Source organism: Saccostrea cucullata, unplaced genomic scaffold (genome assembly GCF_032062105.1).
Source record: "Saccostrea cucullata isolate Sc308-1 unplaced genomic scaffold, CSIRO_AGI_Scuc_v1 ctg1852, whole genome shotgun sequence".
Lineage (NCBI taxonomy): Eukaryota > Metazoa > Mollusca > Bivalvia > Ostreida > Ostreidae > Saccostrea > Saccostrea cuccullata.
This window is the reverse complement of record NW_026920307.1, coordinates 16,169-88,257: the sequence shown is the minus strand read 5'-3', so window position 1 is coordinate 88,257 and position 72,089 is coordinate 16,169. Positions and strand designations below refer to the sequence as shown.

The window sequence follows — 72,089 nt, the reverse complement described above, 5'->3', positions numbered from 1 at the left end:
TATAACGCGATTTTTTATACATGAGAGAATCATAAATCTCCTTTATTTTTTTTTTATTAAAAAGTATCAATATTTTTTAAAAATTAAATTGCCAAGCTCTTTTGAAAATTTCAAGTTTGTGATGATGGATTGTTTGGGGATGGCTGTAGCCTAGTTTGTGGACATTGCAAACAATTGACTGAATGTCACCCAGTAGATGGAACGTGTTTGAATGGATGTTCCCTGGGATATCAAGGACCATACTGCAATAAAAGTAACTATAAATGAAAATGCATAATCGATATTTAAAAATTAAATGTACCCATGTATTAAAATGTTAATTGTTATTTCACAAAATTCTAGTAAACATTTGAAAACCTTTTATTCAACTCTATTAAGCCTGTTTAGATGGTTACTACGGGGAAAATTGCAAAAATGCATGCAATACAACATGCAAAGGATGTAACAGAACAAATGGTATTTGTGAAAATGGGTGCCGTACTGGATGGACCGGAGATTTCTGTCATGAAGGTGACTGCCTCTTTGCTCTGTTTTTAATGCTTTATTGTTATATTTTTTTCTCTGATATCCCATGTTTCCAATTTATACCTAAAAGCTATAAGATATGCTATTTATTCCAAATTTATCACTATACGATTTAATATATTCACTTGATGTAAAATTTGACACATGTAGCCATCATTCTAAAAAAGAAAAAAGAAAACTTTGTTTGAGATGGAAAACAATTTAAAAAAAAAACAAACGAAATCCACAATAATATAAATGTAAAATCTACTTTATTTCTCAGAATGTGACGGAGGATTTTATGGGGATAATTGCAGCATGCCTTGTGGACATTGCATTAGTGTACAACAATGCGACCCAATGAACGGGACATGTTTAAATGGTTGCGCTGAAGGTTATATTGGGATTTATTGCAATAACTGTAAGCAAAGTGTATTTTAACTGTTGAAAAATCACTGATTCTTTTATTTCTTTATTATTTTTTCGATTGATTTTTCGTTGATTTCGAGGTAGTGATAGAACCATGAACTCATGTCAACTATGACATACGATGTTTCACAATCATCAATTTCTAAGCACCTGCAAACGACTTAATCAAATCCTCATGAACCAAAATATTTTTCTTCAATCCTGTAAAATTCCATCAAAAGAAAGTGTTTGATTTAACGTATTTAACTTCTATAGTGTTTTATTATTATTATTATCATTGTTATTTTTTATTCTTGTTCCCATATAAAAAGATTTATGCATTAAAAAAAAAAATCTTCTTACAGCCTGCCTGAAAGGATCCTTTGGAAAAAATTGTTCTGAGACGTGTAGCAGTGCATGTTATGACTCTACGTGCAACAGAACAAATGGTAGATGTGACAATGGATGTTATCCGGGTTGGAAGGGAGATTATTGCAACGAAGGTAAAAAAAAATGTATATAAGAATGCAGATATGTATAACAATTACTACTTATTCCTGTACAGTAGAGTGTCTCTTTTCTTTGTCTTTATATTTCTAATTTTTTGTTTGTAATAAATCTTTGCATTTTATGTTACCGGTAGTTGATTTCTTGATTACATGTACCCCATCTGAATGTTACTTTGCCAAGAAAAATTATCAGGACCTTTTTATGTATGTCTCATGCGGCTGTCTTTGTATCTGAAGTCAAGGGGCTGGAATGTTTGAAAATTATATGGGAGGTCTCGTTCATCTAAATAAATTAGACTACACTTCTATATTTACAGTAATATTTAATTTGACATATTTAAGTAAATATAATTAAGGACAGATGATACAAACAAACCTTTGTCGAAAAAATTGACAATAACAACTTGGGTCATGTTTAAATGAATAAAATGAATAACTTTCGTTGCGTAGTTTTTGAATTTTTATTCAAAATTTTACAAAAATGGAATTTGAAGTGAAAAAATATTTGTATAGGTTAATAAAGATGGGTTTAGAAGGGCAGACTTTTGAACATCACAGAAGGTTAACAATTTCTTTATATTCTAGAAAATTATTATTTGCATCATTTGCAACAAAATAAGGCCAAAAATATATACCAATCCAGGCATCCATTTTTCGTTCGTATCATCTGTCCTTAAGGGAATTAATATTTGCAGAGTGCAATGAGGGGTTTTTCGGCGAGAATTGCAGTCATACTTGTGGTCATTGCAAATCATTAGAAGAGTGTCATCCAATGAATGGGACGTGTTTGAATGGATGTTCTGAGGGATATAAGGGGGAGTTCTGCAACAAAGGTATATCAAATATCCATAAATGCTAAATTTGCGTTCCAAATACTTTTTAAAAAGCATGTGAGAATGTTGTTTGAAATAATGATCTTGATATTTAAGCCTGCAGTGAAGGATATTTTGGAGAAAAATGTGTCCACAAGTGTAACGATACATGTAAAGGATGTAACAATGTTAATGGCGTCTGTGAGCATGGATGTCATACTGGATGGAAAGGAGACTTTTGTGATGAAGGTAATACATAAACTATTTATGGCAAATCCATTGTTTTCTGTGCCTTCCCCCTTATCTTATTTGTACCATTTGAAAATGTCCAAAAAAGGCACTTTTTGATAATGGATAATGAAATACTTTGAAGAAAACGAACTATGATCGATCCAAGAAAACAAGCAAATAATATTAATCGGTATACAGAGTATAAAACACGGATCCCTGGTTCCTCTATAGGGAGGGTCAGGTTTATAGGAGGATAAAGCATCTCCCCTAACAAAAAAAAAACTATAGTTAACTATAGTTTACTATAGTTAACTATAGTAAATCAAAGTGTCAAAGTTTTTGCTGAAAGTTTTTCAAAGTGTCAAAGTTTTCGCGAAAGTTTTTCAAAGTGTCAAAGTTTTCGCGAATGTTTTTCAAAGTGTCAAAGTTTTCGCCAAAGTTTTTCATAGTATCAAAGTTTTCGCCAAAGTTTATCAAAGTGTCAAAGTTTTCGATAAAGTTTTTCAAAGTGTCAAAGTTATCACGATAGTAAATCAAAGTTTTCAAAGTGTCAGTTATAACTATAATTAACTATAGTAGAAGGGATCTCAGTGAAGATATGTTGTTTATTGGTGGCATTTCTATTTAAATAATATATTTTTATTTCATAGAGTGCGATTACAATCAATATGGAACAGCCTGCAATAAGACATGTGGTAATTGTATCAATAGCGAGACATGTCATCACATCAATGGTTTTTGCGTCAATGGTTGTGACTCTGGATATCAGGGAAATAAATGTGATCAAGGTACATGTAACTCTGACCAGCCTAGAAATATATTTGATAGATGCATTCTCTTCTTTATGATAACTTTAATTCCACCTTTTGTTAATTGTTACAAAAAAAAAAAAAAAAAAAAATCAAAGTAAAGGAAAAATAAAATGATCACAAATATATGATTTTTTTGCAAAAATTGAATATCAAAATAATTGTAATTTTTAGTTTGTGAGTTTGGATTTTACGGGATAAATTGCAGAGATGTCTGCAGTACGTTTTGTAAAGTATCACGTGACTGTCATCACGTAACTGGTGTCTGTAAATTTGGCTGTAAAGCTGGAATGACTGGGCTTGATTGTCTACGAGGTTTGTCGTGTATATCAGGAATTGCCGTACATAATCTAAATCTAAGTATCATATATGCCCTTTTCCCCATTATCATTATTTTTTTCAGTTGAAGACAACGACATGTACCAAGCTAGATTTTATGGTATTTTGGTACCATTTTGTGTAACAATCGTTTTCATTGGGCTGTTCCTATCTTACAAAATCAGGAACTGGTAAGAAAGTATATAAAAAGATACTGCTTTTAAAATCTAGTTATATAATCTGAAATGCTTTTTTTCTATTATTTTTTTTTTTGAAGGATTAAAAAATCGCAAGAAAGAAATAACAAAACTTATCATCATCAGAAAGATGACGTGACCCTTCATAAAATAGACGATTTTGCAGTTGAAAATATTTACGACAATCAACAACTTTAAGATCTGGATTCAACTTTCAACTGTGTTACTAATATTTTGTTAATAGAAAAGATCTTCCTGGAACTTTTTTTTTTGAAATTAACATTTTGTTTTACCTTTTAAGCGGTCATTTATAATTTGCAATAAGATTTTTTTTTACTTGTCTTATTTACATGTATCTTTTTTCAAATTAATGTTCCTTTATATACTGTTTGATTATGTTACCTCTTCAAAACGCTGTTTTATGATTCCACAGCATTATAAAATGTTATTAATTATGACAGTTTGTTATGAATGTCCATTAATGTTATATTAGTTTCTATGTAATACTTATTTTCATAAGTTGCACTAAAATGCTGTTGTTTTGGATCAAGAAGAATTTTCTCTGTTTGTTTCATTGAAATTGTTTCATTACTGATGTCTCTCACTAATGTTATTTGAAAAAAAAAAATATTTGAAAGAAAGTTATTTGAAAGAAATACTCTTTACATTGAAATTGTAAAACAACAACTCACCCTGGCCCTAACGCCTTTTTCGAATAGCAAATAAAAGTCTTCTATGGCTCATGAAATGTTTTAAATGAAATACGTGAAATATATGAAAATGAAAAAGAGTATTTAAAACCAACAATCCATAAAAAAAAAAATCAAAGAATGAGCGGGATGAGGTGTCGTGGAGGAGTGAGCATCCCCTGCTGATCCGTCACACCCGCCGTGTGCTCCTTGTCTTGATCGGGAATTAACAAAAAAATTCGTCGTGAATTAGTAATGTACAAATAATGGGGAAAAAGGTATTAAAAATGTCAGTCAGCATTTGGCTCAATGAAAATTTGCATTTGATGACAAGGTCATTGTATCGACCATAAAACTAACGAAATGATGACATTGAACCTGACTGTAGATATTCCTGCTTCATCAATTCGTTTGTCACCAATTTACTTCATTAAAGAAACTGAACATATTTAGAGCATGCTCTTTGGTATCGATATAGCTAAGATATATAAATTCCGTATACAGGTGTTGAATGTTTGAAACATACGGGGATGACGAACATTATTCAAGCTCATTGCTGCTTAAATAAGGGAAGTTCACGATGAAAAAATTGAAGTTATTACGTTTATCAAAGAGCGTGGTCGTTAGTTTACAATAAACTTTGTATTTCAGGAAAAATATCAAAATGTGAATCAGATGTGTCAGACTCTGTTGCAATTTTTATGTCAAGCTAACCAAGATATATCGTATCGACATAAGAATGGAAATTAACATTGTTTATTGACAATACATCTTCAATATAAATAAATGTCGAGTTGAAGGCTACATTAAGTGTTTTCTTCTTTTCCCGCATAAGATTTTGGACAATCTCTGCTTCATATTCATACAAACATAGATCTGCTGATAACGGAGTGTATTTGGTACCCATGGTTATTTCAATAGATTGTAAGAAGACCTGTCTCCAGAAACCAAGTATATATTTGCAATGAGAAATCAAGCATCTTTTGATGTCAATTTTAGAGTACTTCCATAAGTGAATGAGAGACTGAATTATTGAAGAAATGACGAAATACCTACCAGTTCACATTATTTGTTGTGTGCATATATTTCCATTTCCAATTGTTTCCTCTATAATAAACACTACAAAAGTGAATCTCGCTAATTTCATGGTAATATCTGTGATATGTGTATTTCTAAAACTACTGAAAGGTCAAACGTCAACCTGCATGTATATCACTGGCGTATAAATACATTAAAGAAAAAAAAAATAGATGTCTTGTTTATTACTTTACTAAGTAGTTAGATATGATATATCTTTTAAGAAACAAAATAAATAATCAATTATCTTCGGATCAAAAGCAAGTCACCAGTGCAAGGCTGTCCACTATCACCGAGGCCTCACAAGACCGAGAACTCCACTTCCATAGACATGGTAAACAGCCCATCTGAACCACGTGGAGAAATCGGTATTGCCAAATAGATCTGCACTCTATCATCTGACACAGACATCGTCCCTCAGTCATTTCCATCCGACTTCTTAAGCAACTCAACTTCCTCTGCTATTTTAACATCCACATAAATCTGTTTTCTGACCATGCTGACCAACTCCCGTTTCATCAACTGCAACATTGCATTCAATTTGGCGGCAGAGAAGTGACATAGGGCCTATACACGTGTTCGTGCTTCCGACAACTTAAGTCTAGGTCACATATATAATTAAAGTTAACAAGATTGCTTTGATCGTAAATTGAAATTCTCTTGTTGTTTATTTTGTAAATTTGATATTTTACTACAGAAACTAAATAATCAATAAATGATTTTGTGTTTTTATGAGATTATTTTCTTTATAGTAAAATTTGACGTCATGAGGCCTCGTGCATTTCGAATATACTAAATTTAACTAGACAGTGATTCCTTAAATGAAGACAATTCACTTGCATATGCATGTAACCTCTGTGGTCTATCATTATAGTATATATGACATATTGTCCTTGTACAGGACAAGTTATGTTGCCGATAGCTGGTATTGCAGCATGTGTACACATTGTGTCGTTAAAACATAAATTACCGTCGTGTTTGTTTATTGTATTCGATACGTAGACATAGAATCCCGAAAAATCTTGCAGTGTAACAATTTGAAGGTCCTTATAACACGAGGCAATAGTGAAATTAATTACTTTAGCAGGTAAAATCCCATCATCAGTAATGGATTCCACTACATATCAGTTCTTTAAAAAATAAAAAAAAAAACAGACAAATTGTTAGAAGATCATAAATCAAGCTAAAACTTATCGTAGATGATATACAAATCTGACAAAAAAAAAACAATATTACGTAATAGCTAAAATAGACATATGTTTTAACCAAAGGTATACTTATTTAAATTTGTGCTGATCCCTTTTTTCTGGACAAATTGCATATTGAATAGAACTGACCGTTTTGATTTATAATGTCAATCCTGAAAAGTCATAAAAAAGATCAGTATACTTGAATATATGTAGGTATTGAGATTAAATAATATACATGCATTGATTCCTCGCCCACTTTAAACTGTAAAACACAGATAAAAGCCAAATACAATGATCACTCTTGTCTTGAACTTTAAGAGTATAAAGAAATCCCAGACAAATAAGTTAATGCCAAGATAGCATGCACAGTCCGATCAAAATTATCTAACATTGACTGTTTTATAATCGTCCTGGGCACCTATTTTTGTCCGATATTCTCTTCTTGGATGAAGAAACAAATCCATGGCACCAACAAACAATAAAAATATACCGAATTTTGCTTTCATTTTATAACAAGGAAAATTTATTCCCTAATCTGTCTCCTAGTTAACTTATTATTTTTTGGTTCTTGGTTAAGAGTCCTAAAAGTAACTCTAAATGTCTACCCCAGCTTTATAAAACAGGACTGTAAATAATAAGATTACATGGATAAAAATAATTCGAGGGGTTTGTCCCAGTTTTTAAAATTTCTAGCAAGATTTTTTCACTCATATGGAGACGCCACCAGTTGCTGGTGGAGAGCTACAAAATCTGTCCTATACTCGACACTTAGGGCCATTGAGCAGTGAGGGATCTTTTTCGTGCCAGCACCTGTTGTCAGAAGAGACCCCGGTATATAAGGTCCCATCCCTAGGACCAGTCTTCACGTCCCACAGTGGGATTTGAATGAACGACTCCTTACTTTATGACTCTAGAGCAGACGCTCTAACCACTGCGCCATATGGGCGACTTTTTAACTTTTTAATGTCAAACATAATTAAAATGAACACATATCATATTTCAGTGTATAACTTATGTTAATAACGTTTTATAGATATACAAACAATAAAAGGACACAAAATAATTTGTGTTTATCATAGCTTATCAGATCCAGTATTATTTGTTAAAATTGTAGACAAGACCTATGGTAGACATTTTATTATTGAGCCAAACAGAACCTTATATCTTATCGCGTTAGGTCCTAGCTGTAGATCTTTAGCTCTCTGCTTAAGAAAATTCGGACAGATAAAGCAGAGATCTACAGATCCATGCATTGTAAAAACTTTGGATTTACGTACCCGTCTATTTTTGTCGCTTATCTTGTTTTTTTTTCTTCTTTTAATTAAAATTTAAAGTTTTTTTACGCTCTTAGAATGGTATCCGATAATTAATCAAATATTTTACTCCAATTATTGATATTTTATTTACAATTCAACGGTCCAAAACAGTCCTCTAAGAATTCAGAATGTCAGTATAAAATATTCATATGGTGGCATACTTTTACCATCCACATATTTTTTGTCAACATAAAATATCGCGTCAAGTCAAGATAACTATCTCGTCAAGTCATGATAATTTCTAGTGAATTCATGATTTTATACATTGTAATTTAGCATTAGAAAAAAAATGTAAAATGTTAATAAAAAAATTTTTCTTAAAATATTTAATTTTGCATCAAAACAAAAATGAAATATTTGAGGAGTATAATATTTAATTTCACACGATGATATAAGCTCGAATTTTTAGTGATAAAAATCAAACCGAGACGATCCATCACATACATAGACTTTTAAATCAAATGTACCCTGTAAATGAGTCAAATGATCCATTTATGTTTATTATCGCTCTCCATAACTCGACCTAGTTTGTCAGTCACTAAGTAAACATTAACGGAAGCCATGTTGTAATTGAAAACGACATAGCCCCGTTGGATATTTTAAAACAACCTAAGGTATCCGTTATATTTTATAGCTAAAAATGTTAGAAAAGAGATAAATATTATGCTTTTATTTTTTCTAAAGTTAAATTCTAGTTTTGTTTTAGGTGAGATACATATTTGTTATAAATTTATAGAATTTTTAAAGCCTTTGCATTTTAATTTCGTTTTGAACCTATTTACGAGAAACAAATACTGCTTTGTTTCAGTTTATATTGTCGATAAATTTCACACAGATTGAAGAAATAAGTGATACATTTAGAGAGAGGAAAAAATAATGAGTGGACTAAACTGGGCAAAAAAATGTCGTAAATTAGAATTTCATAAATTGTTTATTTTTTGCCATCATATAAACCCACGATATCTTAGCCATATTGATACAGGTAAACTAAATAAATATGGAAGACAGGGTTCCTGAAGATTTCTTGAACATCAATGGATTACCAAGAATATGAGTTTTTCATTGTTTGAATACACAGAGCATGTTTGTCGGCTATTCTTCAGAAATCTGTATATTGAACGAAATAATGTCATATTATGAGAAGAAATGGCTGACAACTTTATTCAACAATAAAAATGTTCAAAACGAACTTCTCGCTTCTATTGTTATAACGACTGTGTTAACCTTGATTTTACTTTGATTGGCCTGTTTAATATCACAATGTATCATATGATGCGAGTGCATTCTTGTAAAGAGTTACATTGTATTATTCAATCTGACCTCGATCTAAATCACGCGTGTTTGGTTGCCGTTTACAGAGTTGTGTGTCCTCAGATTTAGAAAGAAAATCAAATTAACATCACTCTAATATTGTAAGATCATATTACATGGGGCCAAATTTTCGAGGTTTCATGTTATTGGTTTGCTGTATTTGATTTCGTGGTTAGAAAATGTTAGAAGTGATTCGTATCATTTTTTTTTACATTTCGTGGTGGGAATAAATTCGTTGGGTTCTCCGTTACAGCGAAAATTAAATGCCGCAGAAATTAGTGATTTCACAGGATGCCAAACACATATTCGAAATTTTGGAGATAGAGAGAGAGGGGGATAAAGAGATGTCTACAATGACACCAACTGACAGCCTTGCCTGCTATTAGTAGGATGATTACATGAATTAAAAAACACTCCTGGTACTTGTCAATTCCGGAAGGCGACACTGATGTATCGTTGCTTTAATTATGATTCGTGGCAAAAGGGCATTGCTTTTGTACTTCTTCCTTATATAACACTGTATAAGTAGCTCTTTTTTTGCTTGTAACATATTTTGGATTCACTTTATTTCAGCTAGGTAGAATAGTTGCAAAAAGATCCAACATAAGCGTTCAGTCCTTCCATTCTTAGGCATTGACAAATTGTACTGTACCTTACTTGGAAGTAAAGGATATGATTTTTGTAAGTTATACACCATTTAGATATTGAACAAGTTAAATATATTAAGTAGATTTTGTATATTTATTGCGTAGATATGTGTATCAGTTTTTAATATCAATCGGGATATAAAAGTGGGACTTTTTTGATCAAAGGTTTCGATGGAATTTTATCATACGAAAGATTTGTATTTTTTTTTTCAATACATAAAAGCGCATTAATTTTTGTCATTTTATTTTTATCTTATTTTATTTTATATTTTTGTTTAGATATTTTTTTTTATTTCATTCCAGAGTGCTTATGGCGTGCAGTCAGTACATCGCAACAACGCAGACAACTAACGCTGCCCGTGTTTCCCGGTTACTAATTGACCCTTGCACTGATCTTTTCCGTGACATTCTGAGAAGCCATATTACAGAAATACAGTTCCCATCTATTCTTGAAAAAGAGAAGAAAAAATTGTTGCCTATCTTAAACAAAGCCCAAAAAGAAATACTGTTTCCCAAATCAGGCAATTTCATCGGGACATTTGGGGCATTTGATTTGTCTTTGTTGTATGTTTTACTAAGAAATATATCTGGAATAAAGCCTCATCAAAATGGATGGGCTAAATCTCCACATTCTTTAGACCGATCTCTTTCTGCTAATATTGACAGACTAAGAGAAATCAGAAATACATATTGTGGTCATGCAACTAGCGTCACTCTCTCAGATGCAGAATTTCAAAAACTTTGGCAAAATCTAACTGTTATAATCAGTGAACTCGAAGGAAGCCTTCCGGGGGGCTGCACGACATACACAGATGCTGCACAGACAATTAAAACTGATACCATGGATCCGGAACAGGAAAAGAAATTTCTGGACATGATCGCTCAGCAACACCAAACTACAGAGGACTTGAAAGGTATTGTGTCAAACTCATGCAAGAAGTATTTAAGTTTACAAATCCTGATATGGATGTACAGACAATGACATGTTTTTGATATATCACTTGAACAAAAATATATATTGCAAGAAAGCCCGCATTTCTGTATTTTAAATGTGTTGTTCTTTTGAGAGAGTTTGTTTTATTTCTGATTTTCAACAGAAAAGTTACTACACATCGAGGGAACAGCGATCGAATGGAAAAAAGAACAGATAAATCAAAGTACAAAGCTTGATAGACTTATGTCTGACATTATAAAGCAAGGGAAAAAGAGGAAGGCAGAAGAAGTTAAACAAGAACAAGAGCGCAAGAGAATGAAATTCGCACAAATTAAACAAAGAAATGAGATAAAAAAATTAAAAGATGAACAAAACCGAAAAATGACTGAGCTTAAGTCTGAACAAGTGATACGGAAATCTGAACTAAGTGGCATATCTGCAAATCTGGCAAGAATAGGTAAAATATTAATGATACATATACAATTCGATATAACAACGTCCAATTAAATGAAATTTTGCTATTCTCTATATATGCATTATCTTAGTTTTGAAAATAATACTTCTATAATTCCGTTTTAACAGAAAAACAAACTGATTTTGAAAGAATAAACATTATAGGTAAGTAAAACAGCTTAATTTTAATTTAACTGATTTTTTTTTGTTTTTGTTTTTGTTTTTTTTTTTTGTTTCTTAAAGTGCAAACTATTAGGCAAAAGTTAGTTTTATTATTTATTATCCTGGTGTTACAGTCATTAGGTCAAAATCAAATATTTAGCAGCAGATACATGTAATGCACGTGCAAATCATGAAAGAAAACTTCATTGCTTATCAAATATTACATCCAAAGTTAAAAATTTATTTAAACTCCAAATAAGAGCTCATGAGATTAAACTTATGGTACCCCATGCCAGGAATTGTCACAGTCATTGCACATATGAATTATTAAAGCCTTGAAAACTTTAACTTGAAGTGTATAGGCAATTTTATTTTTCTATTTGATTTTTAAATTTTCGAATTTCAGGGATCTGAAATAATATGACATTCCAAACGATCTTTTCGAACGTAATAAATTTATTAAATTCTAAGGCCATATTTTCTATTTACTCAAAGTATTGACAATGCTCTATATTTTGTTTAATCAAACTTCAAGATAACCACAACTATATTAAAAAAAATAATATATTTTGTTAAATTCCATCTCCATATGCTTCATACAAAAGCACTTGATTTCTCTTTCAAAGTGAACAAAATGAAATATTTTGTGACATACACAATGACTGTTACTCACAGTACGTATTTAATTTCCGGAAGGAAAATACATTTTAAAAGGAACAAAAATGTAAAAACTTACACTTTTTGAAACAAAGGATATAATTTCTTTCTTTTTTTTTTTTTTTTAGAAAATACATTAGCTGTACTAAAGGCTCAGAAGCTTAAAAAGGTAAATATAAGAACGACAGGTGCACAGATTACCATAGACAAAGTCAAGGAGAACCATGTTGTTATCCTTACAGGAAAAGCAGGCAGTGGAAAGACCACAACAGCTTATCAGGTCATGTGTGAGATGTCTGATCCTTCAATAGACCCAACATATACACCTGTTATCATTAAATCTCCAGAACAATGGGATAAAGTCGTCAATCCTTCACAGAGATACATTGTCTATTTAGATGATATATTTGGTGCTACAAATTTTGATTCGGGTGCAGTTGAAAAGTGGAAAAATCAGCTAGAAACTATATGTTCCTGTGCTAAAACATGGAATGTTCTTGTGTTAATTGGTCTAAGAAAACACATACTAGATGAAGCAAGAAAGTGTTACCTGCCCGCAATCTTTGATGGAAGGAATGAAGTCGACCTCTCCTTAAAAGACAATTTAAATATGAAGGATAAAAGAACAATTTTCGAAGCTTATTATGAAAATTGCAGTTTTATAGATTCACAGCTATCTGGAAACATCTTTTATTTGAATAAGAAACAAAATGAGTCAACTGCAAAAGACAGACTCCTCACCTATGAAAAGGAAGAGATACTCTCCTCTAATCCTTATTATGGATTTCCCTTAACATGTTTTCAGTTTTTCACTAGACCTGAGTTTTTTCAACTTGGAACTTCTTACTTCCAACGTCCTGATGAAAGAATATTCAAAGCAATAGAAGATATGCGTCGGGCAAAAGGTAAAAAGATAGGAGAGAAAATAAAATACTGCGTATTATGTTATGTATTTATCAAAGGTAATATCGTTTCAAACAAGGTTTCGGAGAAGTTACTGAAAAACATCTGCAAAATTTTAAGGATATTCGATATTCTTGAAATTGATATAAAAGACGCAGTGAATGACTTAGATGGAGTATATTTGTCACAATCAACAACGAAAGATACTTATGTGTTTTCACATGAAACTATTCTAGAAGCTCTCATGGTATCATTTGGACAACTTGCTCCAGAATTTGTGATAGAAACTTGTAATAAAGAAAAATTACACGAACTTATTCGAACAGAGAGCTATGAAGCTAAATCCGGTGAAATTGTTTTGAAAATACCCAGACGTCTCTATAAAACTTTGGTACAGAAATTAGTAAGTTTAAATGGTGTCAACAAAGAGGATAAGTATAGTACATTTTGGGAAGTTGCAAAAATAATGGATCATCCAGCATGTTTGGATCCAGTATTTGCATCTGTTTTCTGTGATTGTGACATTTCTGACCCATTTTATTCAAAGCTTTGTCACATGTTAAGCATTACTTTATTATTTACACGCTTTTTATTCAGAAGCATAGTTTTGATGGGCGAGCTTTTGGAACGTGTTGGTTCTCCTCAGGCGGCACCCGTTAAACAAAAGAGTAAAGGGAAAGTAAGAATTCAAATTTGGCATATTAGAAATCTGCTTGAAAATTTTTACCTATTTTCCGATGATGAAAGAGTATTACGATGTATCTTACCATATATTTGTAAAAACCGCAATCTACACGGATTAATTAATACAAAGGTTTCTACTCTTAATATTTTCCATTACTGTGTACTTCATGGATGGGAGGACTTCGTGGACATGATTCTAGAAGTACACACACCTACAAAAACATTAGATAATTGGTCATGTGTTCATCTTGCTGCTTATGCCGGAAGAGCATTGCTGTTGCGGAAGTTAATTAATATCGGGCATGATGTAAAAGAAAAAACACCAGAGGGCTTTTCCGCCCTACAGTCAGCTCTACTGGGACTCAGATATGGACATCATCAAGTTTTTTCATCTTCAAGCAATATAAATTCATTGCACAACCGATTTTATGCTTTTCACAGAGGTGTGTCCTTTCCAGAGAGTAATGATTTTAAAAATGTCATGAAAGCTTTATTGGCAAAAAATACCGAAATTCAGATCCCTGATCTTTCCAAGGCTGTTGATGAACATGATAATTGCATCATACATTACCTTGTTATACATGATTACATTGATGTTCTGAAATACCTTTTGAATTATGATAAAGAATTTGTCTTTCAACGTAATAACAGTTGTCTACCTACAGCGTTACATGTAGCTGTATATTTAGGTAGACCAGAGATGGTGAGAAAATTGTGGGCATTAGGAGTTCGTCCATCCAGCAATGATCTTTCACTGAGAGAAACTTACTACAATGGTGAAGTTTTTTTCAACAAACTAATATTCAATGACAAGTTAGCCAATGGAAATTATCAATTTGCATTTGAAAATGATGACCATACACAAATGCTCTGGAATGACGGTACCAGAAATGTGTATGATATTTTAATCAAAGCAATCAGAAAAGTGAAGGTTAATTTTGGGAGTTTTGATGAATATCAACGTGTACGCGATTTTCTAAACATGGAATTCGAAGATGAGACTGATGAAGATGATGAAGAGGAAGGTAGCTTACAGTGCTTGGTCTCATAAATCCCATCATGCTAATTTTAGAATAAGGAAGACAAATACGTTCGCATTCGACCTAATACATAACCTATCCGTCGTTAGCAACGGTCATATTCCAATGAAACAAAAGTGTGTGGATTAGAGACACAAGAAATCCGTAGTCAATTAAAGTATTAAAATCAATTACCCAACATATGGTTTTAAAAATTGTCTTAATAATTTAACCAAACAATTAGTTTTTTTTGCAGACAAGACATTGTAGAAAATGACATTATAAAGGTTTGAAGGTTGATGATTTTTGTACAATATCAAATAAATTTTACTAACAATGATTTCATGCTTGTGTTATCTTTATGTAATCCTAATGAAATTGATGATGCAGTACAAGTGTTTCTTGCATTTGCAAATACATTTTTTACTTTAATAACTGCGACATTGCTGTAGGATGCTATCAATTAAGACAGGATCTTCAAAACAACTTGACCTCAAGATTAATAAAGCATAATCTAAAATTGAAAAAAAAATCAGACATATGTACATGAACTACTAGTTACTGACAAATCTTATTAACACAAAAAAAATAAATATATACAAATTATTGTTTCCATTTATTTATTTGTGTATAAATTCTATGAATAATACGTTATACATACGCCTCAATTATAAGTAAATATTATACAGGACAAGAAAATGACTATTACTAGATTTAAGACATTGAATTAAAAAAAACCCAGATAACTTAGATAATTTAAATAAGAAATTAAAAGATTAAGTGTTTGTGTAATAACCAAGAGTTTTCTTTAACTACTAATGAAAAAGCTTCATAGTTAGTTTTTTTTTGAATGAGGGTGGGTAAATAGATGTAAAGGCTGTATTCCAATTCTTTTAATGATACACAAAACAGCAGGATTGGTTTTAGTTTAACAGAAATTGTCAGATTCCATCGTAAATCGGCTGCATCTTTATGTAATACGTTATGTATTTCCTAATTCAATTTTTTTACTTGTTCCAGTGAAAAAAAATGATGAAATATATGGAAACAGAGCAAAGCATAGAATGAAAAATAAACACATTTTTTACACAGATCATCAAGCGACAGATATTCATCTGGCAGGTAAAGAAACAATAAAGATGCAGCTCCATTGTTTCTGGAATCTATAACCAGTATTTTGGGGCCTACGGATGAAGTTTTTTTTTTGGTTGTGAAATTTAGAATTTACAAAACCAAGAGGAAACTAAATAAAAAAAAACACTTACAAAATATTCTATGATGAAAAAATTTAAATTTTGAGATCAAAGACCAAGAAAAAAAATCGTCGCATTTTGTGATCAATTGAAGTAAGGTAAACAACATTAAACAGGTGCGGATCCAGGACTGAAGTTAGAGGGGGCGCCAAAAATAGGCAAGTGGTCTGAAATTTTGTAGGGTAAAAAGGAGGTCTACCAAGTAGACATGTTTACATTTTCTAGACAAAACTGTGATTTACGCTACCTTTGATAATTTTAGGGGGGGGGGGCGGGTTTGCCCTCCTCAAATCCGCCACATTAACAACTAAAAATGAGAGGAACAGGGGTGAAATAGAAAAAAAAATCAGATAACACATGCTTTTGATTCTGTCCCTTCTAAGTTTACAGATAATCTTCACAATAAATCTAAGGAAAGCTAAATAGTCTGAAGTGTATTTTGTCTAAAGATTTGTACATGTACAAATTACCATTACAACTGCATGCGTTTTGCCATTGACAACGTGTACATGTACAAAATGATACAGTTAATACTACTTAAATACATAATTCTGTGTACATAATAGAACTACTCTTACTTGTAATTTGACGGATCATATCGGCCATCGTACATAGCTCATCGGAGAACTGCAATATCCTTTAAACTCGTGGGGTTAAAATTTAGGGCTATAATTGTGTACAGTATCTTATAACTACACAGTTAATGCAGTTCTCGATTACCGAAATGATGAGGGCCATACTCGAGACGAGAAATCGCTTTCCATACTGTATTTGGCTAGGAAGTTTTTGTCTCTCTGTTTAATGCATAGGGCTCACAATGTGTGTGATAATTGAACCTTAATCTGATTTTTGCTCTTAAAAAATGCAAATGAAAAAAAAAAAACTTAAGGATATTATGCAAATTTTTGTAGAGCGACAATTTTTTTTATATTATCCCCTATTTTTCTTTAAAAGGATTGTTTAGAGATGTTCAGTTTCATAAAAAAGAATATACACGTACGTACGCCACTACATGTATGCGATAGAAAATAAATACCGATCATAGTAAAGAAATATAGCCACGGAATCAGAGTTTTTTTTTATTTCTTCTTGAAGATTTTCCATTTTATTGTTTTGTTCTCAGAATGTGAAGAAATAACTGCATCATGATTTGTGGGAACTGTTAAGACTCGGAACAATGTCAAGCTTTGAAGGAACACTTTGCGACAAACGTAAAAGATCATTGAACTTTATCCCTTTCTAAAGATATAAAATGTGCTTCATATGCTCTTGAAAGTAAGATTTTATTACTATATGTAATTTATATTGCTTTGCCCATCAGCCCGCAGAAACGGAACCTTTGGACATAAGTTTACATGTATGAAGACGTGTACTCCTACATTTTATAGGTGTAACAAAAAAAATGCTAAATGTGATACTGGGTGCTTTCTGCTAACCATGCCTAAAGGTGATTGAATCCGCACCGGGGTGTTGACACCATTTTAAACACAGAAATCGGCAAGGTAAACGTAAGCAAACAAATTAAATCACAATTCCCGATATTTTTAAATGTACACATATTTGGCTCACTATTACATGAACTCGTCGATCATGTGACGGCTATTTCTATTTTTATAAGGTGTTTTACATAAAATCGCTTTGGCACAATTAACACAATTATTATTAAAGTTTGACGCGAAAATCAATTTGCTGCATCCTTGGTAACCCAATATGTGATTCGGAAAATAATCCCATTAGTCTGGTTCATAATATTTCACATTCACTTTAACTTACAAGCAAATCTAAGGGCATTTATCACTCGTCATGTGTTTAAAAACAAAGCCATTATACAGATCCCCCTAACAAGATTCAGAAAGAGGGGTACAAGTAAATCCTCCTACAGATTTCCAAAGGAAATCTCAAATAAATCCTCATTAATCACCTGCACCAGTTTATTTTTTTTTTTTTTTTTTTTTTTTTTCATACAGGTGATTTGTCAAACGTATATTTTCTTAAAGCCATATACGGCGTAACTGATCAAAAAAAAAAACATTTTTGAAAAATACAAAATTAAGTAAAGAAATATAGTTAATACATTTAAATCAAAGCTTTTTTCACAATGGACTTTTCGTCTGTGAAGTTTGGGGAAATTAGCTTGGTAGGATAGCTACTCGCTTTTTCTACTGTAATGCTAAATTGGCAAAGAGAAACAATTCTGATTAAAGTTGAATGATGTTTATTGTAGAGTCACAAGATAGAAAGTGTATTTTATAAAAGTTGTTAAACAAAAAATCATAATAAACAACTTAAGTAATTATCGAAATTAATAATGTGAAATAGTTAAATAACTTTTGAAACGACCTGTAGCGAAAACCGCTATTACAAAGTTTGACTACAAAACAGAAACTAAAGATCGATCGTTTACGTGAAATCATTCATGCGTAGCGCTTAACTTAGTTCTTACAGTTACAAAAGTTAAATATCAAAAGTTGACAATAAAATCAGAAAACTTACAAACGTTAAACTCCATAGACATTGTTTACAAAAGTTCGGGAAAATTTAAATACCTTCTCTGACTAGAAGTTCCGAACAGGGAAAATAACTCATGAGCGGTAAAATTAAATTGCCAAAAATTTACACAAGATAGAAAAATTCCAAAAACACTATTTCGTAAATAATTCGACAAAGAAATGATTGCTCTTAATGTTGTTATATAATTTTAAACATTAACTAACATTTAAATGAAAGAAACAATTTATTGTGTTTGATTATTTGTAAGTATATCAGATATTTCAAAGTTCAGTAAAAATCAAATGAACTAAGTAGTTTATCCTAATTCCACATCAAAAATATTTAGAGAAAAATCATAAAACATTAATTAATTAAAATAATTATATTGAAAATCAAAATTAAACTTTAACTTAACATTTGAATAAAAATTAAAAACACAAGCTTACCTAAATTGGCAAAGAGAAACAATTCCGATTAAAGTTGAATGATGTTTATTGTAGAGTCACAAGATAGAAAGTGAATTTGCTAAATTCACAATCTATCCGGACTCTACTTCGGAATTGAACTCTCGACCAATCAGGATGCTTGTTACAAAAATTATTACAGGTAAAGCGGCAATTTCCTTTGATAGGCTTGACACTGATTACTTACATTATCAAAGAGCCGAAAGGTGATGAAATCAATTAGCTAAATTTCCGTTCTGAGTTTTTAACAATAGGAAGATTAGGTGAAGCCGAAACAAAATAAATAAGATTCTAAATCGTACAAATAATTTAATACCTGTGTCATAGCTATGTGTCAAGCCAATCTCGCAAATAATTTACGTACAAAAAGGCCGAAATAAAAAAGAATTTAGCAGTTTATTTAGTAGATAAAATAATTGATTCACAATCTGTCGTGAGTAAATTGACTTCCGAAAGGTGACAGATTGCTCAAATTCCACATTTTACTGATATCCGAAAGAGTATATTTTTATGTGAAAAAGAAATAAAAGTTTAAATATTTTGAAGAAAACTAAATAAAATTTAAGGAATTTAAAATTAAGAAAAAGGAATTATTTTCATAAAAATTTAAACACTTTCAAAATGTCGAATCGCAATGAATTAAAATTCATATAATATAACCTGTTACATTAAAGTTTTAGAATTCAGAGAATTTAAAACTAACTATAACAACCTCATTGTTATAGTTAGTTTTAAATTCTCTGAATTCTAAAACTTTAATGTAACACTTTTCATACAATTCTGAACACGGAGAACACCTTGTTTCATCTAACAATACCCTTTTATCTTCTCTGTAATATGTTATTTAAATCTTTTGTATTTTCTTCCGAGTCGGAGAAAATTCCGAGAATCCAAATTAAATTGTGATATCTTTATAACGCAATTGACTTAGATTTTGTAATTTACGGAAAAGTTCTATCTTTATATAAAGTAATGATACAAATAATAAGTGCTTATAATTTTAATCTAATAATTTTCATTGTACATACGCCATATATGGCTTTAAATAATTTGAACACGCTGACTTTGAAACAAGAGTAATAAAGATAAAGTTATATAAATCATCCGAATATTTTAGATAAAAAAAAAAAAACAGGATTAATACACGTTCATTTTTGCTCTAGCGTTGTGACTTTTTATACGAAAATTAAAATAAAATATAAAGTTTATGACACTTTCCTCATCATTTCACCTCAAGTTTGCAGCAACTTGATATTATTTTCAATTATGACGTCACATGACGTCACACATGCACAGAGTACCTACAATATTCTTTGAGAATTCTTAATGTACCTTCGTAATTTTATTTCTTGGTCATTTAATAAATTGTTCGGCTTTATTTGAAGATTACACGAAACCCTTCTTTATCTACCATGGTACCTGTATAACATGTAGGTTTTTAAGATAGTTTTTTTTTTAATAATCTTAAATCTAACTGTAGTGATTATTTTTTTTGAAATAACACCAAGGCAACCTTTGAATACATAATTTTACAACATTAAAATATCAAATAGGCCTAGATATGTTTTTATAGAAACTACTAATTTAATCTTAAGAATGAAAATCTTCTACTGACTTCATTTTCTAGCTTCTTTATTTTTTAGATTTATTCTTAACCACCTTAGTGTAAATTAAGAGTCCCTGTAAATAATAAATAACTATGATAGTCTCTACGTATCTTAAAATCGTAAGAAATCCTTGTTTTTTAATAGTTAAAATTCCTCCCTGATGCGATTAAACAAAACAAGAACAGTGAGCATGAAAATTTAGAAGACACAATGGGCAGAGCTATCATGTTACTCAGAGCCTATGTCTCATATGAGTGAACAAAAGAGTCACAGGGCGGTCCCACAGCCCCTGGGACTGCTTTCTGGGAATACATGGGTGTCAGGTTGGATCTGATTGGTACTGTATATGCAATCTCTTATTTGTGATAACTTTAATTATTCTTTCACCTATGGATGAGGTTTACTCAGGTTTTAGAAAACTGAAATGAATTTTCAAAAAACACTATATGTTAGATCAAACATTGTACTAAATGTACTCTTTTTTTTTTAGTTTAAACTCAATATTCATATTAAAAAAATTTTACAGATGTATTTTATTCCCTGAAAATAATATCCATAAACAAAACTAATATATGGTGATGCGAGGAAATTCGGATTTTTCTTTTTTCATTATTGCCACAAACTTATATCTCTTACAATATCAGTAACAAAGTAAAGGTTACATTTATTTTAAAACATAATTTTCAAAATATGAAATAATTCAGATTTCAAAGATTTGCGCTGACTTTCTTATCAGGTTTCCTATAGTTCATAACTTCAAAGCAAAACTTCTTTATATAATTGTTGGCGGATATTTTGATAATTTTGATGCTCATTTTAAAACAATTTGTATATTTGACAATAACATTATATTTACCAATTTACTTCTGAAAAAAAGCGTCGTATACTCTAAAAGATACTTTGCATCTATTTGTAATTAAAAAAGTAATAAACTTGCGTAATACAAGTATACAGTTTCAGAAATATAAAACCCTACTTTTCACTAAAAATCCTTATCCTCTCCATATGATGACGACACTATTACCGAAAAATTCTCAAATGGGACAGAAAACACCATACTTTTAATCAATCAATAATTCAAATATTATTGGAATATATCCAAGTGCCGGTTAACAGGAGATTTTAGATGTGTTTCAAATCTTACGAATTTATTGGCTAATTTCAAGCATTGTTTCATAATTCTCAGCGCTAGAACTATAATGTACAGAACCATACATAGCATCTTCTACTTTTGGACTGTTTTCATAATTCTCAGGTCTAGAACTATCAGGTATAGAAGCATGCACAACATCCTCTACATCCGTACTATTGTCTTCGCCTTCTTTATACTTACTAATTCTTACCATTTGCTTACTATTGCCCCTAAAAAGAAAAGAAAAGGAAATGGACATATATCTTTGAAAACATATTCAGATAATGGTAAAATTATCATTAATGAACATTTGGTAGAAGTAAAAAGTAAAGATCCATATTTTTTTTCAGAACGTCATGTACCTGAAGTAGATGAAGTAGATCAGAAGTAATACGTTAACTAGTAAGCAGACACACAGGATTCCAATAACAATGTAGAGAGCAATATTATTTCCATCGCAACCCTTTACTGTGAATACAAAATACTAAAATTATGCAATGTTAGGTTTATTCCACATATTCTGTTCAAATGAACAAGCAAATGGACTTTAAATTTTCGGTGTGTCCTTTTTTCACAGTGTGTGCTTATATTACATTGTACAAAGTGAATACCTCATCACAAAAAAACATGATCTTTAATTAAATATTTGAAAACTTTTTATAATAGATAATACGTGTATACATTTGATTTTTTTAATAACCTTAATAAATTCTGAGTCCTCTTTCAAATTATATTAATAATTAATATTATACAATTATGGACTCTTTTGGTGTTGAATATGGTTTGTTATTAACCAGAAAAATATTCGTATTGACCACACGGAGCAAAGGTCAATATGGATATTTTTCTCGTGAATAGCAAGCCATATTCAACACCAAAAGAGTCCATAATTGTTTTCTTAGATAGTCCATATTTGAATAAATAAGACAATGAAGGCTGAATGGCGACACCATTTTCATAAATGAACTTCCATCGTTAAAAAAAATGTCCAGATTACAGTTTGTCACTACCGTTTCTTTTTCTTTCGATTTTTACTGTGTAAGACGTCCACATGTTTTAAAATAATCGTGCAATCAGTTTGAATAATATTTTTCCTGCTCCGATTTATACTTTGCTGCGGCCGTTGCATCTATTGTTTACAATGTTGTTTGAGGTGTTGATTTTGACGTCACAATGCCGCTGCACGCGCACTGACCCTCCGGTGAATTCGGCCTGAAATCCGATGAATATGCAGTGTTCTGAACTGTTTGCGCCTGTATAGATTATATAGGGAATATAAATAGACTTTATAAATATAAAAGATATTATTTTCGCAATATTGTACTGTTATTTTTTCGGAATATATATCAAATACAGGTACCCTACGTTTTTGGGAATACGTTTTAAAATTATTTTATTGGATTGATTGAATGCCTTTTAAAGGGATATTGTTTTATTGCCAACTTGAAATCGTAAAATAACATGTTATTCTACTGAATTTCACAGAAATGTTACAATCATTGCATCAATTTTGATGTTCAATCACCCTAAAGAGTATTAGGTGCTCGGTTTATTCAAAATACCGAGAAGATTATAGAACATAAATGGAGACAGGACTGAAAGAGCTCAAACCTTTCTTTTAAGATTTTGTCTTAGATTGGACTCCTGATATATTTTAGATATAGTTCGGCTTAAATGCAGCCTTTTTATCATATCTTGATAAACTAGTCAAAGCGTGATAGTTCTTGCTTTGGGCAATTGTCAAACAAAGATGTCATTGTGAAAAACTCTCCTCCTGGCGTAATCAAAGTTCGAAAAAATTATTTTTAGCAAATAGGTCACAGAAAAGGTGATAAAGTCATTGACCTTGGTGCCATTTGTAAGAACTTAATTAGTGGAGTATGCACATCAAACATGAAGTCTATATCCCCTACGGTTCAAAACTCATGGCGAATATTCGTATTTAGGTCAGCGTCAAGATCAGAAAGTAATGGACCTTGGAGTGCAGTAAAAGAGCATCATTAGTGATGTAAGCATATAAAATATAAAGTCTCTTTATGTCATGGTTCAAACGTTGTGGCTAAGAATAATTTCGACAACAGACAAATAAATAGACCGACAGAAAGAAAGCAATATGCGCTCCAGGTCTATCGATCCGAGTACATAACAAAAGGAAGGAGCATGGTTTACTTTCATACCTTCTAGGCAATCGAGTCCCATCCATCCATTTTTACAGCCATTGCTACAGGCTCCGGTCACATGATCGCAAATACCTGACACTAAACAAAACATGCTGCATGTTTTGATACACCCAATTCCATACGTCCCATTTAGACAGACTACAAAAAAACGTTGAACTTGTATTTTTTATTATTATTTAATTATTTGTCTTGGAAGATCTAAAAAAATGTTATTTACACTCATTTCTAAGTTCAGTTCGTTTTTGTGAACTTGAATTTAGGCTCTGTACATATTGGTTAACAGCATTCAAGATATAAATTATCATACGGTGAAACCCATTTATAGAAGATTAAATATGATGCTATGATATGTTTGTCAATAAAATTTTGTCGCAAAAAATATAAATTTAAATAGCTCGAAACCGATAGTATACATTTTCCATATCAACTTAACCCTCATGTAAAACATCGGGTAAAAAAAATATAAACATTATCATTTTAAAAGTACATCTGTATTACTTCAAAGGGGTTGCCCGAGTGGCACATTAGTGCAGTGTAAGAGAGTCTGCTCCTGAGAGGGACCTGAAACAACATAGAGTATATAAACCAATTAATCTGAAATTTAAGATGTACCTTCATTGCAATCATCACCGATATACCCAGGGTCGCAACCTGAGAGACAAGATCCATTGATATGTTGACACTGAGATCCATCCAGACAATGTCCACACTGCTTACTACAATCCTCCCCGAACATATTGGAGTCACACTCTACAAAGTCATGAGCTTTGTAATTCATTTTATTCCACAAGAATTGCTTCATCCTCTCTATTTTCAAGCCCTTTGAAAGTTTAACAAACTTTCCATAATTTAGGAATGTGACTTAAAGATACAACAAAAAGGCCCATTGGCCACTTTGCTCACCTGAGCACATGGTGTAGGTAAAAAAACACAAATCGATGTTGATTTGAACAGTTTACTGGGTCGGGGTGGGGTGGGGGTGTGGTGGGGGTAATATTATTAGTTTTGAAGATACCGGCATATCAATAAGCATACAAGTATCTCCTTGCTGTTCTTCATCAATTGAGATTTGAGATTTGAACAAACCTGAATTTAAACCACCCTAGTGTGCTTTGATTGTTCTATATAAAGTCACCAACTATGGTTTTGCTGTTCCAAAACTGTTTCCCCACCTACCCCTAGTGGTTCTGAGTTGAACAATCTTCAATCAACATTATCTAAGATCCCATATTAAAATTACCGGGCATTAATCATATCTCTGGTGTTTTTGAGAAGAATGATTTGTCTTTCTATTCTTTCGATATATTTCTATTTAAAAATTTGATTGCTCACTTTAGCCCCGCCCTACGACAGGGGTCAACCAAGGAATTAAAACAACTTAAGGATGCTTCAGCCGTAATTTCACCAATAATGGCTATTTTTTTTTTAAGGGAAGGGTTTTTATACGATTTTCATATATATTCCTATGTAAAGTTTTATCGTTTATTGTGACCCAACCCTTCTTCCTGGGGTCATCATTTGAACAAACCTGAATCTATACTACCTTGAGATTATATTCTTGCCTGGCCCAATGGCTTTTGAATAGTTTTAAGAGATTCATTAATTATTTCATAATATATCCCCTTGGAAGAGGGCGTGGCCTTCGATTTGATCAAACAGGAATCCCCTTCACCCGAGGATACTTGTGGTAAGTTTGGTTGATATTGGACTAATAATAATGTCTTTGAAAGAAGAAAATGAGAAATGTATACAACAATGAGGGAGACGATGACAACGACACGACAGACACGGTTAATTTTCGATCAGGTTAGCTAAAGAAGGATACGAATGCTTTGATTAGGAGAGAATTAGTAAGAATAAAGCACAGAGACGACACATGCTGAACTACCCGGTAAGCAAACCTGATTCACATTTGAGCCCTTTCCAGCCTGTTTTACAACCACCCTGACATGCACCAGATTTCTTGTCACATCTGTCTGAATCAAGACAGTGTACGCTACAACTCCTTTCACAATTCCTACCGTACAGTCCTAACGGGCAAGCTATCAAAAAATGTCATTTTTTAATCTTAATTGTACTATTGTTACGTATTATTTGTAATAGCTTCTTTAGTAAGCATTTAAAAATCGCTAAAATTAATTCTCGCTTAAAATTAATTACCAGGTTTTAGGTAGAAATTGCTAAATGTGATAAATGAATTCTATGTTTGAAATCAAAATTGACACTATTAAGATGTAACAAGCAACAGGGTATTCTTTTAAAACAGGTGTTTTTAATAGGGAAAATAGTTACTTGCTGAACGGACTGAAAATAAAGTTAATTATGTATAAGATATATTTACCATGGTCACATTTTTCTCCGTAGAATCCAAGATCACATCCGTTCAAACAAGAACCGTTAACATGGTGACATTGTTCAAAGTTGAGACAATCCCCACAAGGATTCGTGCAGTTTATACCGTAATATCTCCCACTGCATTCTAAAGAATGAATAAACATTTAGAACAATTGAAACGGACCTGGAGAGACATATTACACACATGATTCTTGGCATATCTTAACTTCAATTAAACAATAAATGCAAAAAAAAAATCCTTTACGAAAACAAAACTTGATATAGGCAATAAATTTCTGAAGGACCTTCGATCCTAAGCCTTTGAGTAACTTTTGGTTTTGACTTTTAATTCTAAATTTTACATTGTTTTCAAGTTCTAACATTAAATCATCGATGCAAATTGAACAATATTCAAAGAAGAAAACTGTGATCAAATTCTGTTCAAATAGAATTAAGCCTTGAACTATATTTTGTGGCGGAAGATTTTTTTTTTTCAGAAGAGCATTATCAATTTTTCCCTTTTAAACTACATACAGTACTATTAATTTAAGATCCCTATTTTTCCATGCTGGTTGCACCCAAAGCTGTTTTTGCAGTAAAATGTGTTATGTTGGTTCTGAAATATCTGTTTAATTATTTGTTATGAAGTTTTCAGCAAACTTATTTTCACACAAATATGATACTTTTTAGACTTTGTATTAAGAGCCTTTCTACGAGAAAACCATGCAGATATATATACTGAAAGGAAAAAGAAATGCATATTTTACTTTTAAATTAAATTAAAACTATTATTTCGAAAATGTTTTCCAGTATTGTTATCAAACATTTTAATTCATCTTTAATCTACAAGTTACCAAAATCTGGTGTGACTTCGACTGATAATTCCTGAGTTATTGAAATTGATACGTCGATACCCCCAAAATTAAGATAAAAATTCTCATCATCTCCATGCACATTGGTAACAGCCTTGATTCTCCTGTGCATTGAGTTCACCAGAGCATTTATCTTTCTCATTTGATTATTATTCAATGCTTCCGACAATAGTTTTAATGGTTGATAGAAGCTGTATTATTCCAAAGCCAACAAATCCCCCCGCCAAATGAGTGCCACGAATTTTCATTTTAGGATAGAATTTACAGAATCCAGCTGGTTTGGTACACGTGAATGTTTGTGAGAAAGTCTCAACAAACACTGGCTACATTTTCCGAGTGTAAACATGCTAAAAACATTACGCACACGACGCGTACGTGCGCGCGTGAGAGTAAAATCGACGCAAAAGTTGCCAAGCTCGCGGACCAAATTAGAGCAGAGAATTTCTGTCAATTTTAGGGTGAAAATATTGGTATGATAGTTTGCTGTATAAATATCGGTTTCAGTGATAACACCTTGACAACAACCGAGGTGACATGATGAAAAGCCCTGTCTTGATGTGATGTTGTTACGCGTCAACGTCACCGCCATCGTTGGTTGGCAACCTTTTAATTTACTCCATGACAACTGAAAAACCTTTTTTTGTTGAAAAGTTTAAAACAAACTGCACAGCAACATCTTATTGCCTTTTCATTCACTTACGCCATTCAGTTACTGGAACCAGTGTAACTTCCGTCAGCCATACCATATGATTGCACGAAATTTATACTGATTTCAAATGCGGAAAACGATGTCTATAACTCCAATGCATCGATTAGCACCACAAAATGTGATCATGAAATTGTCATCATCAACATGCACGTGTTTTTGGCTTTTTATCATTTCCCCTACGTGACGCCATAAATTTCATGGTTGAGTAATTTTGACCAGCAATTTTAGTGCACAGTAATCAAAATACACATTTGACAAATTTTTATAATTTTCGGCCATATAGTTAAATATATTTCGATATTATGCTATGATGCGTTTCTTTTTCCTTTCAGTATAGAAAAATGCTCTGATAGGCACTCTCAAGAACAAACTAATTTTTATTATTAACTTAAAGGACACCCATTGAGAGTCAAAAATATGTTGTTTTTTTTTTTGCATCGGTTGTTTCTATTTTTAGTAACAGCCAATAATTCATTTTGGTCAATATTCAAGGGAAAATGCAAAAAAGTTGGTGTAAAAATGACAATTTCAATATTTAAAAGTAAAAAAGAAAAAAACAATATATAAATAAAAGGGTTATGTTTTCTCATAGAACTAAGTCGTAAAATTAAGTTGGGATCATTTTTTTGTAAAACCCCTATATAGAAGGCTGTCACGAGGGCACAAATATTGGCATGGTGCCAAGAAATGATAATGGTTCATTTTTTGGTAATATTCAGGGATGCATTTCTTAGAAAGTGACGCTTCTTTTTTCAGAATTTTGTGCATTTAAGAATCTCTAGGATATTATCCAAACAATATGTAAAATCCACCTTTGGACTCTCAAGGACAGAAAAGTTATATCGTAATGAAATTACCTCAAATTCAAATGATGGAAAAATTCATGATTTTATAAGTTTTACTTTTAACCGTAATTTTAATGAATTTTGTGTAAAATATTTACAAATATAAACAATGAAAATTATTTTTAATTTTATAAAAGCTATAAATAATTTTTTCCCTGCTTTTCCTGTGAAAAAAACGTATTTTACTATTTATTTAGATTTTGTTAAAATTATCTCCCCTGTTGCGCTCTTCTGTAGAGAAGGTAGATAATGATTATGTTTACGAAGTTTATAAACAGATGTCTGTCATCTAATCGTTTTAGGCATAAATTATGTGTGATTTGAAGAAAATTGTCTCTCCTGTGAATGTAATTTGTTACGTATATACTAGTGGCCTATGTATAAAATGCATAAAAAATTATGAAAACCATCGGGATCGAAGTACGGTTCCGTAACCACGTGTAAACATTATGGCATCCTGAGACGTTTTGTTACCGTTTTGTACGTCCCCAGAAAAAGATTCAAGTGCGGGAATTGTCAACGAGTCTTCAGATTATGGCTCTGATTTTGATGAATATGATTCTGACAGCAAACATTCATTTGGTAGCAAGACGGATGTAGTGATGATGATACCGAATCAACAATGTTTGAATTTGAAAAAGAAACAGGTAGGTGGATCTTGGTTTATAATACTATGTACCTTATAAAAAGGCTTATTGATAGGTAAAAAAATAAATAAATAAACAATTTTGATGGGGACTTGATTATGGACAAGAGAAGATTTTTTACAAGACACTATCAGGTCTGGTACAATCACTAGATATAGCTATATACGTAGCTTGATTTACCTACTTAGTTAGCTTTATTTACCTACCTGAAGTAGCTTTATTTAGCTACCAAAGTAATTTATTTCTATAAAAAATACCTACGTAGCTGAATCTAGTGATTGTACTGGACCTGAATATATACCTAGCAAACCTGTCAAGAGAAATTTCAACATGTTCAAGGTTGGTACTTATACATGTAGCAATAAAAATATCTGTATAAATTCAACAATATTGCAAAATAATTATAAATAGCATTAGTAGCCTTTGTGGGGTAATGAAGAGGGAATGAAAAGTTGAATAGGTCCAGGGTTTTCAAAGACTGTTTACTAATAGGGTACATTAAGAATTGGATAGGTGGGTCTTCACTGTCAATTAAATCACCATTATTGCCTTATATGTGGGCTGCATGATTATAAAGAATCTCATTAGACAAAATATTTTTTTTCAGATATTTATGAAATGTTATGAAGATCGGGCTACAGTTATGATTTTCGGCTTTTCATATATGATTAAAGGAAAAAAGAGTTGTCAAATACTTGTACTTTTCAAATTAAAGGTCACCATGTGTTCCTTGACAGGTTTGTGTTTAAAACATATCTAATTAAATATTATAAATATAAGTCTGGGAAATTATACTTTGTAAAGAATATTTCCTTTCATTCTTATATTTCTCATGCAATTCCAGATTATTCAAATTCATTTCCCTGGTTAGGGCTGGGCTTTACAATGGGATTTTCAGCTGTGGAGCTATAAAGAATTACTACATAGGGTTTCCAATGTAGTTTTGTGAACAGAATCCAGAAATAAGAAGAGGAAAGACAATGCAGATGCAGCATTAGCATTACCAATTACTTATCACTGCTGAGGAAATGGTAAAGATATGTTATATTATTATACCTCTACTGTCATTACTCTGTATAAATTAACACCATAAAACTCTATTTCCCCGATAAGTGACTATTGCCCTCATCTGAAGACTACTCCCTGGAAAATCACAGTTGCTCCCTTGGACTACTCCATCATGAATATTTATTAGTAATTTTAACCAATCAAAGTGTTCAGTGGGTGGAGCATTCAAGGAATCTCGAGTCTGTGACGTCATGTTATTAGCAATGTAGCTATGACGTCAAAACATTTCGACGTGCGATGTCAAAATCATACTTGAATTCTACCAAAATGAAGACAACAATAATTTTTCGAAATGTCAGTGAAAATACTTTTTAAAAAATAATTTAATTGTTTAAGGACACGATGCTTCACTTATCATGCAATGTGTTAAACCGCATGCATTTGTAATTATGCCTCTACAGTTTTTTTTTTAAATGTTGGAATATCTGGTTAAAAAAATTTAAATCGCCTATCATTGTTTCGGAATAATAAAAAAGTTATGGAATGGGAACTCGGGAAATAACAAATTTATTGTTCCCCTCGGCAGAAAACTATTTCCTCCGGGAAATAGTTTCCTCCCTCGGGGAATCATAAATTTGCTATTTCCCTCATACCCATTTCATAACTGTATACTATAGTACATGGATAGGAATTGCCTTGTCTGTCTGTCGATTTGCCACATGCATTTTTCCCTACTCTATTACTTTACTTCAAGGATATATGAAGCTCTTGTTTTCTTCAAAGATAGCCAGAAGAATTTGTGAAGAATCTTACCCAAGTCATTTGATGACATTTTCTTCAATTGATAAATTTAAATGTATCATTATCATAAACATGACATTTATTTTAAAAATCTTAGAATATGTCTAGTATGGTTTATTTCAATTTAATTTGAAAACTGTGTCTTTTCACAGGTACCTGCTTTGAGTAATACTCTTGTGTATTTGGAGACAGTCCAGTTGTTCTTTAAACCAGAAGTGGAAATTTCAGTGCTTGTTAAATTTTCTCCAGAAGTTATTGGATGATACATAGGAAGAAAATGGGGTCATACTGAACAGAATAGTTTGGATACACCTTATAGATTTTGAAAGATTGAGACCTCAAGATCAACCCAAATGATATTTAATATGTATCAGGGTTCACTTGCAGGAATACACAGAAATTCAGAGTAAATTTTAAGTGTTTGTTATCTTAGAAAAGATCAAAGTTCAAGGTCAGCAGTGCTTTAGTTTTACCAAATATAAAACTATTATAAAGACTAATTTCCAGTATGCAGGTATAGCAAATAATTCAGAATATGATTTGGGGAAACCATGATTTTTTCTTTTAAATCTTACCTTAATTTAGAACCATGATGTATACTTAAGCAAGTAGATTTTTTTTCAAGCATACAAAATTTCAAGGTCATTTTAATTTTGGAAGTGAATATAAAATATCAGGAAGCAGTCAAGCATTGTATTTTTTTTGTTGTTGAATGTACTTAGTTATTGAGTAATATTCAAATTTTAATATGCTTTGAAATTAAAAATTATAAAATAATTAATGTTCTAATTTGTTGATTTTTAAAACTTTGTGTTCATTCATTTTGAGGTTGTTGCCATTACAATATGTCTGTCAAGAAAATGTCTCTGATATTCCTTTTTGTTCAGTTTGACCCTTGACCCTTGACCTTTGACATTGTGACCTCAAAATCTAAAGGGGTCCTCTACTTTTCAAGAAACCAGTGTACTAAATTTCATGTCTGTCAAACAATGGGTCCTCACGATTTTGAATGATTAAAATCTACATACTGGTATATGAGAATTATAACCCTTGACCTTTGACCTTGTGAACTCCAAATTAAAAGGGGTCATCTACTTATTAGTAGATACCAGTGTACTATGTTTATTATTTATCAAGCAAGTTTTTTTTAAGATAAGAGAGAACACACTTGGTCTACTGATTGACAAACAGGTACTAAGCAGTATGTGAATATCACCCTGCTCAAAGAAAATGTAAAATAATACAATTCTGCTACCCCCCCCCCCCAAATTAACCCCATTTAACCCCCTAAGAAATAATTATTGATTGAAAACAAAAATGTTCAATATACTGGTATTTTTCAACAGCAAAATTTGAATTCTTGAAAATATTTTAATCAGCAAATAACTCCTTGCTGAAGTTCAAGGATGAGAAAATTTGAAAATTCACAAAAAATGTCCAACTTTAAGTAAAAAGTACAGCAAAATATTTGAGAGTCCAAAGACAGATTTTCTATATAATGTAGACAGACATGTTGTCTAATAATTGGTATGAGATTGAGTTGATTCTAAGCGTCACTTTCTGAGTTATGGGCTTTTGAAAAGTTAATATTTTTACCAGTTTTCAAAAATCTGGAAATATGCCAGATTTGTGACCTTTTTGCACTTAAACGAGGGCACAGTTTGTGATTATGAAAAATTTTCCGAAACAAGTGTATCTTGTTACTTTCAACCATATATAGATAATTTATATCATAATCAAGTAAAATGCTGAATTTTTAAATATAAAATCCTATAAAATTCCTGTTTTCACCCTGCGTAAGGACCAAGAATTCTATTTTTAGTAACAGTGTCGATTTAACCCCTTAAGTGAGACCACACTGAAAAAAAAATTGTGGCAAAATATTTCATATTATAGAAGAAATTTACACACAAAACATGAAGTTGATCAGAGAACCTTGCTCCCATAACCTCTTGCATGGTTTTCTCGTAGACATGCTCTTAATATCTATCAAAATTACATCATTTACCCCCACTTTTGATTTCCTTTTCTGAATCGTTTATATAATTTTGACCTATCTGCTTCAATTCAGCAAAAGTTTAAATTCTAAAATGAATTTCTTGCTTATTGAATATTAGATGCCAGAAAGATCACATTCTGTGAGTGCAGAAAGGTCAAATAGTTTATTATTTTTTTTATTATTAATTTTTATTTTTTTAATAGACTGATAACATTTTATTCCTTTCTTTTTTGATAAAAAACATGTTTGAGGGAAAAAGTCAGAGATGTAATTTTTGATTGAGACACAAATTTCAGTGCACAAAGGTCGCACATTTAGGAAATACATTCTAATAGAGAGGAATAAATCAATTTACCCAAAACAAATCGAGGTCATCACTATGGAAAAAAAATAAAGTGTGGTTTTCTGGTATCATTGTATAAGTATTATCGCATTAAATGTACTGTAGCGCCTAAATAAGCATATTAACCTCCTTTTTTTCATTTGACTTTTAATAAAGCTATGTGTGCAGAAAGTAAAAATATACTTTCATTGACCAAAATAAATGGAAGACTTTAAATATTAAGAGCCAATCTCGTCAATACGTTCTCAAAGCCTGCACCATTGAATTCTAAATCTTGAAGCAATGTGTGCATATCTAAACTTATATAATTAGGGATGTCAACGAGTACCAGATGAACTGATCGAACATCCCAGTATCGATCGCCGACATTGGTACTCGCTTTCTCGTTTGTATTTTTTTTTCTTTTTCATAAGCACATATGTTAATAAAACTTTATATAAATATCTATTAAACTAATAAAAATAATTTCTATATGCTTGTGGTAATTTGCCTTTCATCTTCTAAATATGTGAGAAACCCGCTATCTGTGTAACAGTAATTAGTGACCAATCACCTGAAACATAACATTTGTTTTCGCCTACCATGACCGTTAGGTGTGGAATGACTTCAATGATATGATTTTAGTAAACAGTGTTTTAATCATGGACTATTATCTTTAATCCATTCTCAAATCACCATAATGGTATATTTACTTGAAATTGGAAATGCATAGAAATTTCACTACCCGCTTCAAAAGTATAAAAAAAGAAATGTGTAGAAATAACGGAAGATTCATCAACATGTTAAAAGTCAGCTGTTTGGTGTAAATTAAAGGTAACAATCAACCTATGAAATACCATACAACATAAAACATCTTAAGCAAGAACTGTAAACCGTTTGTACTTATTGTTGTATTAAATAATGTCCCTTGTTTTAATTTATACATACTTTTAGTTAAGGTTTTTTTCAACTTGATGTTTATATACGTGCATTATAAATTTGATAATAAAACAACTTTCAATCGCGATTTTATCAGAGCCAAAATATATGGACTCAAAAAGAATAATAATACCTTCTACGAGTACCCGATTACTCGATCAGAAAATCGTCAGAGTAACCATTTATCAAATATTGACCAACTTGACAGCCTTATTAAAATACATAAAAATTAAATTCATCTATTTCCATTTCTTATTTTTTTCTCTGTGATAACTGTTTGAAAATTGGGGAAATTTATTTCTTGATAATTCTGCCGGAATGTAAATAAGGCAGGTCGATAGGTCAGGAGCTAAGGAGGGTAAAACGCATGCAAATCTCGTGCGCATCTGTCTCTGTGTCTGACGCTAAGGAGGCCAAATATGCATGAAAATCTCGTGCGGCTGCCTTTGTTTTTGACATCAGTGTGCGAGGACTGTTGAAATTGGCATGGAAGTCCTAGTGTAATTTAAATCTATTAGACTACATTTTTAATGTCTAAGTCTACAATTTTATTTCACAATGAAATGGAAATATAAGGAATCACTGTCTAGTTTTGAGAGTATGCCAGGGACATCAACAATATTGGGAAACATGGGATAATTTTAGCATAACGGGCTTCGCCCGTTATGCAAATTATCCCATGTTTCCCATTATTGTTGATGCCCTGGTATACTTTCAAAACTAGACAGTGATTCCTTAAGTAATCTAGGGATAACGAAGTGAGGGTGAATGGGGCGTTAACTTGTTCTAGATATTTGATTCAAGAATATTTTCAGCAAATCTTGGTTTTAGAAATTGAACACTGTCCGTTATCTTTGCTTTTTATTGTTACAAGTGTATGTTTGTGAATATAATTTGACGTTATAAATTAACGCAAAATAGATGTAAGTAAGACTATATATTATGAGAGAAACGAGAATAAAATAGACAAACCAAAAACCTCCACTTCACATAGTTCGTTGTATGCATATTGGGAAAATGTGCTGGCGTATTTTGAACTTTGTGGTCTTTCGTTATAATAAATGATATATTGCCCATATACTGGGCAGGTTATATTGACGACAGATGGTATTGTGGATCTGGTGTATTTGGTATCGTGGAAACAGAGATAGCCATCAAGTCTGTTGGTTGTGTTCGATATATAAACGTAGAATCCCATAAATCTAGATGCATAGTTGTTGGAAGCATCTGAAATGTAAACCCCCAATTCATCAATACAAATATGACATGTAACATTGTAATTATGCCATGAAATTTATGATATTATCATACGTGTCACAAAATGTATCTTTCAAAATAGTTTTTAAAAAATATTGAAATTTTAAAGAACATTATCAATGCGTCTTATTCAAGCGAAATGATTTATTGAAAAAAATTATTACTTATGAATAATTTTTTTATTACTCATGTATTTTTTTTTAAATGAAAATATTTAACGTTTATATTTGTTTCGTTTCATGTAGAAAAAAAATCTTGTGCAATATAATTTAAACATAAACAAAATTTTCATTCTCTTTGTTTGCTTCCACTATAAACATGCACTCATCTTTACACCGTTATAACGATAAAGTTTAGAATATATTTATTTACCTTTAAAAGCGTAGATTTCGTAAGTAAATATATATAAAGGATCCCTTTCTTTTCTTTCAAAATGACAATTGCAACGAATTGACACAAGAAATCGTACGCATAAAACAAATGATATAATGTTTCTTACCCCATGCAAGATTGTCTGTCCTGTAGTAGATCCTGATATCATGAATAGTGTTAACTGAGCCTAGATTTACCCACCACGTAGCACTTCCTTTTTCGTTACCGGATATGACACATTGACCACCGGAAGGACTTAAATCATACTTTAGTCCATCAACAGCATTACTTGAGTCAAATCTACTGTCTCCTTGAATATAGGGATTAGATTGCCATGTTGGTTTATACAAAGCTAGGTTTTCTACAAAATAAATTAAAAAACATAATTATAATGTGCATTTAAAATGTGTCTTGTTACAGTCAAAAAAAATTTCAACGTCTGACAGCACTGTGTCCAGAAATAAGTTTGGGTATAATTTATAAAGAATTGTTGATGACAGACAGTTATACCAGTAGCCCTGAATAGCATACACTGGAAGAATTTTGATTAAAAAAAAGACATGAGACAGTCAGACTTCATCAAATCTCACCAACACGTTCTATTTTGTTGCTAGCTCATACCTATTAAGCAAGTTATAACATAGTATACATGTGTAGCAGAAAGCAATATGTTATAAAAAAAAAAGTTATTATATATGCAGTGACTGGAGCATCCACCCATTATCCAACTGTAAAATACTCTCTTTTATGAAACAAAATAGTCTTTATTTGTATTTTATAAACTCTAATATCATTGGCTACCTTTGTTACTGTCATTTATTTATATTCATTGTGAAAATGTAGTGAATTCACTTTCTTTTTTACTTGCTTTCAGGAAAAATGTTTATTATGTTTAAATCGAAGTGATACTTGAAATCAACGTTTGGCAGATTCCCTACAAAGACCTTTGATAATTTTTGGTGAACCTATTAAAAAGATATGATCCATGACCTATATCTAATTATAAATTCTACTTTGGGAGGGGGGGGGGCAAATAGAGATGGTCACTTAAGCATTGAATTTATATTTCTGAATGTCGTCGGTCCTATGACACACTTTGTCGTGCCAACAAATGACTTACGACACCAAAAAATATTAATTAAATGCTTATATTTAATTTTCCTTTTTCATAATTGTTTATTTCATTCAGGTTTGATATAAATTTAGCGCCCTGTGGCAACGCATTTTGAAAAAAAAAAACTTACCAAAGTGCCTTAAAATTGGGACAAAATCAACGCACTTTATTTTTTTTTCTCAAGGAGCATTAAGAGTTTACATCAATATATTTTACCATAACGACACTTAAAGGGCCTTTCACAATTGGCGCACGAGCAGAAGCGACAAAATATTCGTGCAACCGAAAAACTGTAAGTTGGATCGTAAACTGTTGCTGAAATAATCGCATATGAAAAAGTATTCGTACGAAATTCGCACGATCTAAAGCGACCGTTGTGTAGTAAATCTTACGATATATCTTGCCTCTATATGCGACTGTTGTACAGTGAAAGCGAATGTTGTAAGATACCGCGAAAGGATGGCGTGAGTTATCAGGTGATCGAATGATTGAAAGTGCACCAGTGAGATTGGACGTTAGGCGCTCGTGCAACCATGGTACGAATGATCGTGCGAGCGAGAAGGGGAATATATATATACTACCCGTTCCCGACCCTCGTCAGTCAAATGCATGAGATTCTACTCAAAAAGCTGACAAAAGCTACAGGTAAAGCCAAAGTAAACCGTAGAAGGAAGGCCCAGGAGGAGGAGGAGGCCCAGCACCTGCCGCAACATCCGAGCTCTGTTCATAATCCGCCTGAGCTTGTGTTAGTGAAGCAGCATCCATGGTCAATTGTGATCTGAAGCACAGATGCTTATATAGGCCTTGAGGGTTTACATCAACTAGTGACAACGCATGGGAAATTGAAGCTGATAAATCGTGCATAGTAAAACGTTGCAAGATTACATGAGACACGTTGAGCAACATTCTCATGGTCGCACAATACACGCATATACAGCTGTGATTCATCTTACGACCTTTAAAAATCGTGCATCACTCTTTCGAGTACACAAAACGTTGTAAGACGCTCGTACTAATATTCGTGCGTTGAATTGCGATAAAAGGGGATCGCATTTGGTCGCGTCTGAATAGTGTGCATGTCGACTATTTTGAGGAGACTTGATGCGACCACTAAAACGCATGCAACGAATGCGAAACATCGTGCAACGTATGCTAGAGCTCGTGCAAAGCTAAAATTTTCCGATCGCAAAGTGTTGTAAAGTGCTCGTGCGCCAATTGTAAAAGGGCCTTAAGGCACTCTGAAAAAAAAAATGTAAAACAAAAATAAAATTTGATTAAGATCTTAATTATGGAAATATTTCAGTTCAGTGTTATTTATCTTTCAAAAAACTTATGAATTCCTTTACTTCTGTCGAAAAGATGAGAAAAAGCGGATTATAAAAAAGCGTTAACTGACCCAAACCAAAGTATATTCGATAATATGGCCAAGAATTAAAGTCATTCCTTATAATTTAATTTTAAAATAATCAGAATATGAAATGTATGTTGAATTAGATTGTTTTGGTTATCAATTCTTGCAAAATTGAGCACATACATGTATCACGTTAGGCTTTATAGGTAAAAATTAGCTAATATAAATCCCCATCGGAATTATTACAATTATATGGTCTCTGATAACTACATTAGTGTTGCCAATGAAGAAGTTCACCGTCCTTCTAAATAATGAATTCAGAGAACAAACAGTTATATGTACAATCAGAATGACTTTATCAAAGAAATTTGCTGACAATTTCTCGTACATAAAACATGGGACATGCAATGATGAACTTATTTTCTTATAATTTAGATTAAGCTAATATCAATGTTAGGGATGTTCAAAGCATATACAGTAAAATTTGTCTAATCCGGACTCTGTGTACTCCGGATTTTTGTCCATTCCGTCTTTAAATTTTAGTCCCATGCACTTCTTTAACAAATTCATTAGAAAAAATTCTGTGTAGTCCGGATACTGTCTATTCTGTATTCCGAACGGCCATACTGGTCCCAACTGCTCATAATTAACGGTAATTATTTCCTCTAATCCGGCCACACCTGAGTTACTTCAAAGCAATTAACACCTTTCGTGGCGGATTTGATAATCTGTGTTTACATTAGCAGTGCCATGAAACGAACTCAGTGAAACGTGGCGGTGTCACAGCCCAGTTGAAAAAAAATACTTGTATATGATTGAATTACAATTAAAAAAAATAATTCAATTTGTTTTAACTCGATCCTTTTACCACATTATAACAAAAAAAAAAATATATGTACGCGATTTACAAATCAATATATAAATCGGGATCGAAAATCGGACGCATTTCAAAATGGCGCCATAACACTGTGGGGGAAGACGTAATTTTTTACATGAAAATTAAAAGTTCAATCTAATAATTAGCACATCGTGAATAATTGTGCATTCTGTTTTTACATTGAATGAGCTCTTTGACAAGCGAAACATAAATCGCTTGATATATAGAAGGCCTATATTATGCGTGCCTGTAGATTTTGATTTAGGTTACATTTCACCTGACTTTCAAACTTCGTGAAAAACAAGAAAATACAGTAAGTCATAAGAGACTATTTTATAATTTCTAGACTCCAAAATATTGATTGATTTCATCCTTTATATTATATTCTATATTATGTATAATAATGAACTTGTAAATAAACAACGAAATTTTCAAAATTAATATTTTCCTGCATTTTTCCTGCACTCCGGATTCTGTCTAAACCGGCCAAATTTTATGGAACCGGCGGTAGTCGGTTTGGACAAATTATACTGTATCACTTTATTTGTTGACAGTCGACAGTTACATATTAGATCCTCTTGTTCGTGATCTAAAGGTGAGAGAGAGAGAGAGAGAGAGAGAGAGAGAGAGAGAGAGAGAGAGAGTTCTCTTCAACATTATATATAGATTTGCATTCGAAAAAAAATATATCGACCTAAAAGATTTTTTAAAGACTTTAGATAAATAATATAAACCTATATAGTCTCAATGCTGAGAAAGATAGATAAACAAGAGATTAGAGATGCACAGTAACCTCAGATTGTAATCAAGGTGTCCGAGAGTCAATAATGTCGAATAGTGACCTACATCATATTTGGTAGATAATGAACTCCGGAAAGCAAAGTATGCTGGCATAAACAAGCGGGGACATTTTTCATTGTATAGATCCCTTCTGAACAATATTTATATTGAAAGCAGTTGTCTCTGAAATCGTTAAGTTATACAACCAAAATGGGTTAACGCCTTCTAAACTCCAAGGCTAAACTCTCAATCTCACCCAAAAGGTTGGTTGAAATGCCGAACGTAACATTGTCTTTGTCGGACGTTCTGAGACTATAAGGTGAAAGTGTCGGGTTATCATGTAATATCTTTATTTGTTTTACAATAATTTGACAAATTATGAAAACAAAATGGCTAAAACTTCATAAGTTCCTTAAATGTTTGCTGCTCACAGTATGTAGTATTGGTTTAATTAATTAATGGTGACAGGTTCTGAATTTCCTCTGTTTTACGGTGAATGTATATACATGTACGTAACTACGTAAAAATTCATTTGCAAATTATAAACCTTTAAGAATGAGATCATAAAAATAAAATAATTCATACCATATCCCAGACAAAACTCTGCGATGGTTATCAAACAAAATCGAAAGAACATAATCGGATAAATATTTTCCTTGTTAAGGTCTTGATGGTAAGGAACAGTGCACATCTTTTCGGGTATAAAACGGATTTTAAATTTACATTGTATTGCGAGATCTAAATAAATTCAGCAGATTATGTAACAGCTATTCAAATTTCATGAAAAGGTTTTCAAGGCTGGTGCATATTTTAAAGATTTTTAAAGATACCTGTAATTAAAAAAAAAGGATTAACAGTTTTAAATGTTATGGGAAAAACACGCTTATATTGAATTGACACTGACAAATAGTTGCTCCTTTTTTATATTAAGTTTTATAATATCGTTATACTAACGGATATCATGAATAACAACAAATTAAAGCAGAATCATCCTTACTTTTCCTTAGTTATATAAACAATTTCTTACACTTTTTTGTATAAGGATCCACTTAATGTTATCCAACTAGTTTGTAGATTTATCTCCCCGAGCGTCGGCAAAAAAAATATTGTGACTTTATTATGCACTTAACTTTGGGGTATCAAAAATATCCAGTGAGTTATATCCACGGAATAAAAGGTAAACATGGAATAAATAAAAGGAATATATATGGTACTTTTTTTTCAAATAGTCTACCACTCTTTTTGTCTCAATGGCGTGTTGCTGAGATTTAGATTGGAGGATTCACCTAGGTTAATTTTTTTTAAGTTTATAAAAGTATTCATTATTATCAGAACTAATTTATATTCTAATCGATTCCCAGAATCATTTCGTTTGATTTTTTACGAATAAATTAAGAATGATATTTGAAACTAGCTTTTGAAATGAAAGGTATAAGGGTATTTAAAAATAACAGCAAATATCGAAAAAAAAAATACAACCATCCCTAAATAACCTTTTATGTCATTTAGCAATAAAAATCTCAGTGATGTGCTCATTTCTTAACTAATTTTAAATCCGTTAAACTGATATGAAAATAGACCCTTGATGACAGTGGATTTGCAGCTAAATAAGAAACTAATCTAAATCCATATCGTAGAATTCGTGCAAGTATACGCCATCCTTTTCAGACACACTGATAACTGTCGAGTAACTCGGCAGATGGAGGCCACTTTCTTTGAAAAAAAAAAACTGTACACATATCTTTCCTGTTTGCTTATTAACGTCAAAATGTAAATAGCGGCTATATCGTTTCATCGTTATATAAACTCCTTTCTGATTTCTTATCTTTTTCACTCTGATCTCCATTTGAATTGTTTCAATAGACGTTCATGAAAATTAAAATTTCGATATAGATTGCCTTTAAATTTCGAGATTTTATTTAATTAATACATAAATAAATTGACGATTTACTTTCTAATTCACCATGGGCGATCAAACAGACGTCCATAAAATATCAGAGGCGTGTTATTTATCAAATAAAATTCCTTCAAATAAATATGTTGATTACATAAACATCATTCCGGATGTATGAAAGTCTTTATTCAAAAAAAAAATTAAATAGGTTTTTAAACTTGATTAGTGTTTTATATCTCCTTATGTCACAGAATCATAAATAAAACATAATTTCATAGAATGAAATTGGAATCGATTTGGGAGTGGCTAAAATGAAACAGGTGATATGTATATGTATGGCACGACAAATTCATAAAAATAAACAAAACATAGTTTCACATTTGATAGACTAGGTTTATCGACTGTAAACTATATTTGAAAAACCGTGAACTATAATTTTCAATTCGTTAACTATAGTTTAATCGTAAAACTATATTTAACGTTTGTTAACTATAGTTTAAGAATGCTAATCTTAGTTTATCTGCCTGTAATAAATCAGATTCTTTTGATAAATCTAGATTCATGTCTGTAAATTATTACTTACAATCGTGAACTATATAGTTGAGAATTGTTAATCATAGTTTTACAAATCGTGAAACTAAATCTATCAGATCGTTGACTATTATTAATAGTTGTAAACCATGGTTTACAAACCTTGAAATTTTATTTACATGTATCAGATAATTTACATGTATGTTTCGTAATCGCAAATGATTGTTTGCAGTGTTACTTTTATGGTTCTGAAATATAGATTATCGCCTTAACTATGGTTTACAGATGTAAACTATAGATTAAAATTGTATACTATAGTTTACAGTCCGTAAACTATATAGTATACAACCGAAAAACCTAGGTAATCGACTGTGAAACTATGTTTAGCTAATTTTTGTGAATTTGGCGTACCGTAATTATGTGTCAAAAGCGAGGCCTCTTGTCATCATGTCAATTGTTCCAGTATTAATGATTGTGACTCTGGATACCATGGAAATAAATGTGATAAAGGAAACACTGAACAGTCTAAAGAATATTTGGAATATTCAACTTTTCTTACGTTCAGTTTGCACCAGTCATTTGCGTGTTCCGGAATTTTTGACCGGAATTTTTTAAAAATCCCGTGTTTCACTCTGAACTTACAATATCCACACTTCCTTTTTTCTATAAATGCCGATTACCAGCAGACGGATTAGAAATTCAGAAATTGTTTAAAATAATGGATAAGCAAAGTATAAATTGTAAGTTATTTTGAATAATCAGCAATATTAAGCAAGTTAGAATACATTTGAAACCTGACACGCTTTCGATGGCGTCATTTTGGGGGGGGGGGGGTTATCGGATTCTTTGGTGACAGAGTGCAATATGTTCTAATGCATGGTGTCTGTACATGTACTAACAGTATTCAGCTGTGTATTCATACCTACCTTGAAATAACAAACTTAACTTTTAAACAAAATGCATAAGCATGCCCCTTAAAAGGAGAGATAATAAAAGACAGTTCGGAGGAGAGGCCCAGTCTCTGGAGGAATCAATTTGCCACGGAATTGGCACCTAAAATACAAACCAATCAACAGATACAAATAACATTCTGTCATAGGACAAGGTACCAATACATTTAGTTAACATTGGGCCATTAATTGTGTAAACAAGACGTTCAGATAAAGAATCGTTAAAGGAAAACATGTTGATTTGTTGCTATGATACTAAAATATTCAAATATCAAGACTCAACAAGTGAGCAATCTTTCTATATTGGGCAATGATCGTTAAATGCTTAGCAAACAGGAGAATTCACTGATAAATATAAATCTAAGTACTGAGACAGTACTGATAGATAGGATCAAAATCAGCTTCCTGAAAGATTTTATTTCCGTGCATTGCGAATTTTCTCTTTTGAATTTTAAAACCAACCTAATATTTCTATTCAGATATAAGATTAAACCTGGAAAAATATATGACATCAAGTTTTTCATTTAATTTGAAAAAGAAAATTAAAAAAAAAATGTTTAGTTAAAACCTTTTGTCCTGAATTCATCATATCCGCATTTTACATATAATTTATTGCTTACCTATCACTCAAAGACATAGTGAGTGCAAGGTAAATAATTTGAAAATTTTACTTAAAGGCAGAGATTTTTTACCGGACGGTAAATTCCGGTTGAGGAAGGGGCTTATTTTGCACAGGTGTGAATGCCTTGGGGCTAGCAGTCTACCTGTGGTCATTTGTTTCCAAATCTCTATACACAGAAAGTTATTTAATACCCAGAGAAATACCCAGATGTAAAATTTTACCCATGTTTGATTTGAGACAATTTAAACAAAGTAGCAAACGGTTTTTTTTATATGTTGATTTATATTTTACTGTTTGAAAAGACTCCTACCCTTTAAGAATATTATGATATACTATAAATTCAAATATTAAAACAAAGATTGTTTTAGATGTTAGTGTATGTGTAAATAAAAATAAACAACTCCTGTTGCAACTAAATAAGACTTAAATATCTAGGTTTATCTTAACCTTAATAAGGCTTTGTCAGGCTTTGCTAAAAAAAATTGCTTGTAAATTCTTATCTAAATAAAAATGGAAAATATAAGTGGCCCATGATTAGAAACATTATTTTTCAATTTAAGTACTTCACGCAGTGCTGCTATGAACTTTATCAATAACATTTACAAGTAGCATATTAAAATCAATATCGACATTATAGTTGAAAAAAAAAGTTTTATGTACTTAAGGTTTAATATATATTTTTTTAAAATGCATATTATATTTTAATCCTTTCATATACTACAGGTATATTTAATTCATATATAATCGATCAAAAAAATCCATAATAATACAGTTTCTGTATACCATCCTCAGTAAACATCAAAGGATCAAATATTAATTAGAACGTCACCACGAATCCCAAACAAGGTGTAAAGGGTATACACAGGGACCTTCACACACTTAATTGACAGGGCTACCCAGACCAGGTATTTTTGAATGCTGTGCTTAAAATCTCTTCCTTTAACTTTTACAGGTAGGTACATTGTCCCAAAATGTTGGAGGGTTTTAGAGATCTCAATTCTAAGGTTAATTCCAAGTTGTAAATTTAAATGCTTAGTTGTTAATTAAAAAAGGGGATATCGAACAGTGGAAGATAAATTATTCAAAGTATTGATAATTGATATACATTTAACATTTAGAGAGGAAAAATAGCTATATATATGGGCAACAACTCCCAGAGCATTATGGATGTGAATGCTGTAAACCTAAAAATTAGTCCATTGATACTTTTTAAGGTGCTCAAAGACTTATTTTGGGAAGGGGGGGTTAGATTTTCAATTATATTTACGTCTGGACTCTGGGCTGGCCAGCTCATCGTTGTAATCCCGTTTCTGTGCAAAAAATCCTGAGTCGAACGTGCACGGTGCACAGGAGCATTGTCGTCTTGAAAAATATAATTTCCAGTCGGAAAATGACGGGCTAAAACTGGAAACAAATTGTCGTCTAAGATTGTTAAATATTTATCAGCATTTATATTTCCATCCACTTCAGAAATAGTGCCCACTCCATGCCAGGTGATACATCCCCAGATCATTACTTGGTAACATGGTTTTGTTTTGCGCGCCTCTACCAAATCCGGCCTCCAACCCTCTCCCCGTTTCCTCCAAATATACACACGAGAGTCTTGTCCCACAACAATCTTGGATTCATCTGAGAATATAACTTTTCTCCAAAAGTTGTCAACAGTGACTTTTCTTTTTTCACGACACCAAGATAAACGCTTTCTCCTATTTACCTCTCGAATTACCAGTTTTTTCTTTGCAACCCGTCTCACGAATCCATGTTTATTCAGATGTAAATGTACAGTTCGTTTAGATATTGGCCGTTCTTTATTTTCGTTGAGCTTGTCAGTTATATCCTGTAAACTCTCTCTTCTATGGGTTTTTACGAGCCTTTCTAGCTTCCGATAGTCTCGGGCTGTCACGATAGGTTCCCTGCCTCGTCTCGGGATGTTTTCTATGAAACTTCGACGGTCTACACGCTTTTTAAAACTTGCGATTGTAGTCCTGGACACATCTAATGTTTCTGACACGTAACTGATAGTTTTTCATTCTTGTAATAATTTCCAAGCGATTTCTTTTACCTTGTTGCTTAACTTTTTCCCTTTTCGCCCCATCTTGTTTCCGCTGGTTCAGATTTGTTTATACGTAGCAGACAACAATAAAATCACGTGACACATGAAATGTCACATGATTAAAAATGTTAAAAATAACTACCGAAATTCCAATCTTTATTTATAAACTACTTTATTTCCCCCATAAATATGTAAGTCGGAACGCGCGTGTAAACACGTCGCCATTTTGTACGAATATATATTGCATCTACGGTAAATATTGCGGATAAATGTTGCAGTATTTTAAAAGGCTGACGTTCAGAATCAGATATAAAATCAGTAAGATTTATTCAAGCAAAACTAAAATTTATCTGAGTACTATAAATAGTGGATCCACAGGTGTGATTTTGTTCATGATCTTCCGTGCTAGATGCACGATTTATAGAGCCACTTGTATAATGATCATCCTCTGTCATAACACAATTTTTGGATTCTTGAAGTCTTTTCTTCGTCAGTAATTGTCTACAATTGCACATAAGAAAAAAGAGAATATACATCACTTATGGCCACATTTTAAAATCAATTTTTTCATCAAAAAAATATATCCAACTTTTCATAGAAAATTTACATTAAATATATTGTTATTTCACATGTACCTCAAGTGAATAATGTAGATAACCATGAGCACTAATAGAACGCACAAATCTCCAATGACAACAGGGAAAGCAAGATTATTTTCATCACATGGTTTTATTGTTAAATTAAAACAAAAATGCATGTATTTAAATTATTTAGCATTACTTGTACATATCCTAAGTGTTCTATTAATATAAATGGCATATTCGCGATTGCAACAACAATGAATACACAGCTTACATATGACAATTTGTATTTAATAACACATTTAACAATTCTTGTTTTGAATTTCAGTTGTAAAATGATGTTTAAATAGTTTATGTAAATCTGTTTCTTCTCGCTTTTCCCTATAAAGTTAGACTTCCTTCAAATAAAGTTTCAACAGCCATTATATTCAATTTATTAGTCTGTTACACACATTACCTTGACCTGTATCGAGAATGAAATCATACTGTATTCATCGGGGAATTTGGGTTGTATTGCATCATATTTTTTGTATGTGTAAAGCATGTAAGAAATTCAATATGACGTAATAATCAATTTAATGCTATTTCTCTTGTAATTTTAACCTCTAATAAATGTAGAAAATTAAACATTTAGAAATTCATGGAATTCATTTTGAAATCACGACAAATTACACTCAATACCCAAAATGTATATTCAATTTACGTATGTTTGGTCATAAAGCTAAATGACTACACGAACATCCACTACATCCCATTGAGGATCAAGTCAAGGGTCAAATTCTATCAACCAATCAAATTCGCCTGTAAAATCATCGTACATTGTTCAAACAAATAAGTCTAGAGCTGTTCCGAATTTGACCTCTGACGTGACCCTCTATAGGATATATTTAGATGTTAGCGTAGTGAGTATGCGACCGGATCTAATATCTACTTTTAATTAGATTGATTGTTACATGTGCGTCTCTCATGAAGAGATGTTCATTCATTTTCATTGTGAATTTTTGTTAATATGGCTATATACTGCTCATTTGATAAATAATATGCTTTAAAAATAATTTTATGTGATTTTTCATATTCCCCTTAGGACAAAAGCCCTTAAAAATGACTGACAATGTAAAGTTGCAAAATGTCATTGTCATCCCAGGTTTCACAGGCTTTATTTAATAAAATAAAGAAATATGTCATGCAGTTTTAACTGATTGATAAGCGAGTACTATTTTAAAATCTGAAAAGTTTAAAAATCCTGGTACATTATATTTTCCGACATAGATTCTGCCTTAAGACAAATGCGTAGATTTAAAAAATTAGAAAAACTAGTTAAAAATCATTTTAAAATACAGATCAGATGTTTAAGTCGTTCAAATGTTCTTTCTTTTCTGACATGTACCTACTATACCTGAAATAATGTGTGAAACTATTTTAGAAATTCCTTATACTTTTTTTGGATTTTTTGCTTATATTGCAAAGACGTTCATTTCCTTTTTTTTACCTTTTCATTTCTTGATCTTATCTAATTGATTTGAGACAGAACCGGGAGAGCTCAAATATTTCATTTTCAATTCTGTCTAAAATGTATTCTTAACTTGAATAGTTGATACGGATTTAATATAAAATAATTTAATGTAATTTAACCTTCTCTGAATTTGGACATATTGAGGTAAGCAGGACAAATATTCATCACATCACATAACATCCTTTGAAAACGTTAGAAAACATGATAAAGTATGATTTACTCTTATACCTTCTGAGCAGTCCAGTCCTATCCATCCACTTGTACAGCCATCTTTGCAGGTTCCAGTCACGTGATCACAAATACCTGACAGAGCAAAACATACTGCAGGTTTTCTTGCAGTCAATTCCATACATTCCACGTACACAAACTATGAAAATAAAATTAGAATTTTTTTAAAGAAAAAAATATATTTCTAATTGGTCTTGGAAGTTTTGAAAAGATACTAGAACCTTACTAAGACTAAATGATACATTCAGTACAATTTTGTCACCTTTCTTTTGCATCATGAAATAGCAGAACATAAAAGAGCAGCAGGAAGTAAAAGAAATTACAGAATTGTTTCGTAACAAACACAGAAAAGTAATAGTAAACTACTGGAAAGCTCTAAAGTACATAAACTGTGTTATGACGAACAGTTTTCTCGTTTGTTAAATTCTACACAGCAAGATATGAAAGATTCATTGACCGCATTGCTCTTACATGTACCAGTGTGATGTCATCTCGTACAACATTAAGCAGCTTTTTGAGAGACTTTTAAAGCTTCATTTTGTACAAAGAAAATGTCCTTGTAATTAAATAAAATATAACTGTATGCAGAATTATTTTCGCCCAGTGTTATTTTCGCCCTTTTGAACCTGTGAACAATTTTGCCCCGTCCTAAATTTGCACATTCATAGTTTTGTTTCAGAAATTATGAGTTGTAATTTGAATTCGCCCCGCTTTAAATTCACCCAATCAAGGAGAGGGCGAAAATAAATCGGGGCCGAGAATTTCCCTGTGTACAGTATTTGTAGATATACTAAAGTCCGTTAACATGGATGCGATGTCACCTATTTAAGTTACTATTTATAACATACAGATATACTGTCGTGATATTCTCTAGAAAAGTAGTGATATGGAATGCGTGCATGCAAATCACTGAAAAAGTAATGGAAGGCTCCTAATAAATCGTTTTATTGTAAGGGCATAGAATCGATAAATCATTTTCTTTTTCACATAAAACTCAGCAACCATTAAAATAATTGAAAAGTTCTCCTAATCTGATGAAATAATAAATATCAATTTAATATCTATTATTATCATTATTAATTTTATCGATGTTGACCAGCAAACAACTCAACCTACGGTATAAAATATTCATTTTAGCACTTCAATATTAGAGTCTATATAAGTTCACAGCACGTTTCACAACGCACATACAATGTTGAAAAGACTTTTAAATTTAACTTAGGTTTTTTTTTATTTGGTTATGTCCTTACAATATTCTGTATTTATTGATGACCTCATAACTGCAAGTTAATTTGCAAAAAACGTCTGACTCCAAAATAAAGTGACAATTCTCAATAATTAAGAAATAAATAACAAGTTTATAAACTTCAATGGGAATTGAAGTGAGTCGGTCACGTGATCAAATCTTGTGAAGGCCGAAGGCCTTCTCAGAAGATTTGATCACGTACTGACCCACTTCAATTCCCATTGAAGTTTATAAACTTGTTATTTATTACTTATATATACATTTGAGTCAGACAATTGAATATTTTCGAATTTAAATTATTGCACTAACCGTCCGTCGTAGATTTTGAAAAATGACGCAAGGTGTAAATCGGCTTGCATGGCGGTTACGCTTCGAATTGATTAGGCCAAGGAATCTGTTTCGAAGGGAATATTTTGTGAAAGGCTACTTGTGATCAGTAATAGTAAACAGATTGTTGTCTGGGAATATTTTTATTCGTGAAAAATGATGATCGATGCTGAAAAGACACAAGAAACACGTCCGAAGTTTGATGATAAAAAGTTGGAGGAATTTCGGTCGCTGGAAAGGGATGGATGGATTGAAACACTTATCCGGGCCAGTTAATTTGCAATTTGATCAAAACATTTTTCGGTTTAAGTAACTATAAAGGCACACTTGTTGTAATACACTGATAAACCCGGAGACACTGGCGACAGCTTAACATTGAGCTACGAAAACGCCGAGGTGTTTGGCAGCTGTTCATGGCATGATTGCGATGGTATTTTCCAACAGATTTACACATTTATCGTGAGTAAAATTTAAAGATAAAATTAAAGGTTATCATTAAAATTTAACTAAAGGTCTACCCCCAAAAATAAGGATGAACGTTAAAGACTGTGCAGCTGACAAAAGTGAAGAAAAATGTAAACAAACGCTAGGCTCCTAGTTTTCTCTAGGCATACATGTATGTACACAGGTTGAATCGATAGCCCAAAAACTGTATGAAAAACTTGTTTACATTTTAAATTAAATAATTATCATTTTACTTGCTTATTTTGTTCATTTTTATACCTGAAAAGCAAGTAGAGCAGGTCATTTTATAATTTATGTACCGGTAGATATTGTTGCGCCGTGTGATTACTGACCTCTGACAAACTTCATACATAATTGAAGATATTTTCTCTCTGTATGTTTATATAATAGAGAGATGCCACAAATGTATATATAAAGATATACAAGTCCTCAATATTTAGATTTGAACTACATTATATGATTTAGTTAAGTCCAAGAACGAATCGCCGCCCATCTATGTAAAAGATGTATCTTTTAATTGAAAAACGCAATGACATTTCCATTTATCACCTTAACTGTACATACTGTACATACTGTTAATAACAGCTAGTTTGTAAAAATACCATTAAATGGAAAACTGAAATGTACTGCTGTTTTCATTTCAGGATGACCATTTTATTCATGGACGACAAAATGAGATGCTTACTGTAAAGCCCGAGTCAGTACATTTGTGTTGACAATGCTTTATTCGAGTGCGTCATGCAAAGTATCTATAGGCATCTATGCATACAAATAGTGAAAGCTACAAAAACAGAAAAAATCATAAGCTGACAGCCCTAAATTGATGGACAATAATTATCTCTACATTATGAATGATGAAATATGGCTCTAAAAAGTTCGCATGTGTGAAATACTAATTTGACATTAACAACAGACCTAGACCAATATTTATCACTGACATTATCAAATACATGTAATAATTTAATCCTTTATAATGATAAAAGAATAAACATACACTTTGATGGGCTCCAAATAATCAAAAACGTTATGAAAAAAAACTGCATAAACAACATGTGCCCTCTTTGGCGGAAGTGCATGAACTCAATTAGTTCGTACCATGAAAGATTAAGTCATACCAAAAACTTCTTATCAACATAACATTACACTTACTGTATATACAATCTGTTTAAAAGGGTCGATGTTCTCAAATAATAGAAATTCTACTAGTACAATAGTACATCTTTCTGTCCAGGCATTTGACATGAAATGATAATCACATGGGATTTTTTTCGGTATTTAAATAGTTGATATTTCTTTTTATATTTTAACATTTAAGTATGAATGTATAACTTTAATAAATGTTAACTATTTAAAACTATTGAGTGAAATCAAATTGTCGGGGACATCAAATCATCATTTATGAGAAGTGTCTGTAGGAACTTTTGCAGAGGGTTTTTTTTTAATTTTATTTTTAAAGTATAACATTGCTGAAATTATGTTTGTCAGGTTTTTGATGTATAACACATACATAATGTAATTTCAGTTAGCACGATACAGCAAAACAAGATCTCCCATACAAAATGAAAGTACATCTTAACATCAAGTATTTTTTTTTAAATTGATATAATCATTTACGTATTTATTTTAAATAATATACATACCTTGATTGCATGCATCTCCAATATACTCAGAGTCGCAACCTGAAAAACAAGTTCCGTTGATATGATGGCATTGCGCTCCATCCCGACAATTTCCACAATGTTTACTACAATCCTCCCCGAACATATTTGAGTCACACTCTACAAAGTCATGATCTAAATTAATTATTTTGTTCTCTCTCTCTCTCTCTCTCTCAATAAGCATTTAGAAAGTTCAAAATGTTTGATATAGAATAACAATAGGCCCATGGGCCTTATAGGTCACCTGAGCATCGTGCAACATTTTTCCAACGATTGAATTTTGTTCATGTTTTAAACTAGACGTCATGACATTCACAATTTTGAAAGAGGCACCATTGCTTATAACTATATACTTAGCATGCTTACTTTGGTTATTTAATACCCATAGACAGTGTAGGGGTACAAAAATACATTTCAACTAATCAGTAATACTCAGCAATAATCAGTAGTGCCACTTCAACACATGAACCCCTGATCCTAGGTCAATACATTTCACAATTTTTGAAAAAGGCACTCTTGCTTATCAAAAATGTTTGATTAAAACCAATGAGCAGATATCAATCAATTTATGTTCAGTAAACCGACCCCACACACTCTCTTTATGGTACCCCTGACACGGGCGGGGGGGGGGGGGGGCTTGAAATTCACAATTCAGGAAGAATGACCCTTGTTCAACATTGCTATATAGCAATATAAATATGTTCATCTGCTTAATACCCAGGAGCAGAGAAGAAATTTTTCAAAGATTGAATGTATTTTCACATTGTAATCAATAGAGCCCCACCCTAACACAAGAACCCATGACCCTTGGGCCATAAAAATTACAATTTTGGAAGAAGCATTCTTGCTCATCATAACTATGTACTTACTATAGTTAGTTTGTTTAATACCCAGAAGCAGAGACGAAGATTTTCAAAGAATTAATGTATTTTCACTATATAATCAATAAAACCCAGGCCTAACACCAGAACCCCTGACCTTAAGGCCATACAATTCACAATTTTGGTAGAGACATTCTTGCTCATCATATCTATATACTTAGTTAGTTTGCTTAATACCCAGGAGCATAGGAGAAGATTTTCAAAGAATGAATGCATTTTTACTATATTATCAAAAGCCCCGCCCTTGTACTAGATCCCGTATCACGTGACCCTGAATTTCACAATTTTGGTTGATGACTCAATGGTCATTATAGTCATGCTAGCAGTTTGACTGCTTGATGTCCAGAAGTAAAGACGATTTTCAAAGATTGCATTAATTTTAGTGTTTTTTGCCCCACCCCTAAGGTCCATGGCAAGGCAGGGACCATGAAATTCATAATTTTTGTTTCCCTTTACCCATAGATGCTTTATGCCAAATTTGGTGGAAATTGGTTGAGTGGTTGCAGAGAAGAAGCTAAAAATGTTCGAATGTTAACATACATCGCACGACGCACGACGCACAGCACACGAAGACGGACGATAACAGACAGCAATAGGTCACCTGAGTTATCTCAAGTGACCTAAAACATAATGATGAACTACAAACCACAAAAAAGGAAACATAAGCTTTTGATGAAATACTTAAACCTCGATTAGGATGGATTGCCAAGGAAACTGAATACAGATGATATTTGCTGGAATAATCAATACCTTTTTCACATTTGAGTCCTTTCCAACCACTTTTACAAACACCTTGGCATGCACCCGATTTCTGGTCACACCTGTCTGAATTTAGACAGGTAACGCTGCAGCTCCTTTCACAGTTCCTGCCGTAAAGGCCAATTGGACATGCTTTACAAGACAAATTGTTTAGTTCATTAAAGGTCTTGTACTAGGTTATATTTATGATTACTGTAGATCACTTAATTTTCCAGACACGTTATCTTCGCGAGATAGTCGTTGACTCTTTAAAAGCGAGACAAAATTTTCACAGATTGTGATTATTGCTCTATATAATTTTAAGAAATTCTATAAAACGCGAGAATGAAGTTTTCTCGAGTATACCGTCACGCGTAATTACGCGAAAATGAAGTTCTGTAAAGGGATTTACAGTAATCATGTTAAATGCATGATGATAAAGATAAGTTTGATCAATAACATTTGCGAAAAGTATTTTTTTGCCAGAAATCATCCATACTGATTTTGTTAATAACGAATTCATGATTACTATTTTTATAATAATTATTATTTTCGGTTAATAATGCAGAAATTTCAAGCACACGAAAATGAATATAAATATGAAATGTAAAAACAGCAAAAAAGAAGTAGTTATGCTGAAGACATTTTTCTCCGTAGAATCCAAGATCGCAGCCTTTTAAACAAGACCCGTTAACATGGTGACATTGCTCAAAATTCAGACAATCCCCACTGTGACTCGTGCAGTTTACACCGTAATACCTTGCACCACATTTTAAAGGGAATAAATTAATTTTTGAAAATGCATATCAATTAATATATAAGGATACATTTATAATTTAATATATACATATACACACTATCAATGTGCAACATGCCTATGAAAAGCCTGTGTAACAAAGTAAGTTTTACAATTTACGTTTTTATAGTAAAGTAATAGAGTTTTTGGACCACGAATACGTTATATGCATATGGAGCTTAAAAATGAATATAAAGAAAAAAATACGAATAATCAACCCGTCTTTCGAATAATGCAATAGGATTATTTCTAAGAAAGTCAATCCTTTTGAAATTTCATATTCATTTTCGAATGGTTCAAAAATGTTAATCACTTACAATAATTTATTATAATATTACCGTATTCACATTCTTCTCCTTTGTAACCAGGTTCACAGCCATTACAGACTCCAGTCGTGATGTGACAAGAACGAAAGAGACAGGTGCTAGAGCATTCGCTGGAACAGTTTGGTCCATGATAACCCTTTTCACTGCATCCTTTCAATAATTGTTTGATCTTGTTTTTAATTTAAGAAATAAGATATCAATTTTTGAGTTTTATTGGGATGTAAAACGGGTTGGTAACGTAATCAAATTCTAGATAGCCCTATGGAAGATATGATTATGTGCCAACTCGTTTTACATCCCAATAAAACTCAAAAAATGATACCTTGTTACTTATATAGTCAAACTTGTTTTAAGAGGCCACCTTTGGGAAGTCTGGAAACTGGCCACTTAAGACAGGTGGCCTCTTATTCCAGTTTGCCCTCGAAAAGGACATTCCGTCAATAAATAAACAACATTAAGCACAACAGTTAAATTAATTAATAATCATAATTAAACATTTCAATTTCACAAAAGCTTTTTATGTGTATATATAATAATTCAAGCTCATCTAAAAGGAATATTAAAGAATTGAAATGAATAAGGTTCTGTGCATGTTTCTGTTCCTACATAGTAGTTTCTTGCATTCATAAGTGTGCTATTATTATATTGTAGTATTAAATAAATTCTTTTAATTTTCATTTGAAGAAATACAAACAGTGCCTGACTATTATCCTTTTTTTTTATAAAGAATGAAAATACACAAAAATGCAGTTAAATGGTAAATAAAATAAACCATAGAAATTTAAGTAAAAATATGTCAATAAAAATTTCACTTACATATGTTAAAAAAGTCAGCAGTGTAGCCCCCCCCCCCCCTTAACTTAATCAATCGGTAATTAACTTACTTGCTGAAAGTTTGAAGTTTGATTAATTTTATTGTTTTTAAAGCTGTCAGAATTTCTATTTAACATACACAGACACACAAATAAGATAAACCTGTTGACCAGAGAGATGTATTTACGCAGTTTAAAATCATTCCATAACACAGGTGTCATATTCAGTAGAGCGTAACTAATCCCTATCGATCGTCTCTTGATAGTGAAATTCACGAGATGATCATGCCATACGAAGCACTTTGTTTTACATGAGTAGCAATTAGGGCTTCTACATGGAATCAAAATCTAAAAGGTGTGAATTTCTTTAGCTAGAGGAAAGTATCAATTGTAATAATTAAATTCTTTTAATTTTTCAATCGGCGATCTTGAAAAATAATTACAAACTGACCCAACAGGACAAATATTTTTTTTTCATAAACACAAACAGAGTTCAGCGTATCCAAAAGCAATTTGTTGGTTTGCATCAATAGGTTACATTAATTATCGAGGATATAATTACCCAAGCCAACGCGTTTAAAAGACGTGACAGAACCGCAACAAGTGACGAAATGGCCGCCTATTACAGTGTCAATAAGGCTGTTGGGGGAGGATTTGAGTGGCCGCTGGCCGCGTTACACAGGTGGCCGTTTATTCCAGTTAAAATATATAGAAATAATCGTCGGGGGAACTGAAAGTGGCCGCTGACCGCGAGTGGCCGTTGATTTGGGGTGGCCGCTAAGACAAGTTTGACTGTATTTACATTTGTGACTGATTTATAAAAATAGTAAGGTACTGAAGTTTTGAACCAATAAGAGATTTACATTTTTTTTTTCAAAACTCAACGGTATTATTTGAATGCGTTGAACACGTCGATCACTTATGACGTCACTATGAAATTATGTAGATTGCTTGTGACTAAACAATCAATTTATGGTCACATGACGAACGTGTCTTACCGAGATGTAAAAACACCTTGTTCCAATAGTGTTATATAAGGGAAAACCTTTGCAAATGTAAATATTAGTAATTACATAAAATTAACAAATGATACTTGTTTGTACTGAATCATGTAAATTACTTTTGTGTTGGTGTAAAAATAGGATAATGTGTATACATGTATGTATATATGAGTGACAATATTGCTTTTGCTTATCTTAATCGTTTAAAATTCATTTACGCCAAACTAGTTCATTCAGTACCCTGTTTAAAGTTGATGTTAACATGACTTTCAACAAACTCAACTAAAAGAAATATGTTTTTTTTTCAGTTTCAAGTTGACAAAAGTCCTACCTTGTAAATTCACACTTTCGATGGGTAATCATTCAAAGTAATTTTTCTTGTTCAAAAAAATGATAAACGTCGTTATTCTTGCGGAGGTTTATGTTATGCGTTCGAAACGACATTATGATATAATTGTTACAACTATTTCTATAAATATGCATGATGATAGAAAGATCGAAAAAAAACAGGAGACATACCAAATATCTCCACTTCACATAGTTCGTTAGATGCATATTGTGAAAATTGACTGGCGTATTTTGAATCCTGTGGTCTCTCGTCATAATAAATGACAAATTGCCCATGCACGGGGCATGAAATAATGACGACAGCTGGAATCGTAGATATGTTGTAGTTTGTGTCATGGAAACACAAATGACCATCACGTTTGTTGGTTGTTTTTGATACATAAACATAAAATCCCATAAATCTAGAGGTATAGCCGTTGGATGCATCTAAAATGTAAAATCCCATTTAATTATTACTAATATTAAATGGTAATATACAATGAAATCACTGACTTCATAAAGTGTCTCATTAATGTAAATATTCTTAATTGATAAATGGGCGTAAAATTTTATGAATCACACTAACATATCATAAATGTTCAAAAAAATTTATTTCTTGTGATTTAAAAAAAACTTGAAAACTAATTAAAAGGAAGTCATTGCAAGTTTCAGAATATCAAATTCTGAAATATTATCTAGAACCATTGAAAAATGACTGCATGTCGTAATATTTTGTGTCGGCTATATGCCACAGTCAAATTTGAAATGATGTACATCTCTGAATATGTTTATATTTTAAACATATTTTTTTGAATAATACATTAAGGATTGGCAACAGGCAAGGCCTATTTACACCCTCTCCTTGTATAATAGGTCAAGATACAATAGTAAGTTATAATACATGTACATGATAATTAATAAGATTATAATGAAAAATGAATATTCACAAACAAGTATTATTTATCAATATATTTCGAAAAAAGATGACAACTATATATACATGTACATATTATTTACATACTGTTCCAGCTTAAAAATAGTACAAATAATTAGAAAAGATTATTCATATAATTGAGTATTTATTATATGTGAATATGTTTGAGTGTAAACATAAAGCTTGAGGTACATTTATGTGTAATAAAGGTACCTTAAGTCAGATAATACAAGTCGAAATTAGTTCATATGAAATATAAGATAGGTGTCTTTGTAACAGTACGTGTATAAAGGTAAGTTTATGTGCATCGACTTAGTTTTGGTTAGTGTATTATTTACAGTGGACATACATGTACACCTGAATTGATTCTTTTCTTTATTTCATTACATACACATATTAATTAATCAGATTTGAACCGATTCTTCTTTTTTTCAATTTATGAAATTGAAGCTCATGCTGATGTTCTTATTTCAACCTTTTTATTTCAAAGATCTTACGAATCTAGGTAATTGTTTTCTTTCTATAAATGACCCCTTTACACGGAATTAAAATGCAAATTAAATCATTTTTTATTTAAAACTATACACGACTATTAATAGAATAATTCTTACACCAGTAATAGATCCTTATATCATGAATACTGAAAACTGAAGTCAGATTTACCCACCAGGTGGCGCTTGCTTGTCCGTTACCAGATATGACACATTGGCCACCGAGAGAACTTAAGTCAGATTTGAGTCCATCAACAGCATTACTAGAATCAAATCTACTGTCCCCTTGAATATATGGATTTGATTGCCATGTTGGCTTAAGCAAAGCTAGGTTTTCAGCAAAAACAAAAATCAGTGTATCGCACTTATCCATTGACTTCCAATGCCTTTATACGAAGGTATGACATTGAAAAAAAATATTCATAATTCTGCGGGTATATTAAGGAAGCATATAAGTAATTCCTCGGGAAATTTAGACTTTTTGAAGAAAATTTAGTTTAATAAATTACCAAAACCACTGATAAACGTAAACTGTTATTTACTATTGCATACAGATAAAAGCGTGTCTAACGCAAAGACGTGCATCACCGCCACGGCATCACGTGACTTCTATTAAAAGCAAAATTTTCCTTAATAAAAAGGCTTACAGAACAACAATACCCCGGAGTTTGATAATTTCTTTGAGTATGTAATATAGCTGAAAAACATCTATTTTGTCTAAAAAGTGCTGCTAGAATCCCAATATCTTGTCCGTAAAATATTTATTCCACACATTTGCACGAAACCTTACCCTTTGTTTTGAATTTTATACAAATGAATCGAGATTTTCGTACAATCATGCTTAACTCGGGATTCTAGCAGCACTTTCCAAGTTTGTCAAAACGCAAACTTTCAATCTGTACAAATCGTATGTTTTTAAATATCCAGCTTATTGTTGTTCTGTTGCATTTTTTTGGTCAAAAATGACGGACGATAGACCGACCGGGTTACGTAATATAGCTGACTGTCTTCGAAAGAGAATATAATCGATGAAAATAAATTAGCATACCTTTTTAATTTATTGAACTCCATATGAATTCAACACAATATTTCCGATATTTCCTTTTAAACTCCATTTTACGTATCTTTGAACACGCCGTCTTAGCCAAATTCTCTTTACACGACATGATCAATTTCCAAGTTACTTGATGTACACATATGACGTCATCGGTGGTAGATTTCAATCATAATGACTGTTACAGCATAACAAAATAAAAACATTTATATTTGTTAATCTTTACACGTTTCTATTCATTTTCTAGAGTTAAATTACATATCTAAATACCAATATTACGAAAACTTGTGTTCTAAAATTGACGTCATCTTGCCTACTATGACGTCATAATGCAGTACTGATTTAGCCAAGGTAGAATATTTTGTATGCTTCCTTATTCCCCCTGCGTCGAAAACATGTAGTTTCATTACTTAAAACTTTGGAATGAACAATTTTATTAGGTTAACTGTTTCAAACGTATTTAACACTATTAAAATCAATATAAATGTATTTTCGAGACGATTAAATTGGATAGGTTACTACTTCTTTCAAACTCGTATCACTACAAAGATAAAGGATTTGCATTAAATAGAGATCAGATAAAAAAATATTAATCGGAACTCAAATTGGAATTGCGACATTTTGAAAAAAAATGAATTTTTTAATTTTGGTTGTGTGCTTATTTTAGATCAATAAGGACACTGTGTTGAAAATACAACAAAAGCTTTTATTTCAAAGTCATTTCGAGTTTAATAGAAATATTGAAAACAATGGAAAAAAAAATCGATGTAACTTTTTATCCTGTTCGGACTTTCCTCTGTTTATACTTTAAATGAAAACTAAACAGACAGGATAAAAATTAATTAAAATAAATGAGCAGTTATAAACATACGGTTGAAACGTTGATTAAAACAAAATAATCCTTACCGTATTCTAGGCAATTTTGTGTGAGGGCTATCAAACAAAATCGAATGAGCATAATCGGATCAATATTGTCCTGATCAAGGAAGTAAAATTATTACGAAATAAAAAAGGTAAAGAAGATCGCATATACAGAGTGTATAAGACGGATTTTAAATTTACTTTGTAATATGAGATATCTAATGCATCAGGCAGTTTGTGTAAAGTTGTTCAAATTTTCTAAAACTATTTTTTTCAAGGGTTTTGTATATATTAAGAGATTAAGATATTTCAAAATTAAACAAAAATATATATATATGTATAAATACTTAAGGTATACAATCCCTAATGGGAACAAATTCAATGATATTGAAAACATAACAGATATGCGGGCATTGAATACTCAGTTTATTTAGACATACTTCCCATTAATTGCTAAACGTATTTATAGTGGGATGTGTCCTAGTTCAAGACCTTTAATTTTGGTAAGAGTTATCTACCCTTTCTTAATAAATAAAAAAATCGCTTAAAAATAATTTTGCCGATAAATTCTTATTTTTCAATTGTCATTCTATTTTTAATTTTTCAATGCATCTTTCCACCGCAGGATTTATTGATATAATTCAAATTATTTGAATTTTTACTTAAAAAAAAAAACGCTTTTCCACATAGACTTCAATGCAATATTTGTAAATTAATTACTGCTTAATTAATGAAATTTTTGAAAATTTCTCGCGGGCAATCCTTTTTCCACTATAAAATCCTTTAATATAAAATCAAAGTATTATGTACTTGAGGGAAATTAAAGGGTATGGAATTTGACCCCATAAAGGGATGGAAATCCTTAATTAAAACAAACTTATGATGAACAGAACTTAACAGTAAGATGCGTTGTATTCCCTTGGCTTTCAAGTATATTAACGAGGCCCGATCTACTTTATCTGCGCATACGTTTTAACGCAGCGTCTACTCAGGCACGTCACAATACCCTTGGCTGCCGTCACAATTGAACACAATAACGTCCCAATTAAAATGACGTCAAATTGCGCTAAAATGTTTCGCTGATCTTGCTTACCTGGTAGCGCTATAGACTATGCATTGAAAACTGGCATTTCTATTATTTTTTTTTAATATTTAAATTAATAAACAACTTTGGAACCTAATTAATTTGAGGGATCAATTTTTTGGTACAGATTCTATAATTTTATCCTGTTTTATTTCAATTTGTGAGTTTAAAAAAACAAACACTGCAACTAAAAGTAAACGATTTTAGTCTTTCTCTTCGAACATGGTGTTATGTAAACCCATTGCGACCTATAAAATACTTAGTTGGATAGAATAAATCCAAATTTTGTGTTTTGACATGCCCCCTTTTCACTGCAATAAAGGCTACCTCCAATTTTCTTTTCATTTTTTAAAAGAAGAATGAAAATTGCATGATATATGTGAAAAACAAAGAATTTCATCATGTATTTTTTTTAATTTGTAAATTTCTTTGTTAATTGAAGAGTTTTGGTATGTAATTGTGTATAAAAACACGAAAAATGGCCCATATCTTGACAGTGTCCCCATTTCACTACAACAAAGGCAAGGTAACAAAATTTCATTCTAATTTTTCTAAGCATAAAACATACAAGTATATTTCCAAGAATTAAATTTTTCTATCATTCCGTTTTCGTAATTTTCAACTAGATCGGGCCTCGTTAAGGAGACTAAAGAATAAAATGAGATACGCTAAAAGGAAACAATATCATTCTTATTTAGTATTTGTTATAAACGTGTAAATTCATTTATAATTATTAAATGCTTCGTGGATACATATTGCTGGGTAGATAAGAAATTGCAACAAGAGGTCCATATGCCACATCGTTCACCTCAGTAACTTTTGCATTCTGTTCTTCCCCAGATTTCTCCCTAATACATATCGTAGGCGTGTACTTACACCGGGGGTCATTATTTGACCAAATAAGTCTCAACACTATCCTTAGGAAAGTACCATTGACTTTTAGTTTTCAGACTCAGATGTTTGAGAGTAGATTTAAAATATTAAATTTGAATCCCCCACTTTTGCCCCGTCTATTCGCAGGGTCATGATTGGAACAATCTAGAATCTTCACTACCCAAGGTTTCTTCAACATAAGTTTAAGTCTTTCTGGTTCAGTAGATCTTGAAAAGATTTTTAAAGGATTCCATCTTATTTTTGTCTTTTCTTTGTTATCTCTATTTGTACATACAAGATGATTTTGTCCTTTGCGTAAGCAATATAAATTTCATTTTCGCCCTGGAATACTTTGTATTTAGTTTGGTTAAAATTGACTGAATGATTTTTAATTAGAATCTGAACATGTAATTTATTATAAATGTTGAGGTTTTCACCTTTACGATAACATTTCACTGTTACCATCAATTTCTTTTCTAATGAAAATATCAAAAGATAAAATTAATGTGTCATATTATGTGGTGTTTCGAATTTCAAGTTCACATGGATATAAAGGTCAGAGTTCATATTTGTGGGTACTATGTATCAAAAGTTTAATTGTGACATGAAAAATTTAACAAGCCAAAAATCAAATTATATTATCATCATGATGCGTAAATAACAAATTGAATTATTTTATCAATTATTTGTAAAATATAAAAATTAGATTTTACAAAAAAATGATAAAATAATTCAATTTGTTATTTACGCATCATGATTTTGATAATTTGATTTCTGGTTGGTTATCTTTTTTTCACTAAATGATAGTATTTGGCCTGTGAAATGGAACATTTATGAGGTCTGGCTTGTACATGTACAAACTCATAAGATCATCATTACAGTGTGATAAATATTCCATATAAATAGCATTTTCTATACACATAATGAAGAATGAGTAATCAAATCACTACATCCATATTAACATATCTTATTTCCTTCATTATACATGTATACATTTAATAATTCTACAAATTCAGTCAGGGGGACCCCCCCCCCCCCCCGAACTGTGCATGGTTTACTTTTTCCCTAAGCAGTGGACACAAATTCTCTGAATCAGCTTGTTTGTTCTTTGCATTCGCTCCGATTTAATTTTACAAATGGGTAGGTTGAAAATGGCGAAAATAAAGCGGAAGCGGAAATCCTATATATGTAAACATTATACTCCGAACATATCTCTTTTCAATTTTCAATTTTTGATTTTTTACTTGAATACAACTGGCTACAAATAACAAAAAAATACTAAGAGTTTGTACTATTCTTAGCCAGATGAAAAGAAACGATCGCTCTTTTTTTAAATGTTTTTACTATTGCTTTCTGCGTTTGGAAAATATAATGGTTATTGATCAAAGAGACACTGAAGAAAGAGGACTATTCTTGAGTGGTTTAAAAAAAAATTATTCATAACGTAAGTTCAAACTTGGATTAAAAAAGTTAATAAAAACCATGTTATAATACCTTACTAGAAACAATGTTATTTATAAGTCAACGGTGTAAGATAATTGATTTTCTGATTGCATACCGAAAATTGAAATTGACAGAACAGGTTTTGAATTAAAGCTCTGTGTCAAATAAAAGGCGTTCTAATATATCTTATAATTTGCATAATTGTATTTTAATGAAAGTATAATAGATTTTTTTCCCATCTATTTTATATACATACTCAGATAATAAACAGAATAAATGAAAAAACAAATCTTCCACTGGTGAGTTTATTCACATAAGATATGAAAAGATGACAAAGCAGGATGATTGAATTCTATTTTCCCTTTAATGAAGAAAAATACTAAGTTTAGTGAAAAGGCTTATTACTACTATGTACTTAGTACATGCAAAAAAAACAAAGTATTTATAAAGCTTAATGCTTTCAATCATTTTTATTGAGCAATACATCAAATTAACTTACAGCGTAGATGTAGAAAAAATGAATCATAATTGCAATGATAGCGTGTAATACATGTACAATTATATTTTCATGGAGAATGTTAAACAATCATAGATCACTTTCTTTTAGATTTCCATGTTTTTGGAGTGTAAGAAGTAGTCAAAGTAGACCGGATGAAAATATCACCGGTAATTAAAAAGATCAAGGATATTCCTTCTTATTCGAGCGAAAATAGAACGAAAATCTTAATCCTATCAGCTTAACGGTGATTTCAAGTAGGTCTTGTACAACAATGCGTAAGTATTGCATATGGATTCTTTATCTACCGTAATAATTTTACTATGACCATTTCTCGTTCCAATACACTATTGATTTTAGTGCCCTTTTCAGCTTTTTTATCGAAGACGTTTGCTAGATATTATAATACTAAAAAAATTGCTATCTGCAATTCGGAATGATAAAGGTATATGAATCATTTTCATAGCTGTTTTTAACGCGTTTTTGATTAAGGGGCATTCCTGGGTGATGTTGGAAATCGTTGGTAGCTTAATTTCCCACTAATGTTATCAAAGTATCTTTAAAGAATATTTTTATGAGGATTTTGTTAATCTTTAGTCACTATTTATAAATTTATTATTATATCAACAACCCTTTATATAAAGTAGACAATGCAAAAATATATATATTCCTGATATATGTATTCTATTTAATATTTAAGAAGTCATAATATAAATTGAAGTATATCTTGTTGATAAAAAATCCAATGATTATTTAACTTTTCTTCTAATATATATAACACTCTTTCTTGCATTGTAATTTAATCAAATGACTCATTTGTTATAAATATATTAAACGATTTATTGATAGATAAAACATAATAAAGGGGAGTAATCAAATATTGCACCCGCATTTGATTGGTTAATCTGGATTTTGAATCTCGAAACTCGAATTTCGAATCTCGTATTTCGAACCTAGAATCTCGAATGAGCCTTTTGATTGGTTAATCTGGATCTTGAATCTCGAAACTCGAATTTCGAATCTCGAATTTTGAATCTCGTATTTGGAAACTTGAATCTCGAATGAGCCTTCTGGGCGTTCGTAGTATTGCCTTCGAAAGCTGGAATTGGTTAGAGATGGCGCAAATAATATCTTCTAATTTGGTTTACCTACCATCGGAAAAACAAACATGACACACCGTACAAAACATACATGTAGAGATATCATTTCTAAAGTAAAGATGATGCAATCAAAAAATGGATGCATTGATAAGTATATATTTCTGGGTCTATTTTTGTTTCAAATGAAACAAATGATAAATTTACAAAATATAAAGAAATTGTAAACGCTTTATGATGTTCAAAATTCTGAAGTTCTGTAGCCATTCTTATTAATTCATACAAATATTTTCACTTCAGATTCCATTTTTTTTAATTCAAATGAAATATTTAAAAAAAAAAAAAAAAAAAAAAAAAAGAAGCGGTTAAGCTTGTTTGTTTTCATTATAGAAACATGACTAAGATTGCTATTTTCAATTTCTATGACAATGGTTTGTTCGATTTATCTGTTAACTAAGGTTTATTTAAAATGACATTAAATTCAATTTGGCTCTTTCTGGTGTACACCACCTACTAGTATCTGATTGGAAAAAAGTTAGCTGGTTTGGTTTTTAGCACAAGGGTTCAATATATTTCATAAAGAAGCATTTTCCAACTAACAAACCTCGTCTAGTGGATGTATGTTTTTACATACGCAGGTAATATCAGGGTTTTTTACGCTGATCCGAAAGTAACTACCCTAGGCTGAGGATGTCCTTGTCGCGGTCTAATGGTACATTCGACTCATCATCTTCACCTCTAAATTTTGATAAAGGTCATTCTTCTCTGGCTTTTTGCTTTTTGTGACAAGTATGTCTAACACCTACAGTAACGTGTCTAGTAACTAAATATGACTTCAGATAAATACAATGAAGGGCTAAATTAATGACGCCAAGCAACACTACCTGTAATAAAGCTGACCCTCCAATAAGAGAACAGGGAAAGAATGTATACCCTCTAATAACAAAAGTCTCTGCAACGTCAGTATCTCTCAAAATGTGAACAGAATTAATTTCGTTAGAGTCAGCGAGTGAAATAAATCTTGTAGACAAAAAGGGGTATATAATTCTCCATAAAAAATTGTCATTTAACCCTGAACATCATAAGTGTCAAGAGGAAAAGAACGAAAAATATCAAAAGAAAGACTTCCTTTTAATCTCATACCGCGGTACAAGAGTATGGATGGCTTTTATTAAAGTCATTTTTTTTCTCTCAAAAGCATCCACATTTCAAATGACTTATTTTTCTAACAATTACTATTTTGAAGAAAACGACCCTACTCCAGGAGAACATTCAAAAACTTAAAACAACATTGCAATTGAAACTGGGTACTTCTGCAAGATTGAAATCCTAAAACACTCTTCATATTTGATCGAAAGTTTAGAATTATTGCTGGTCTAATATCTTGTACATGAAGAAAATTCTCTTTTTTGAAACACAATATAAGTTTGAGATACATTGTACGACTGCAGCCTCTCAAAGAATTGTAACTTTCTTATCTTCTACATATGTTTTTATGTCCTGAGAAACATATTTCTCAAACTTTTTTAATGGGTATGTTGACTCAAAATATATTTTTTTTATAAAGTTTTCGGATAAGAAAAGTTTTCTTTCTCTGGTGTAAATTCACCAAACGATTAATTATCAAACTTTCTAAAAAAAAATTCTTAATTACTTCAGAAGTTAATTTGTATGGCTTAGATTTCGTTGCCTTAAACTTGATATAGTCTGACTTTTCAGCTACCCATTGTGCAGAGTATACTAGTACTACAGACGCTTTTCCAATCACAGTACTTTTAATCACCATTGACCGAACATTTTGTGACCATTTGAGATTCTCTGCGACTTTTTTCAAATTATGGAGAACATTTATCATTAGATTTTTTTTTCTTACAAAACCTTATTTCCATTAGTTTGTTTGCAACAGAATTCTGACAATAAATTTAAATCTGCAAGAGTAAAGAAAAATTTAGATCGGGGACAAATTCCAGATTGATTTTGTTATTGGTCAGCATTACCTAAAACTCAGAAATTTAATTAAAATAACATTTTCCGAATCCTGAAAATATAAATTACCAATCAATTTACCCCTCTTTATAATATATTCGGTCTATGAAATAATGTTTGAGTTAAATGAATGCTATTGACTGCTAAATGAAATTCCTCATAAGATATAAATATTTTGTCAGTTTGGTTGCTAAAACAGCGTAATTTACGTGCTTGTGTTGTGCTACGAACGCATTTAAAAACAATATCTAGTTATAAATAATCAATTAAAAAATTGAGCCTTTTATGGTTTGTAATTAATACCGTATTTCCTTAGTGAACCAATATTCATCATAGAGAATTTTCTCATGACTGAATTAGTTCAGTTTTAGATACAATACATCATTGCATAATTTTCTAATGTCCATTTCGTTTTATATGTACATGTATACACAACCAGAAGTTAAGGTAAAAATCAATCGTCTCATTGCGTAAAAAATGTATCTAAAATTTCCCCATAAGACATAAGTTCTATCAATTTATATATATACTTTATTAAGGCCCTGTCACAAAATCGCCGTGGAATCGCAGGAAAATTGCACAATTTTCTGTAAAACTTTCACAATATGAAGATGTCACGGCGTCCCTACGGCGACGGACGCGATTCTACGGCGATCTCACGGCGTTCTACTGCGATCCCACGGAGATCTCTTGGCGATTGACTGCTCTTTCGCGGAGTTTTCACCTCGTGTTCACGGCGTTCTCACTGCGGTGGCTGCGTTCACAATACGTTCACAATGCACTCTATACTCATTGATATATATTCAGAAGTAATGTAAGACAACAACATGAAAATGTCAAAAAATATTCTAAATGATTAAAAATGTTCTATATTCAAATAATTTAGTACTACATTATTAATAGTTTTATGATTAAACTCCTTTTCTTAATTTCACTGGTTCAGTTGTGTTGCTAGATTTTCTTTATTTTATTATGAATGTAAAAAAAAAATAAAATAAACACACCAAAACGTTTTCTACAAATTTTAAGTGAAACACAGAACAAGTTCTAGTGTAATTTTTTCTTTCATTTTTTCACTTAAATGCGCCTAGTGCAACAAGTACATTGGAATTATTGCTGATCAAATATGATCCCATTACTCTTGTTTTGTGAGCTGGCTGAAAACGCTCTAACATCGCCGTGAAAGCGCATTGTGATCGCCAACGGACGCTGTAGAAACGCCGCGAGAGCGCAATGATCGCAGTGACAACTCCGTGCTGTCGTCGTGTAATCGCAGTCGAAAAAATCACAAGACGATAAATCTCATTAGAAGCGCCATTAAACGCGATGGAAACGCAGTGACATCTCCAAAGACTCCGTGACATCTCCGTGAGGTCTCCGTGTAAGCGCAGTCTATTACCACTGCGTTCGTGCCGCGATCATGTGCGTCTTCATGGCGTTCGTACGGAGCTCCCACTACGTTGTTGGAGATCTCACCGCACTGCTACGGCGACCATACAACGTTTCTATTGAGTTCTTATCAGACCGCGATCACACGGCGCGTACTTTGTGCATGCCGAAAATGATCGCCGTCCTCTGGCGTTCTTGGAGACCCTACGCAACCCTACGTCGTTCAGTGCAGATCTCACCGCGTTGTCACGGCGCTGTAGGAGACTCTGCTGCGATCATCTCGGCGTTTTGCATTTTTTGAGGACGCCGTGCAGTCGCCGTGAGGACGCAGCCCTGGTGTGACAGGGGTTTTATCAGTCGATATCTCATTGTGGCTTTTATCAGAATTCAGAGAAGCATCACAGAATAAAGATGGGAAATGCATGGCGCAAGAATTTGAACTGCCTGATCATCATTGTTCTCTCGATAGAGTTTATTGAGTGTAGCAGAGAAACACTTAATTTAAGGGCGGTAAACTTCCTTGCTGATATGTTACCTACACATGGACAATGCTACGTTTCTGAATTAGAGAATATGACGCTTACTGAGTGTTTTCTGAGAAGTTCCATGTTGGCATGTGCTGGAGTGTTCTATAACGACAACATGAATTCCTGTAAATTACTTAGACAGAATTGCAAACAAGAATTACTGTGTGTTGAACGTGTAGGTTGGATTTTCTTTTCTGGTAAGTATATCATAAAAGGAGGGTTTTGCATTATGACATGTTCTAATTGGATCTTGAAAATAATTTGAATTGGGCAAATACCTGCGTTTTATTTACTAGAAGAAGTCCATTTATTTGCTAATTTGATCAGAAACGTATTATGGGTAGGGCACTAGTACTACTTAAAATTCCTACAGAACTCGCTTGAAGAACATGCGCACGTGAATTACCATGATTGTAGTAACTTCATTATTTTGTTCAAAATCTGTCTCAACTATATTAATCAGGAGCAAAACAAACATGACATGGGCACATGAAAACATGAAATGTTATACATGTATCAGGTGTCATGGAGCAATAAGCATCCCTAATCAACCTTTTTAAAACCGAGATAAAATGTAATGATCGGAAAAGACGAGATACAAGTTAATTATTAGACAAATCAGTTTGTAAAAAGTTTTTTTTTCTATTAATCAGTCACTATTTGATGAACAGAGGGATTGGACTTGCTGATAGCGAGAACTTATGTTACCTCCTGCAGCTTTCTTTGATAAGAAGTCTAGGCTCAAGAACGAAATACAAACTGTGTATGGGGTTTATAGTATCTCATTTGAAAGTTATTAGAGGATGGTGAGAATTATCAGATTTAAAATTTACTTTGTTTTTCGCATACTTAAGCAACATTACTATTAAATATGTTAAGCCATGTACTCAGTTGGCAAAGCTTGGAATTTTTTATAAAGGCTTGTCTGTTCAGTCTACATTCTGGATACTCCTACATAGTAGGTTTTAAATACTGTAGAGGTACTTTTGTCCACGTGAGATAAATTTCCGCTATTTACACGAACAAAATTTTCACGGGGAAATTTGTCACAGGGTACTAAAGATTTATATATGACATATAATGAAAATACAAGATATCTGCGTAATTTCATAGTCGCGGATTGAGTAAAAAAGTTTGTTTCCGCGGAATTATCAACCCGTGGGATTAAGTTCCTTAACAGCAATTGATTGAAGCTATCCTCATTATGTTTATATTCAGAGAGAGTCCCTTGTGAAGAAGGATGGATGCAATACAAGGAACACTGTTACAGGCTAGACGTGAGAGCAAGGAACTGGTGGGATGCTGAAGTACTGTTTTTAATGATAATATGAGAATGGGAAATATTTTAAGTCAAATAAGTATTTGGAAACGTTTGGAAATCTTTGGAAACGTATGCACATTGTGGATAATCTATCAAATATTAAGGAATTAAGTAGTAGCCTTTAGTAGAGATGAAATTTATTGATTGGAAACAACCCACCCTCTTAAAAATGTTTAAAAGTTTTAAATTTATTACAAGTGTTCGGGGCCTCATGCAAAGAACAAGGAATATAATATTATATGGTAATTAAAAAACGATTACATTGCAGTAATGATCAATGTACGTAAACAAGGAAAAATTACATGGGTAAGCAATTATACGTACAATTCATGAACATCGTCTTGATGATTTTTGTCTGTAATTTCCTTGCTTAACATTTTAATACAACAATACTAATTTGTGAAAAAAAAATAATATGTACTTCCCGAGGATAAATCTGTACTTTTTGCTATTTTCCATTGACCGGCCGAATATTTTTGGAAAAAAAAAATGTTTATATTGACGCACTCTAGTATAATATCTGTGATTTAAAGTGAAAAATACTTCTCCTTTACTCTTTAATATTTTAAAATTCTAAAATAAAACCTATTTTCATCAATAACAATAGCATTATTCATTTTTTTGTTAAATGGAAATAATCGAAAACGCTACCATATTATTGATTCTCTGCATTTTCATAAGAACGAGTTTTCACTTCGATATTTTTTTCTTCAATTTTTTTACTAATTCCCCTCTTGTACTTACCTAAATTTCATCGCTAGTGTGGTTTTTAAAAATTCTAGACGTTTCTAATCAAATCAGCTCATTTTTTAGCGTTTTGGTAGGAATAAGAACTGTACCTCAGTCTCTTTCCTTAGTAGCATTAACCTTATATTTCTACATCTTATATTCTATTTCATCTCGTAAATCAGGGTGTCGTCACTTTGCTTCCAGAATGTCAAGGTATTTTTCATATGAGGTCAACTTGTATTTACCGTATCTTTGACTTAACAATACTTGCCGAGTTTTTTTTTAATTAGTTTTCCTTTTGAATGGTTTGACAAATTGAATTTATATTTTTTCTACATTAATATAGATAATCTTTCATTTCAACATGGTATTCACATATTTTACAGAAACAATGGATGGTATTGAAGCCTCAAAAAGAAATAATTTTTACATAATCGTGATTGGAAATTTAAGAATCAAATTGTTTTCTTTCCCAGAATTTATCCATTTGTAAATCCATGAACTTCAAACGTGTCTAAAAAGTGCTTCGAACTGATTTTTCAGTTTGTCCGTACATGTACAAAATCATGCAGATTAAATATTGAAAAACTCTGAACATTTTATTCTAAAATAATTTCAGTTATGACTGATTGTGGCAGCACACTTTGAAAAAAAAATAAAGCGTGGTACAAA

At 31.8% G+C, this 72,089-nt stretch overlaps 2 protein-coding genes and 1 long non-coding RNA gene across 3 annotated transcripts in view; 2 read left to right on the top strand and 1 right to left on the bottom strand.

Annotated features, from left to right (window-relative positions):
- LOC134246680 (uncharacterized) overlaps positions 1 to 3,927 on the top strand; it is a 12,811-nt gene extending 8,884 nt beyond the window's left edge. The window contains exons 6-10 of the mRNA XM_062729048.1: positions 1,278 to 1,415; positions 2,351 to 2,482; positions 3,115 to 3,252; positions 3,448 to 3,588; positions 3,869 to 3,927. Coding sequence (XP_062585032.1) covers positions 1,278 to 1,415; positions 2,351 to 2,482; positions 3,115 to 3,252; positions 3,448 to 3,588; positions 3,869 to 3,927 — 608 coding nt within the window. The remainder of the gene's footprint in view (positions 1 to 1,277; positions 1,416 to 2,350; positions 2,483 to 3,114; positions 3,253 to 3,447; positions 3,589 to 3,868) is intronic.
- A 17,865-nt stretch (positions 3,928 to 21,792) lies between these two features.
- Positions 21,793 to 58,930, bottom strand: LOC134246657 (multiple epidermal growth factor-like domains protein 10). The gene is made up of 9 exons (XM_062729032.1): positions 58,759 to 58,930; positions 57,325 to 57,579; positions 55,005 to 55,142; positions 26,298 to 26,435; positions 25,858 to 25,998; positions 24,569 to 24,706; positions 23,954 to 24,094; positions 22,139 to 22,244; positions 21,793 to 22,006 (listed from the first exon to the last, which is right to left on the bottom strand). The coding sequence occupies exons 1-9, from the start codon at positions 58,928 to 58,930 to the stop codon at positions 21,793 to 21,795; spliced, it is 1,443 nt and encodes a 480-aa protein (XP_062585016.1).
- Positions 28,379 to 31,918, top strand: LOC134246665 (uncharacterized). The gene is made up of 3 exons (XR_009987676.1): positions 28,379 to 29,363; positions 30,208 to 30,394; positions 31,325 to 31,918. It is a non-coding gene; the product is annotated as an uncharacterized LOC134246665 (long non-coding RNA).
- Positions 58,931 to 72,089: the final 13,159 nt, after the last annotated feature.

Coding starts and splice junctions, on each gene's coding strand:
- LOC134246657 (XM_062729032.1), bottom strand. CDS start 58,930: ATGGATAAGTGCGATACACTGATTTTTGTTTTTGCTGAAAACCTAGCT. Junction 57,580..58,758: donor TGGCCAATGTGTCATATCTG/GTAACGGACAAG, acceptor TTTACATTTTAG/ATGCATCCAACGGCTATACC. Junction 24,707..25,857: donor AGGGCTCAAATGTGAATCAG/GTTTGCTTACCG, acceptor ATGACTTTGTAG/AGTGTGACTCCAATATGTTC.